At 36.4% G+C, this 72,089-nt stretch overlaps 3 protein-coding genes across 3 annotated transcripts; 2 read left to right on the forward strand and 1 right to left on the reverse strand.

The window, feature by feature from the left end:
- The first annotated feature begins 17,350 nt into the window (after positions 1 to 17,350).
- On the forward strand, positions 17,351 to 39,457 carry LOC107831473 (AP3-complex subunit beta-A). The gene is made up of 11 exons (XM_016659237.2): positions 17,351 to 17,779; positions 18,004 to 18,080; positions 22,056 to 22,305; positions 22,795 to 23,406; positions 24,662 to 24,835; positions 26,263 to 26,389; positions 26,513 to 26,622; positions 35,447 to 35,647; positions 36,466 to 37,472; positions 38,108 to 38,377; positions 38,919 to 39,457. The coding sequence occupies exons 1-11, from the start codon at positions 17,564 to 17,566 to the stop codon at positions 39,274 to 39,276; spliced, it is 3,402 nt and encodes a 1,133-aa protein (XP_016514723.1). The 5' UTR covers positions 17,351 to 17,563; the 3' UTR covers positions 39,277 to 39,457.
- Positions 39,458 to 39,593: 136 nt separating this feature from the next.
- Positions 39,594 to 42,296, reverse strand: LOC107831474 (uncharacterized). The gene is made up of 8 exons (XM_016659238.2): positions 42,143 to 42,296; positions 41,953 to 42,066; positions 41,150 to 41,877; positions 40,960 to 41,059; positions 40,769 to 40,828; positions 40,512 to 40,595; positions 40,303 to 40,410; positions 39,594 to 40,215 (listed from the first exon to the last, which is right to left on the reverse strand). The coding sequence occupies exons 1-8, from the start codon at positions 42,212 to 42,214 to the stop codon at positions 39,907 to 39,909; spliced, it is 1,575 nt and encodes a 524-aa protein (XP_016514724.1). The 5' UTR covers positions 42,215 to 42,296; the 3' UTR covers positions 39,594 to 39,906.
- A 7,910-nt stretch (positions 42,297 to 50,206) lies between these two features.
- Positions 50,207 to 62,758, forward strand: LOC107777264 (uncharacterized). The gene is made up of 2 exons (XM_075225346.1): positions 50,207 to 60,718; positions 62,048 to 62,758. Exon 1 carries the CDS (start codon positions 53,818 to 53,820, stop codon positions 55,213 to 55,215), a length of 1,398 nt encoding a protein of 465 aa, XP_075081447.1. The 5' UTR covers positions 50,207 to 53,817; the 3' UTR covers positions 55,216 to 60,718; positions 62,048 to 62,758.
- The last annotated feature ends 9,331 nt before the right edge of the window (positions 62,759 to 72,089 follow it).

Here is a 72,089-nt window from a genome sequence, read left to right on the forward strand (position 1 = left end):
TAAAGAAAATTGCAACGTCATTGAAACAAGTCTTGAACCATGTCACATAAATGCACCCGTGGTTTTTGGACATACTTTAACATCGTTGGGATTTGGATTTGGGTCACATAAATGCGCACCCGAGTTTAGGGAGGTAATGCTATTAAAATACGCGCCTAAAGAGACTAACGCGTTATTATTTTGGGGAAGGCCGTGAAATTTGCTAAACGGCCCGTCCCAAAATCTAAGTATTTTAATATATACAATTATCGAGGGCCCCGCAATTTACGTGTTTTGTTTAGCGAGGCTCATCCCGTTTTATTATTTTAAAGTGCAAACCTAGAGAAATCTATAGTTTTCTACTTAATTTGTCTCTAAAATAAAAGAAAGGCCCTAATTAATTTGTTACTGGACTGATGCAAACTAAGTAATATTTTTGCACCAACATCCGACCATTGGGCTCCGATGTGAGCCCAGCAGAGGGAATTTAAAACCAGATATACACCATAAAATCGGCCAAAACAAACCTTGGCCCAGGCCTAAATGAGAAAGGGGCCAAAACTGGCCTGGGTCATGCATCAATTATCATGAGGCCCAAACGTTTAGGGACTAGCCTGTTAAGCCCTGTCTTTTACACTAAATGGAATTTCAATTTAATTAAGAACTCAAATCTGATGAATCTACTAATAAAATTAACTAGCCAGTAAAATAAATTCAATGCAACATTAAACATGCGTTGGAAAGCAACTGATTTCAGATTTCATGATCCACGTAAACTGCCTATGATCACAATTTCAAACATGGTGCATACTAGTTCAAATTTCAAATTCCCTACTATGACTCATTTTTATTAAAATGCTGACTCATGAACTTTGATTAAACACTAACGTGACCACATATGAGAATTGAAACTCGAGAATTAAGGATGCTGGACGAAAATGGATTGCCTAAATTAATCTTACGAATTACATATCTCATATCTACTTTTAACTTTCTGATTTCGAACCCACACACAACCACTCAAACTCAGAATTATAGATTAACTCACATCATCACTACTAAATATAAAGCTCTCATGATCAAAAGAATTATCACACTACTTTAACAGTTTACAGCCTAATTAATCATAGCTTGAAAATACCATTTATACAGATCTAGGAAAACCGAAAATTAACTAAACTAATAGAAACTATTCTGTTAGTCTAGCATGGAATTATTACAATGAATACTCAACTAAACTCATATGCATTTCTAAATATCTAACACACACTTAACGGTTCAAATGCACAAACTTATAATTAACAGTCCATCAGTACGGTTATTACAGTATAATGAAAGCAGTAAATCAACAATAGGCCTCCACTTCAACAGCAATAGGCCTCCACTTCATTCATTTTCAACTGGATATTTTCATACATCGAGTTTCAGGACATGTACCTGGTATGTAGAACAGAAAAATGGGGTAAGCAATCAGCAGCAGCAGACAGCAAAATATAGCAGCAGAAAGCCCAACACAGTAGCTTCAACACCTCAATCCAGAAATCCCAGCAACACAGAGAAAACCAGTAAAAATGGAGAAGAAAAATAGTCCGGAAATCTCTCTTTGTTTTATCTTTCTAGCTTTGAACTCTCTCTGGTGTTCTTCCGCTCTCAATATTTCAGAAAATTTGGTTCTATCTTTTTTACTCTCTCCAAAATGAATTCTACCCCTGTAAATCCAATGTATCCAGAGTGTATATCGAGTGTATACCGCTCTCTCCACCCCCTTGAATCTGATTTTCAGCTCCCTTAAATGGGCATTCAATTAGTGAATTTTCCATCAATTCAACTTTTCATTTCTTTAATCATCCACTCAATTAGTGCTTTTAGTTAATTTGATAATGCAAATACTACCCTGCCACTATTAGGAGCTTCTCAATTAGTAACCACTTGCATAAAATTATACTAATCAATGGATTATTATACACATTCAACCAAATTATTGAACTAATCCCAGTTATTCTGCCTAAGTGATTAAACGAGATACCATTTCAAAGTTTTCTGATATCCTAATTATTAATTAATTTCAAAAAATGTAGAATCAAATCTTAAATGTCAATGCTATATTTTTGTATTTTTAATGCATTAATAAAATTAAACATGCCCACAAATATATGCAAACAATCAGAAAAATCACGCAATAATTCCTAAAAATAACAAATAATCAAGGCCAAAACCTAATTTTGGGAATTATTTTGGAGTAATTCATATGAGGCAAAAATCACGTGCTCACAGCTTCCCCTCTTTGTCCGAAAACACGAAGAGTTTTCGTGCAAAGATAAAGTGAGCGGATACGAGCGATTTTTGCCTGTTTGAACACTCCGTGGGAAGAATTTTTTGAAAGATTTGACCGAACCTCTACTTCAAAGGTTTCCTACATATCCTTGGCTATAAAGGAATCAGGTCAATGTAGTTCGGGAAGTTTTGGTAGCTGGGACTGCCATGAAGCTGTGATTTTACTGTTACTGTTGTTGCTGCTGCTGATACTGCCTACTGACCTCCTTATTACACCATGACAAAATGAAGAAGCTAGACTAAGCTATAATCTATGCTTTACAAAGATTTATTTCCAAACTAGATCTTGTGATTGATGTTGCCTCGTTGACTTGTATCTTCCTCATAAGTTCCTTTGTGGTTGACTTGAATGGTATTCTTTGAAATGCCTTCCCTTCTTCTCCAGGCGGGCACCTGATTGCTGACCCTTTAAATGTTTTCCTTTGACTATTGTTTCTTTTCTTCTGTTCTCCAGGCGGGCTCCTGACTACTTGAAATTTGAATTGTATTCCCTTGTTCTCTAGGTGGGCGCCTGATTGCTGAAACTTGAATTGCATTCCCTTGCTCTCTAGGTGGGCACCTGATTTCAACAAAATAGACAAAAACAAAGAAAAATTTCTGCCCCAGTTTGGTAGCTGGGCACATATGTGAGTATAAACTGAATCATGTTACCAAATATCAATAAGAACTTGAAAGCTGAAACTTGAACTGTACTCCCTTGCTCTCCAGGTGGCCGCCTGATTGCTGAACATTGAATTGTATTCCCTTGTTCTCCAGGTGAGCGCCTGATTGCTGAACTTGAACTGTCTTCTCTTGTTACTTGACACTATTTTCCCTTGCACCTTGAACCATTTACCCTGAAACTTGAACTTCCTTCCTTCGAAACTGCTTTTTCTAAAAACTTGAGTTGTCTCCCCTTGTTCTCTAGGTGGGTGCCTGATTACAATAAAATAGACAAAATAAAGAAAATTTTCTTCCCCCAGTTTGCACTAGGAAGATTTGTGAGTTGTTAGCAATATTGTAAATTAAAATATAACTTGAAATACCAAGACTAGGAAGTGTGTCTCCTAGGGGTGGAACATTAATGACTTAAACTAGGAAGTGTGTCTCCTAGGAATAAATTTAAATGACCGAGACTAGGAAGTGCGTCTCCTAGGGGTGAGAACTTCAGTGACTAAAACTCATACGATCCAAACTAGGAAGTGCGTCTCCTAAAAGTGTATCCTAAAAAAACCCAGACTAGGAAGTGCGTCTCCTAAGGGTATAACTTTAGTGCGTGGAACCAGGAATTGCGTCTCCTAGGGGAAAGCTCAATGTAGGAAGTGCGTCTCCTAAAACAAAAATATAACCTGAAAAACCCAGACTAGGAAGTGCGTCTCCTAGGGGTGAAACTTCAATGACTCGAACTAGGAAGCGTGTCTCCCACGAATGAACTTAAATGAACCAGACTAGGAAGTGCGTCTCCTAGGAGAAAATCTCAATTTAGGAAGTGTGTCTCCTAAAACAACAATACAACCTGAACTACCCAGACTAGGAAGTGCGTCTCCTAGGGGGTGAAATCTCAATTTAGGAAGTGCGTCTCCTAAAACAAAAATATAACTTGAACTACCCAGACTAGGAAGTGCGTCTCCTAAGGGTGAAATCTCAATTTAGGAAGTGCGTCTCCTAAAACAAAAATATAACCTGAACTACCCAGACTAGGAAGTGCGTCTCCTAGGGGTGAAATCTCAATTTAGGAAGTGCGTCTCCTAAAACAAAAATATAACCTGAACTACCCAGACTAGGAAGTGCATCTCCTATGGGTGAAACATCAAAACTCAAACTAGAAAGTGCGTCTCCTACGGATGAACTATCAATTTAGGAAGTGCGTCTCCTAAAACAAAATATAATTTGGAAGACTTAAACTAGGAAGTGCGTCTCCTAGAGGTAAAACCATCAGTGACTCAAACTCATATGATCCAAACTAGGAAGTGCGTCTCCTAAAGGGTAAAATCTCAGTTTAGGAAGTGCGTCTCCTACAACAAAATATAACTTGAAAACCCAGACTAGGAAGTGCATCTCCTACGGGTTATGTGTGATCTTCTCAATAGCCTTTGCGTAAGCAGAATTGGGGCATTACACCTGAAAATTTCAAGCTTCCCAACTTTGATATGAACACAGCTTTTGTCCCTGTTTCAGACAAAGAAAACTTGTGAGTTTAAATATGGTGGTTGGTTTGTGGCCTTGACTTTCGACGATTGCTCCTTCACTTGCCATTATAACTTTGATTTCACCTTGAAAGAAGTTGCTTGCTTATTGACTAACCAATTTCTCTGTCACCCATATCACAAAAAATACCTCTTCTCTATTCAGACCCAATACCCTCTATCTATTACATTCCTCATAAACCGACATTTACCAAACCCTTGTGTTTTCACATAAATCTCAATGCGTATGTTGTTCTTTCTTGAATTAAACCACTCGCCTTGGCCTTGAGGTCTATTGCTCCTTCACTTGCCATGCTAGTTTTGATTTCTACTTGGAAAACCTCGTTTGTCACTAGTTAACCATTTTTTTCAATCTTACCACAGAAGATACCTTTGATCTTTTCACCTAATACCATCCACCCGTTGCATTGTCCATGAATTGATATGTACCAAAACTTTGTGTTTCACAAGGATCCCAAAGTATGTTGATTGTTACCAGCTCAGTGCTCTTGTTGTTTTTCCTGACTTGTGACACTTTGATGTGTTAGCCAGACCCTATTTTGTGCAATTGGAAAGCTTGTGGCAAATTTTGAAGTCATTTCTCACTTATTTTGACCAAACAGACTCAAAGAGAGGGAGTAACCTAGACAAAAGGCATAGAGTATAGGACAAAGGGAAGAGATTATTCCTAACAAGAAAACTACAAAGTAGAAACCTATCAGACGTGGATACCAATCTAATGGAAATGACATGCACTTGTGGCTTATTCTGTGAAGCAAATCTGATGTTCAACTCTTGTTGTACCCTTAAACTATGAAACTGGGCTTCAATGCTCCGATTATCCAATCAGATTCACAATCCTTATTCGGCTTGTAGTGCCCGAAGGGTTTTCACCATCAAGCCTATCTCATTTGATTCTTTCTCTAAACTTTCGTCGCCTCAAGGTGCCCGTGAAGGTTTTCACTAATAAGACTCTCTCATTTTCATTACTTTTCCTGATTGGACCAGAGTGTTATCCTGATATGAATCACCTCTATTTGCTTGACTTGGCATCTCTCGAAGACTGATCGGAAGGTCTTTCTTTGGACCGTAATGTGGGCTTTTGGATGGGGTTAGAAAGAAAGGGTATCAAAGGCTCAAAACAGTTCGACATGGGTTTAAAATTACAACTTTTGGAATCAGATTTCTTACAGCAAACACAACTTCTGCCCCAGTTTCTTTGCTTGGGGACTTTTGGATTTTTATTTTGATGGGACCGAACCGTGAGGCTGCCTACGTATCCTTAAAAGGAATCAGGTCGAACATAGTTCATGACATAGAAATTCATTTGTTGTTGTATTTTTTTTCTTTCTTTTTTCTTCCTCTTTCTTTTTTTTTCTTTTTTTCACTTTTTGTTGTTTTGTTGGTTTTTTTCTTTTCTTTTCTCTTTTTCCTTTACCTATCTTTCACGCTTGCGTTTCTGATCTTTGCTACTGATTCCGAAAGAGGGGTATGAAAGAAAAATAAATAAGGCTCAAAGGGGTAACGAAGGATAAAGTATTTAGATAGCAGAACAAAATACCTTCGTCATTCCAATCTCCAAAACATGCCAAGTGCAAACTACACAATTAAACAAAACAAGGAAATAGTTCTAACATCTTTAGATCGTACTAGACTTGATAACCATATCCACGCATTCGCCTTCTATATCTGTTAACTACAAATCACCATTGGACAACACCCTCACTCTCATTACCATGAACGACCCCTGTCAATTTGGGGCAAACTTGTCGTTGGCTTCAACCTGATGCGGCAGGATGCATTTCAATAGGGTTTCTCTATGTTCTATCTGCCCCAGTTTCACGCAATTCAGGCTTGAAATGATCTCAAAATGCCTTTACTTATTTCCCTCAATGTCCCTATCATCTATAAAATTGTTTCATTGCTTCATGACTAAACTTACTCTCTTTTTTTAAGACCAGGCTGAGAATTACGCATGCATGTCATGTCACTAGAGTCAACAGGGAAAGAACTGTAAAAAGAAAAGAGAACTAAACAAAATGGCCATAAATAACAGAAAACGGAAACTTGCATTAGACAAATGGTGAAGGGGTTTGAACAACAAGACAAGCACTAAACTGGGGTTACAAACCTGGAACAACATAGACAGTACTAAAGGAGTTACTACGACTAAACAAACCAGGCAAAAATAAAAGGATAGAAGGGTTTGAGTCACAAGACCATATCCGAATTACAACCCTTGGAATAATCTGGACAACAAAAATGACAACAAAATAAACCACCAAACTCCTTCCTGGCTAACCAAGAAAAGAGCATCTTTCCAATCACCAAACTCAACATCTTAGCCACTGACTTCTGCATCAACAATACTAGGACCTTCACAAGTCTCCATCACATTGTTCTTAGAAAATTTCTTTTGGGTTCCCTTTGCCTGCTCTTTCTTAGGATCAACCTCTAATAGCGCTGAAAGCTTTGTAGCATGTGGACCTCCGAGGTTCTTAGAAGAATTCTCATATTCCTTTTCAAAATAAATCATACACATCATATGCGTCTCATTATGCATAGGCGATGGACTTTGGCTAGTGTCTGCTGCATCTGGATTTTGCACAACAATGTCGCCTGCATCAATAAGCTTCTGAATTGCTTTCTTCAGATTCCAACACTTCTCTATGTCGTGCCCCGGGGCATCTGAGCAATATGCGCACCTTTGAGAAAAATCAATCTTCTTTGGAAGAGGGTTTGACATTTTTATTTGGATTGGCTTCAACATGTCCAATTGCTTCAACTTTTGGAACAAACTGGCATATGACACTCCCAATGAGGTGAAAGCCTTTTCTTTTTTCAGCAACCTCTCATTCTTAAATGCTTGATTGGGCCGGAAACCTGATCCAGGGGGTTTTCGATAGGCTCGTAGGGGTGGATAGGCATTTTGTGGAGTTGGGTACTGAGAGAGTGATGTACGATTTTGGGAGTTCCGTGGAGAGAAGTGGCATTGGGGAGGATCACCAGGTGCATCAGGATATCCATGGGGACGATGTCGAGGCTGGAAGTGTTGATCGGGAAAGCCCATCGGATCATCTTTTCTGTTTCTCTTTCTTTCACCCAAGCTTACTGGGATGTTCTGAATGTCTTTCGAACAACTCATGATTTTGCCTGACTTGATTCCCTCTTCTACTAGCTCCCCCATTTTTAACACATCTTTGAAAGGCTTTCCCAAGGCCGGGATCAAATGACTGAAGTAGGTGGGCCCTTGGGCTCGTAGGAAAAGCTCAACCGTTTCTTCTTCACCAATCGGGGTATTGACTCGAGAAGCCTGTTCCCTTCATCTGAGCCCAAACTCTCTAAAGCTTTCCTCCGGCTTCTTTTCCATTCTAGATAGGGAGGAGCGGTCTGGGGTAACGCCTGATTTATACTGAAAGTATCGAACAAAATCTTGAGCCATGTCTCCCAATGTAGGCCACTTACCAACATCTTGACGAATATGTCAGTCCAAAGCTGCCCCAGTTAGGCTCTTACTGAAATATGCCCTCAACAGGACATCTTTCTCTCCAACGCTTCTCATTTCACTGCAATAGACCCTCAGGTGGGCTACCGGATCTCCACACCCATCATACAAGTTAAATTTTGGCACTTTGAACCCCGCGGGCAGGCGAACGTCAGGGGACACAGACAATTCTTTGTAAGCCATGCTACCCTGGTCTTCCCTTCCTTGTTTGTTCTTCAAGGATTTTTCTATGCCTTTCAGCCTCCTGGGTATCCCTTCTTTCCCTTCTCTTCCTGTGAACCTTTCATTTTCAACATGAAGCTTATCCCGAGGGCTCTTCTTGTATGAGTCAGGAACCTTGTAGGCAACCTCTACGGGGTAGTTTTGGTCATGAGCTTTGAGTGGATATTCATTGTTGGGAATAGTGGATATGACAGGAGGGCACTTTTTGGAAAAAATAGTTGGAGGACAAGTGATGGAGCTACTAGGGTGGTTGGGAAAGTTGTGATAAGCAGGTAGATCTGGAGAGTATGGAGGATCATCTGGCATTGTGTCCGGAGTTTGGGTAAGGGCAGCATCTAGGAAGCTAGGTGGTGGCGGGGGTGGTGCCTTCCCAGTCATCCAAGCCTGATACATGTCCGCCATGTGTTGTCTTAACATCTCTACCTCTTCAACCAACCCATTGTCCTGTTCAACCAATTGCTTTCGGGCATCGGTATCAACTAACTCATTCTGTTGTTGTCTGTCATTGCCTTTTGACTTTGTGTTGTAGAGAAGAGTTACCACTTTAAAAACCACAAACCAACCACCCTTCTGTTATGAATATAAAAAAATGAGACCATCACGTTAGCATTAGGGCATTTAACAACAAAAATATCACATTGCGTACAATGCACCTAGCCACAATTAACGGTTCTATAATGACTTCGAGGGTCATAAGATCAGTTGGCATCATCCCAATTCGTTCATTTCAGCCTCTCTTTTCTTTGTTTTTCTAACACTTCTTAGCTCGCTCATTTTCCTTCCCCTTTTTCTTTCTGATTATCGCTTTTTCCTCCCTCTCATCCCATGATTTCATCTTTTTTCTTTTCTCTTTTTCCGTTTCCCCTTTTTTCCTTCTTTTTTTTCTTTTAAAAAAATAAAATGATTCGATCGAACCCTATGTAGGTTGCCTACGTATCATGACGCCGCATGAATAAGATCTTTGCGTAGTTCTGGAAGAACGGGAATAAAGTAAACAAACTGACATTCTCCTTTTTTCTTTTTTTCTTTTTTTACCTTCACAACTACTCTGATGAGAAAAGATAAATAAAACTAGCAAATCTTTTTTTTTTTTGAATTTCTAGACTTAACATTCTATGACCTATTCTAAACTCAAGCTTAACGGGTATGTTTCTTTTTATCCTTTTGAAACAAATATTCTATTAAGGAAATATCCTAGAAGAGAAAAATATTTTTTTTTTATTCTTTTTTTTTAGGAAGAAAATCTAAAGAATAAATCACAGAAGATTATTTTGAATTTTCATTTGATATCTTGACGCAAGATTTTGAAACAAGCAAAAAAAATATTTTTGTGTTTCAATTTTGATTGCCTAAAAGAGAAACTCTGAAAATAAATCAAAGATAAAGTATGTTGTCTTTTTTTCTTCTATGTACAATATCCTAAAGTTCTGATGAAAAGATTTTTTTTTTCATTTTTCACTAATTTCCCAAAGAAACTTCTCAAAAGAAAATCTTTTTGGATTTTGAATTAACACCTTAAATAAAGCTTTTAAAGAAATACTAAAAGAAAATTCTCTTCTTTTGTTTTTTGAATTTTGGTCCTACTATACTTAAAGGAAACATAAAAACAATTCATTTTAAGTTCTAGATATTTATTGCCTAAAGGAAAAACAACCTCAGAAATTTTTCTTTTTTTCATTTCTAGAATTAGTAATCTAAAGAAAACTTATAACGGAAATATAAAATGCAATATCTCTTTTTTTTTTGGATTTTTGAGTTATAGCACATTTTTTCAAATATAAATAAGAAAATACAATAACAAAAGACTTGACATTACTGTACAAAACTAGAAAGTAAAAGACAACATAAAATGAAGAACAGACTCAAAACATAAAAATAAAACAAATCTCCTTAAGCAACTCCTGATTGAGCGATCATGACTGGATGGTCACGGTGTGTCTGTCATGCTCAAATTCCGGTAAATAAATCCACACCTTTATGAGAAAATTTTAAACCAACACTATGTGAGACAATAACACTCCCTACTAGACACATGCAAGACATGATTGAGGCTATTTTTGCAAAATAGCTTATTTGGCCAAAAGGTGGCTAGAAGTGCAAAATTTGGCTAAGACCCGAACATAATATTTACTAGTAAGACCGGACCCTATGTGGGTTGCATACGTATCCCGCCCCGAGAGACGAGAATCATGTTCGCGTAGTTTGGGCAGATTGGATACGGGCGATAATTTTAAAAAAACAACTAATTTAGAGATAACATATTTATTTTTTGCTTTTTCTTGAAAAATGATGAAACATGCAAAATCTTTTTGGATTTTCTTTTTCTTTTTTTTTTTTTGATTTTCTGATTTTCGGAAAATGATGAAAAAGTGCAAAATCTTTTTTTTTTCCTGAAATTTCAAGCTCTTTTTTTAACAACATAATTGGGCCCAACTCGCTTTATCTCCACACTTCACTCTCTCTTTTCTTTCTTTTATTTTCTTCTTTTTTCATTTGCCCTCAACTATCATTGGTCTGCCAAATGACCCTTTTACCCTTGAATAAATGCAACATGTAGCACATAGGATGCATCAAGATGGTCTGTTATTTTGGGTGCACCTGTCCTAGACGGACCCAACCCATGTATTGAGTCCCCAAAGTCAAATGCACGTGATGCAAACAAGCGTTCCTACTAGGGATCCGGCATGAGGCTTTGTTATACTAGGTTTAAAACCTGGGTTTATTGTTCTAGACCTGGCTTACCCGAGCGGACAGCTCGAGCCGAAGTGGGGGCAACGTACCGGGAGCACGAAAATCTACCCGGTCTAGTTACTTGACCCAACATCGTTCTACTTGGTATGACTTCTAACAGAAAAGTGGGCCACGCGCACGTGTGCACCATAAATTCAGAAGACTCAGAAAGAAGAAGGGGTTCGTAACAGTTTATATATACAGTTCAGATAATATCAAAGCGGTAAAAAGCAATATTTAGCACATTAAGCCCAAACATGTGAATAAACCAGATAATAAATAAAGCCAAATATAACAATTATTCTAAGCTCAAATTCTTGAACCCTGAACCAGAGATTCTGGGTTCGTTCCCCAGCAGAGTCGCCAGAGCTGTCACACCTCTTTTTTACCTACACCCGCAAGGGCATAAGGGAGTTTTTCCAATTAAAGGACAATCAAAACGGGATTTATTATTAAAGATTTAGAGTCGCCACTTGGGAGATTTATGGTGTCCCAAGTCACCGGTTGAATCCCGAATCGAGGAAAAGATTGACTTTGTATTACAGTCTGCGAACCAGAAATCTGAGTAAGGAATTCTGTTAACCCGGGAGAAGGTGTTAGGCATTTCCGAGTTCCGTGATTCTAGCACGGTCGCTCAACTGTTATATTTGGCTTAAATTATCTGATTTTAACAATTATGAACCTATGTGCAAATTTTAACCTTAACCGCTTTTATTCATTTTTAAAGAAAATTGCAACGTCATTAAACCAAGTCTTGAACCATGTCACATAAATGCACTCGTGGTTTTTGGACATACTTTAACATCGTTGGGATTTGGATTTGGGTCATATAAATGCGCACCCGAGTTTAGGGAGGTAATGTTATTAAAATACGCGCCCAAAGAGACTAACGCGTTATTATTTTGGGGAAGGCCGTGAAATTCGCTAAACGGCCCGTCCCGAAATCTAAGTATTTTAATATATACAATTATCGAGGGCCCCGCAATTTATGTGTTTTGTTTAGCGAGGCTCATCCTGTTTTATTATTTTAAAGTGCAAACCTAGAGCAATCTATAGTTTTCTACCTAATTTGTCTCGAAAATAAAAGAAAGGCCCTAATTAATTTGTTACTGGACTGATGCAAACTAAGTAATATTTTTGCACCAACATCCGACCATTGGGATCCGATGTGAGCCCAACAGAGGGAATTTAAAACCAGATATACACCATAAAATCGGCCAAAACAAACCTTGGCCCAGGCCTAAATGAGAAAGGGGCCAAGACTGGCCTGGGCCGTCATCAATTATCCTGAGGCCCAAACGTTTAGGGACTAGCCTGTTAAGCCCTGTCTTTTACACTAAATGGAATTTCAATTTAATTAAGAACACAAATCTGATGAATCTACTACTAAAATTAACTAGCCAGTAAAATAAATTCAATGCAACATTAAACATGAGTTGGAAAGCAACTGATTCCAGATTTCATGACCCACGTAAACTGCCTATGATCACAATTTCAAACATGGTGCATACTAGTTCAAATTTCAAATTCCCTACTATGACTCATTTTTATTAAAATACTGACTCATGAACTTTGATTAAACACTAACGTGACCACATATGAGAATTGAAACTCGAGAATTAAGGATGCTGGACGAAAATGGATTGCCTAAATTAACCTTACGAATTACATATCTCATATCTACTTTTAACTTTTTGATTTCGAACACATACACAACCACTCAAACTCAGAATTATAGATTAACTCACATCATCACTACTAAATATAAAGCTCCCATGACCAAAAGAAGTATCACACTACTTTAACAGCCTACAGCCTAATTAATCATAGCCTGAAAATACCATTTATACAGATCTAGGAAAACCGGAAATTAACTAAATTAATAGAAACTATTCTGTTAGTCCAACATGGAATTATTACAACGAATACTCAACTAAACTCATATGCATTTCTAAATATCTAACACACACTTAACGGTTCAAATGCACAAACTTATAATTAACAGTCCATCAGTACGGTTATTACAGTATAATGAAAGCAGTAAATCAACAATAGGCCTCCACTTCAACAACAATAGGCCTCCACTTCATTCATTTTCAACTGGATATTTTCATACATCGAGTTTCAGGACATGTACCTGGTATGTAGAACAGAAAAATGGGGTAAGCAATCAGCAACAGCAAAATACAGCAGCAGAAAGTCCAACACAGTAGCTTCAACACCTCAATCCAGAAATCCCAGCAACACGGAGAAAACCAGTAAAAATGGAGAAGAAAAATAGTCCGGAAATCTCTCTTTGTTTTATCTTTCTAGCTTTGAACTCTCTCTAGTGTTCTTCCGCTCTCAATATTTCAGAAAATTTGGTTCTATCTTTTTTACTCTCTCCAAAATGAATTCTGCCCCTGTGTATCTAGTGTATCCAGAGTGTATATTGAGTATATACCGCTCTCTCCGCCCCCTTGAATCTGATTTTCAGCTCCCTTAAATGGGCATTCAATTAGTGCATTTTCCACTACCAATTCAACTTTTCATTTCTTTAATCATCCACTTAATTGTCCACTCAATTAGTACTTTTAGTTAATTTGATAATGCAAATACTACCCTACCACTATTAGGAGCTTCTCAATTAGTAACCACTTGCATAAAATTATACTAATCAGTGGATTATTATACACATTCAACCAAATTATTGAACTAATCCCAGTTATTCTGCCTAAGTGATTAAATGAGATACCATTTCAAAGTTTTCTGATATCCTAATTATTAATTAATTCCAAAAAATGTAGAATCAAATCTTAAATGTCAATGTTATATTTTTGTATTTTTAATGTATTAATAAAATTAAACATACCCACAAATATATGCAAACAATCAGAAAAATCACGCAATAATTCCTAAAAATAACAAATAATCAAGGTCAAAACCTAATTTTGGGAATTATTTTGGAGTAATTCGTATGAGACAAAAATCACGTGCTCACAGGCCCCACTTTGTGGCTTAGTTGGCCAAAGATTTCTCCAAATTTTGCCACCTTTTATGTGAACTTAAGAGTCATTACATGGGCTTAATCAAGATTACTTGGGCTGTAACGTTGGGGATGGTGTTACCCTTAATCTTATCCACCAAACACTTTAATTACATGGTAATCTCCCACTAAAAATCAATAATTATCCAATTATCTACATATTTAAGAATTATCTCAAATTACTTATAATACTACTCACTTTTGACATACTTTATACACCTTACTATCATGGTCATGTGGTACATTTTATGATATTAGTCCATAAATACCAAATATTTTAGCTCGGGCCGTATTTTATCCCAAAATGTCAAACTTCGACGAATTTTTTTTTCTTCGATTTGCTTACCCTCTCACATTCACGAATTTACTCATCACTTATTTGAAATAGCATAATACTTATAATCTCAAAATAATCTCATTCCCGAACTTACATCGATTAACTTACGACGAAACTTTAACGTACAAAAATGCGGGATGTAACATCTCATTTATGAGCTTTCATCAATTCACTTATGGCGTACTTTCACGTACGAAAACATGGGGTGTAACAATGAGTTCATCACTGTAATGCACTGCATTTGACATGCATACTTGGCATGTAGGCATAAAGATGTATTTCCTCATGCTAAACGGTATTGTGACATTCATGGCTTCACATGTACATTGACATGTAGGCATAGAGGTGTGCTTTCCTCATGCTATGTGATAATGAAACATCTTATCTGTTATTGAAAGTTTTTGTTAAAAATCACAGTTTTCTGATATACTCATATTTTGGTAATTTCAATGAAAGATTTGGGTTTTACTGTTATACCTGAAAAGCATGCCAATTTTTTCGTAACTGTGAACGAGCCGAGCATTATATCTTTGAGTTATTACTTGTACTGCTTTTATTATATTGTTACGAGTTGTTCTAAGCTATTAGTGTTGGATTCTGACCGTTATCCAAGCTCGTCATTGCTTTCAACCTAAGGTTAGGTTTTTTACTTATTGAATACATAGGGTCGGTTGTACTTATACTACACTTCTACACCTTGCGTGCAGATTTTGGAGCTAATGTTGATGTGTATGGTGGGAGCTCGCATTGAAGAAGTACCTGCATTCTGGTTATAGCTTCCTCTTGTTTTTGGTAGCTTTAGATTTATAAATCTTATGTATATTTCGAACAAATGATGTATTTATTTCATACCAGCTTTGTAAACTCGAGATCTTAGAAGCTCATAATTTGTACTACCAGTCCTTGGGTTGTTGTATAAAAGTTTAGTTATTTCATCATTATTTTCTCAGAAAATCTCATTTGAAATTGGATCATTGTTAAATTGGCTTACCTAGCGGGTTGGGTTAGGTGCTATCACGACTAGTTGGATTCTGGGTCATGATAACTCTACAGTAGCCTATTGTAGCAGCAAGACCCGTGGTTGAGCTTGCTATGTCTACTAAGGAGTAGAAAAGACATGAAAGCTTTTAGAGGTTACATCCTCCTCACTTTGATGGTGATGCTTTAGAAGATGCCCAATATTTGCTAGATAGACTTCATCAAATGCTTTGTAATTTGGGCTTGGTAGAGTCCAATAGTTATAAAAACAAGGTTAGGGAGATCTCAAATTTTGAATTGAATATTAGAAGTACGGAAATAAAATAGGAAAGAATATGAGAACTAGAAAATAACGATATAGAAAATTCGAAGGAACAACCCAAGAATTTCCAAGAACGTAAGGTTTAAAGCCTTTACAAGATCCAACTATCAACGTGTAGATTTATAAAAAGGAAATCCAATGCTTTTACTTGAGATAACGAATAAAAAATAATTGATTTAGATCTTGACCGCTTTTTGAGTAACTTAAGACAACAATTAGTATTTAAAACTAGTTGCCTTTGAACGAATACCAAACAGAAATCAAAGGTATTCTTACTATCTTGAACTAAAAACTAGTTAGGTTGAAAGATAAATCCCAAAGCAATGCCACAAAGGTTCAAAAAAACTCTCAATATAACCTTCTTCAAATGTTGTCAATTACAATGAAGAACTAAACACCCTTTATATAGAAGACTACCCACACTTTGTTCCCTAAAGCATAGAAGACTACCCACACTTTGTTCAATAAGCTTTAAAATTGGTCAACCTTGAATAAAGCATAGTCTTCAAGAAAGATGGTAGAAACTAGGTTAAAATAACACTAGTTTTGCGCTGCTATAGTTGATCCTTTTGGGGTAGATTTGGGCCCATTCTACCTCCTTTGGACTTTAATATATCGCATGTGCTATATGTAATTTGATTTTATATTCTTTTTAATGTTATTTTGATTCTTCTAAGTTGAATTTATGTTAACGTTGGTTCCTTGTGATTTGTGAAACGATCCTCATCTAGTCACATTTCATTGTGTGTTTGGTATGAAGGAAAATATTTTTCATGAAAATATTTTCATAGAAAATGAGTGATTTTATCACTTATTTCCCTTGTTTGGTTGGTGAGTGAAATTTTTTTTTCGAAAAATATTTTCTAGTGTTTGGTTTAGAGAGTAGAAAATATTTTTTATGCTAATCTCCTTACCCCCTTCTCCCAAGTCCCATGTTTCTTGTGCTCTCCCTCCCCCCTCCCACCCAAATACCCAACGTTTTCGGGACTCTATTTTCTTCAAGCCTTTAATTATTCTTCTAAAAATGCACACAAACTCAAAGAAACTAATGTGCTGCTTTATTTTTTTATGCAAAAACAACATTGAAATTTGTGCTCCGTAACCTAAGAAAAAGACCTTTTTTGGTTGAAAAAGAAAGTACTTTTTCTACAACATAAAAATAAAGTACTCATTTTATTGAAATAAAGGAATATACTTTTTCTACATAATGAAAAAAATACTCGTTTTGTTGAAATGAAAGAAAATATTTTTTCTAAATCATGAAAAGAAAATACCATTTTTGTTGAAATGAAAGAAAATACTTCTTTATATCATGAAAAGAAAATACTCTTTTTATTGAAACGAAAGAAAATACTTTTTACTACTTTATTTTGTTGAAATGAAATAAAATACTTTTTCTACATCATAAAAAGAAAGTACTCTTTTTTTGTTAAAATAAAAAAATTTATCATGAAAATAAAATATTCATTTGTTGAAATAAAAAAGAAAATCTATCTATAATTTAAAAAGAAAGTATTATTAATAATATTTTTATTTAGGATGGGATGAGGAGTGGAGTTGGGGTCGCTGGTGGTGGTGGTGGTGGTAGGTGGGGGCATGGGGTGATTTGGTGGGGATAAGGAATAAGGAATAGAGAGGGAAATGTTAAAATAAAATTTTGAAAAATATTTTTTCTTCTTTTTATTGGTAAAATATTTTCTTCCAATTGGAGAAAAATAAGTTATATTTTGAGAAAATTGAAATTTTTGTTCGTACTGAACACACCCTTTATCCTTTTTCCGTTTTCCTTTTAATAACTAAAAATCTCGGATGACAAACGTATCCTCACGAAAATCATCGAGTCTCCGCTAGTCCGACTTTCATCTTTGGACAGAAGAAGCTAAACCCCGGTATCGGAGTTGGAGACGGAGACTATTACAATTCCCAATGTCTTAGAGCTAATAGTTATCAACACAAATAGGAATAAATGTTCACACAGTTTGGCGCGACGGCTGATTCACTGAGCAAAGCCTCTACTTTGGTGTTCCGGATCGGTACGGACGCCCACCTCTATGACGATCCCGATGACGTCAACATTGCCCCCCTTCTCGACAGCAAATTTGACTCCGAGAAATGCGAAGCTCTCAAGAGATTACTCGCTCTCATTGCCCAAGGCTGCGATGTCTCCAATTTCTTCCCTCAGGTCATTTCATCTCATTTGCCAATTTCCTGAAATTTTCACTTGTCTATAGTAGAGTTCTTTTGGACGAGAATTTTTTAATTGTTATTGACAATCAAAATTGGATGCACTGCATAAATCTGATTGACTAATGGGATGGAGTTTTGTTTGTATTGCTTGAAGGAATGATGGAATCATTGTTTCTTGTTAGATAATTGCACTTAATGAAGTTTGTTTGACTACTACAGGTGGTGAAAAATGTGGCTTCACAATCAATGGAAGTGAAGAAGCTGGTCTACTTGTACCTCCTGCATTATGCTGAAAAGTATGATACTAACTGCATTTGTAAATACATGATTTGCACGTTGCTTTGCCATGAATGAAGACACTCCCTGCAATCTGCATTGGTGGATAACTAGATCACTAAATTAAGCACTCACAATATCACATTTGGCTTATCCATATATATACTGCAACGTCATGCATCTTTTTAAACCTAGTGCTATGTAACTTATTGTAACTTGGTTTATTATTAAATAAAGCTTTATGAACAAGCACATGAGCAGTTCGTAGTTGAACAAGCAGAAAATTATGTCACCAAACCTACTTCTGGTGTAACATTAGGGACTCTATTCTTTATCTAATCTCACTTAGTTAGAATAAGGAAAATCAAACTTTCTGTAACTTGTTGCTGTTGCACTTGCACAGACACATGCAGGATTTTGGCGGATATTTTTGTTTTGATTTGTAAAGGTAATTTTTTGATTTCCAGTAATAAGTGTATGCTGGAAAGCATTCACAGCCAAAGGTATAGCTACATCACAAATTGTTTAGAAACATCAACCATGCCATCTACATGATTTACTATAGCCAAGTCGCACAAAAAAAGATAATAAGGAAATACATCTCCATTAGTATTTTTTAACTTCCGTATGTACCACTAGATTGCCACTGGTATCGAATTCCATACTTAATTGAGTTTCTTCCCATATTTTTCCTGTGCCACAAGGAGTTCCATTTTTGATCCAGACATCGATAAACTAAAACCCAAAATACTAAAAATGAAACTCCGTAGTGGAGAAGTGAAGCTGTAGTGCAATAATAAATGGTTGATGTCTTCACTTTGATCTTTACAAAGAACACATTTTGTTGCAAATATTGAGACCACCTTTTTTAGGAGATTATTTTTCGTTAAACATGCTTTCTGTGCTACCAACCAACTGAAACATACCACCTTGGGGGGGGGGGGCTTTGTTTTTCCATGTCATTTCCATGGCTAGTTGTTGCTTGTTGCAGTAGTTCTGGGGAGGAACGGGTTTGCTGATCTGTCCTGAGAATTTCCCACAAGGAGAGCCCCTTAACAGTAAGTTGTCTGGTCTGTTTTGTGGTATTTGGTATTAGGAGTTGCAGCAGAGAAAAATAACTGTCTGTTTCCCGGTCATTGAAATTTCTTCTAAAGATGATGTTGAACCCTTGGTTTAACCAGTAATCAGAATTTTAGAAATCATTGCTAGTAGGTCTGTAGAACAGGTGTTAAGATCAGGTTGCAACTCTTTTAAGCAACAACTGGCCATTTTGTACCTTCATGTTTTTAACTCCTAGCTTTCTAGTCTTTAGCTCCCTAGTCATTTTGTCAGTAATAAAAGATTCTTGTCTGACTAGGTTAAGTTTCTCCTTTCTTCATTGCCTTACCGCAAGAAATTTCTATGTAGTTTGTCTAGTCCATTGGCTGCAGAGGAAGGGGGAATCATGACATGCTGTAGGTTGGGAGGAATTCTAGTACACTGTTGATAGTATTTGCCTGACTTCAACTGGGAGGTACTTCCCATTGGACAACCTTTTTTAACACTTCCCCAAAACCCCCTGGATAGAAGAAGCTTTAGATTTAGCTCCCAATGGTAGACCCAGGTACTTGGGCAAGAGTCCTTACGCTGCAACCAAGTGCCTCTGCAAGTTGTTGCAAGTTAATTTCCTTGTTAACCGGAAAGAGATGACTCTTGGAGTATTTAATCTATAACCCAAAGATTGCTTTGAAAATAAAAAGAATCAATATGAGATAGATGATCTATTGCAGTTCATTATCATATCTCATAAGATCAAGGAGTAATCTGCCAAAGTACGTGGGAAATAGCCATGTCTTCGGATTCTTGGCCCAAGTGTGAACACCTTTATCCAGTTCTTTTGCCTTTCTATAAAAAGCATTTTGCTAACCTCTTCAATGACCTTAATAACGAGGAACGAGATAGGGGGTTTTCCTATCTCAGACCTTTTTGCAATGAGAAGAAACCCTGTGGATAGCCATTGATGATGATGAGAATTTTATTGTGCAAATGCAGAAGGAAATCCATCTAATCCATTTTGTATCGAAGCGCATACACTTAAATAAGTTAAGAAGGAAACTCCAGTGAACTTTATTAAAAGCTTTCTTAGGCCTCATTTGTATTTTTTTTTTAAGATTAAGATGTCTGAATCTGAATCTGAATACACATCTGAATATCATGATGAGCATTAAGATTAAGGCATCTGAATCTGAATATTAAGATATGTATTAAGATCGGAATACTAAATGATTAAGACTGTTTATTTTTTAACATTTGAATATATAAAATTAATCTTTATTTGAAAATTAATAAATATAAAATCCAAATAAAATACTAATTAATATATATATATGATAGTTAGTGGTGATGATGATTAACGGTGGTGCTTGTGAATACTGACTAGAGGCAGTGGTTGGTGGTGGTTTTAGTTGATGGTGGTGGTTCTGGGTAGTAGCTAGTGGTGATTAATATGATGTCGATTATGGTTGAGGATGGTGGTGGTGGATGATAATAATTAATAATGGTGGGTGGTGGTTGTGATTGAGAAGTTAGTGGTAGTTTATAATGGTGGGCAGTGCCGGCTATGGTTATTGATGGTGATGGAGTGGTTAGTTGTGGCAGTTGAGGTGGATGAGCTTGTGGTTATGGTTGAGAATGATGGTGGTGGGGGTAGTGAGGATGCTGGGTGATGGTTGCCGATAATGGTGGCGGTTATGATTGAGTATGGTGGTGGTGGTGGTGGTTGAGTATGGTGGTGGTAGATGGCATGGTGATAATTGATAATGTTAGGCGGTGGTAGCAAGTAATAATGAATGTGAATAATAGCATCTTAATGAAATTAAGTCTTTGTTAGAGATCTTAACCATAAATATCTATTCAGGCCCATTAAGTAGCCGTGAAGTAAAAAAAGCACACACACACAATTATTAAGATTTGAATGATTAAGATTCAGACTTAAAAATAAACACACTTAATGTTTGAGATCTGAATGATTAAGATTCATACCTTCATTAAGTGCAAACAAATGAGGCCTTAATGTCTCGTTCACCAAAGGGACCTTCTTTGCACTGATATTGGTGAATTTGAAGTAACTCTGGGAAGAGTGGATTGTCTGATGTTGCTGAAGCCTGAAGCTGTCATCCCAACCTACTAAGGATAGTATACAATCAATTCTGGATGTCTCTTGACCAGGTAACCTTGCCTCTAGCTAGAGGCGGTCAGCTAGCTCTAAGTCTTCTACCAAGTTAGAGAACTCTATTATGGTTCTGCTGAGGTTATGGTTGTGCTTTCTTTCCCTGGGAACATGGTGATGTTGAAATTCTTACACATAACTCAAGGATCTTAAGTAAACCTTTGGTGGCTACAGAGCTTCTATTATGTCTGTTGGTAGGATCCTACCAACATAAGCTCCACAGAGAACCCACTTGAAGCCATTGAACATTGATAAATGAGACAGTAGTAGAATACTCTCCCTTTATAAGTTTGGTATCTGACCAGGTCCTCTTGTCCTATATTAGAACATTGCTCCTTAGTGCCTTCAGCATCCAACACTGCATAGTTTGTCCATCTGCCTGCCCAGAGTTGACCTGCAATTTGTGTTTGGAAATTCTAGAGCTTAGTCTCTTGCAGACATTAAATGTCTGCTTGCCACTTCCAGAAAAGTTTCTAGCTTCTAAACGTGATGCATGGGACTTTCCTTCCTTTACCAAGGTTTTGACGGATATAATGCGGTAACCTAAAATGATGTGCAGCTGGTTTGTGCAGATGAATATTTACGAATATAATGTGGTAAACTAAGACGATGTAAAGCTGGTTGTGCACATGGATAATTCTATTGTATTTCTGGTTAGAGCTTTGCTTTGCTTTATGTATGCATGTATCTGTTTATTATACTTATTAACAAACAACCTTATAACCAATCTTAATGATATTAGAATAACTTGAAAAAACTTACACGTCTGTTCTAATTTGTGTTTTAGGCGTCCAAATGAAGCATTGCTTTCAATAAACTGTTTCCAGAAGGATTTGGGCGATCCTAATCCATTGGTGCGGGCATGGGCACTCCGTACGATGGCAGGAATTCGCCTTCATGTGATTGCACCCCTTGTTCTGGTGGCTGTGGGAAAATGTGCAAGAGATCCATCAGTGTATGTTAGGAAGTGTGCTGCTAATGCACTTCCAAAGTTGCATGATTTGCGTTTGGAGGAGGATACTAGTACTATTGAAGAGGTAAATTTTGTAGCTTTGAGGCCGGGGATGTTGGTCATAACTTAGTCTTCTTATAAAATAACCATGTCCCTGTAACCACCATCCAGTTTTACTTATTGAGGAAAGAACTGCTCCCAATGGATAAGTTATTTATCTAAAAATCATATCAGATCTCTTGCTAAGCGAGGTGTCCCTTGGTTGTCCTAAAAAATAGACTTGTGAAATTCAAAAATAGCTAAAGCTGTTTAACTTTAATTTCATTGAACTTTTGTCAGTGGTGCAGGGTCTTCTCTTCTCACCCCAAAAAAAAAGGAACCTTACTCAACTTAGATTTTTCACGAATTTTTCCCTGTTGCCATACTTCCAGAACTAAAATGCATTCATGGCTTCAGTCATACTTGCGTGATACGAGTAAACCACAAATCCTTGCTTCAAGCAAAGTTCCTATATGAATTGAATTTTATCTTTACGACACTTGACTTCTACTGCAACTACTATTATCTTTTGCAGCTTGTTGGAATTCTTCTGAATGACAACTCTCCTGGAGTAGTTGGAGCTGCTGCTGCTGCATTTGCTTCTATCTGTCCTAATAATTACTCTTTTATTGGGAGAAATTATAGAAGGCTGTGTGAGACTCTCCCTGATGTGGAAGAATGGGGTCAGATTGTTTTGATAGGGATCCTTATACGATATGTTATTGCTAGGCATGGGCTTGTTAAAGAATCCTTGATGGCAGCTTCCCATTCTTCAGAGAATTGCAATTCAGAAAACAAATTTGAAATCAAAGAGAGCACCAATGACGTTGGCACTGCAGTTTGTGAATCTAAGATAGCAGAAATGGTATTTAGGAGTTATCTTGAAGGACCAGATAAGTATTTATCCTGCCCATATTCCGAGAGAGCTTCTTCTGTGAAGGACTTTTCAGACTTTACATCTGCCAAAAGTAACGATGATGTGAAGGTCCTGCTGCAGTGCACTTTACCTCTATTGTGGAATCAAAATAGTGCAGTAGTACTTGCTGCTGCTGGGATGCACTGGATTATGGCACCAAAAGAGGAAATTAAGAGAATTGTTAAACCTTTGTTGTTTCTGTTGAGATCATCCAATGCCTCAAAATATGTGGTAATTTTTTGTCTCGCAATAATTTGAGTCAAAACTGATTCTTATTTAGTTACATGGTAATACGTCTCAGGGGCCATTGAAATATTTTGCCTAGAGTTATGGACAACGAACATTGAGAAGCGGCATTTGTGACGACATAACCTTGATTCTCTGTTAACTTCTTGGACAGTTTTGCTAGGAGTTTGTCACCTGCAATGCATATGACTTCTTCTATGGAAATTCAAGCTTTGATGTTTTCAATTTAGTGGAAATTGGCATTGTAGAGTGAAAAAAAATGGGAATATAAATTGCACAAGAGGTTATAACATTGTCCAGTACTCCAGTCCTCTTAATTCTCTTGTTTGTAATACTTTAAATGTCACCTTGTGCGGTTAACTGGTCAATGGGACAAAGACATGTAGAAATAGCTTGACAATCTCAACATCCTAATTTCACAAGTTGCTGTGGGAGTTGTATGCTCAAAAAAAGAAGGAAAAAAAGAAAAAGGAAAAAAAGAAAAAGAAAAAAAAGAGAGAAATAAAACAATGTCATCATTGTGTTGCTGGGAGAGTGTGACTTAGAGGAGAAAGGAAGAGGAATATGGGTTGGGAAGGGATGGTGACAACTCAAGGCAGAGGGGTGCACCACATAACCATCTTTTGATTTCTCACTTTTCTCGTCGTTTAGAATGAAATTTCTTGTTGAATATCCATATTGGATCACTTAATAGTAGTGACAGTCCCTTGTATAGGAAAAAAATAGTGTTGATGGTCAAATTGATGCTTTCCTAAGTTCTGCCTTTAAATCAACTATGTCAATCAATTTTTTTTTTTGCTCCGAAGTTTACTGCACAGATAAATTTAGCTGGTTCAAGCCATTTTCTCATTTTAACTGGCATGCCAGCTTTTCTTTGCCTTAAATGAAGTTTATCCACAGTTTAGGTTGTGAAAAAAGTGGTTTCAAGAACTGGATTAAAACTATCTTTTGATGAAATGTTTCACAAGTTAAAGAGTTCTTGGCCATGGTTTAAGAAGATCAAATTCTCCAGAAACTTACTAGCTAGTGAGATGCTTGTGGCATGTGTTCAGACCTTTAGGGGCTTATATTTAGAACACTGTCTTCCTGAAAACACTATGACCACATTATTTTGCTGCAATCAAACATTTATCTGTTAAGTAGAAATTTGTTTTATGAAAACACTACGGCCACAACTTTGCTGCCATATATAATGCATTTCCTTGTTTTTGGTCTATATGTAATGATTTGGTTGATGCAGGTGCTGTGCAACATTCAAGTGTTTGCTAAAGCAATGCCTACCCTGTTTGTTTCCCATTTTGAAGACTTCTTCGTGAGCTCTACCGATCCTTATCAAGTAAAAGCTCTGAAGCTTGACATACTATCTTTAATTGCGACACATTCATCCATTTCACCTATTTTAAATGAGTTCCAGGTACATTTTCTCATCATAATTTTACCCATTTGCACAATTTTCAGAACATAATGATTCTCTTGATCTAATTATGTGAGATGCTTTATACTAGCCATTCTCAGCTTTATATGCTCAAGAATCCTCCAAAAGCACCTTTCTCTCTTTCTTTATATGCAATTAAATGTAATATTTGTTTTTTCCTATCTACAAAAAGGGAGTAATGTGTGGGTAATCGATTTTTTAAATTATTACAATTTTGTTGCTTGCATATTGGGGTTTCTAATCTCTTTACAGCGGTGTGTTAACTTTTTGTATCAGCATGATTATGTTTTTCTTTTGGCATTTAAAGAAATTTTATTAATAATCAATTGTCTGTATAAAACAAGGGCAACCTACCAGGTTAGCCCCTCTCGTAACACCCCCACGAACAGCCAAAACTCCTTAGCTACTAACTCCTAAAAAAAAAAACATCTAAATAAATGCAAATATCCTCCTATTATCCCTCATTCTGATGAATATAGCTATCTTCAGGTCATGTAGCATTCTCTCCATACTTTTAGCTCTATTCTGATACACCCGAGTCTTGCTTTAAATCCAAATATCATAAACAGCAGTAGCAAAGCAGGTTTTGAGTAAAGTTCCTTGAGAAGTCCTCCCCTTAGCTGTCTTTTGAATCCATTGCCACTCCAAATCCCAGGGCAGAATGTTTCTTTGCCACTTCATATCTCAGAAAATTTTGCCAGAAAGATTTTGAGAAGGTGCACTCAAAAAATAGGTGATGTGCAGTTTCAGGTTGGGATTTGCATAGAACACAGCCACCATCAATACTAATACCCCATCTAAGGAGAAGATTCTTAGTTCTCAATTTGCCCAGTAAAGCCAATCAAAGTATAAAAACCTGTTTAGGACTTGCAGCATTGTGACAAACCAGGTTCTTCGGCGGGACATTGTCAACCTTTTCTCTCAATGCTTTATAAGCAGCCCTGATATGAAATTCTCCCTTTCTGATCAGAGCAAGTCCCCAGTTTCTGCCAAATCTTTCTCATATTTAATATTTTCCTTACTATCCAAGAATTTTGGTTTGGCACCTCCATAGTAAAGAGATTCTGCTTCTTTATATAATATGTATGTACCCAGGCAATCCATAGCTTCTCTTTGTGCTGCCTTAGGGCCCAAAGAAGCTTACGTATAGCAGCCTGATTCCATAGAATATTAAGCCCCCCCCCCCCCCCAACTCCTTTAGGCAAACAGACCCTTTCCTATGTAAACAAGGCCCTTCTAGAGATGGTAGCCTCACCTGTCCACAAGTAGCTTCTACAAGCTGCTTCATTTAACTTGATAACCTTTTGAGGAAGTAAAAATAGCTTCTACAGCATGATTATATTCTTTTCTCTTTGTTGTCGTGGATTTGGTCATGCAAGTTGGTGCTAATGTTAGTGAGTTTCTAGGATTATATTAAAGATCCATACAGAAGGTTTGCTGCAGATGCTGTTGCTGCCATTGGTTTATGTGCCGAACGACTTCCAAATATAGCAAGCACATGTTTGGAAAGGCTATTGATTTTGACTTCATCTGGTAAAGCATCGTCTGTCTATGGAATACTTGGAATCTATAGGAAGTTTTTTTTTGGGTAATTCTGAGCATCATTTTTTCTTTATTTATTTAGTATCAGTTCTTTAAGTGATCATGGACATGCAGAAATTTCAGATGTGGACATAGCATCAACGGATGAAGAAGCAGTTATTCTGATTCAAGCAATAAATTCCATCAAAACAATCATAAAACATGAACCCTCAAGTCATGACAAAGTGAGTTGCTTTACTAACTCGTCAAATTTACGCATTTTGCAATTTCTAGCCAGTTGCTATGCTTTTGTTTTAGCTGTTAACTAATACATGATATCAGATATCTTTCACGGGATTTGTAATGTTAAAGGACAGTCTTTTTAGGAACTAGTTTCTGGACACGTGCGTCGCACGTGTATTCCATATCAATTAATTAAAAAATGTGATATAAATATAACTATTAAAATATACGTGTATTTGATCAATATAATTACTCTGGTGTCTCAAAGATGTAAACTTGCTTTCTTATACTATACTAGAGTTCTACCTTAATATCACCAACAAAAAGGTTGCATAAAACTCCTAATACAACTAAAAGCCTAATTTTTCAAATAGCAAACGTTTATAGTTTTGGCCTCTTTGAGCTTTCCTGAATCTTTTTGCACTCGAATTACGACATAGATTTAGCATGTAATATATGGATTCACCTTAGTAGTTTTTGCTTAGATCCTATATATATATATATATATATATATATATATATATATATATATATATATCCACTTTATATCTATAAATAGTTGACGTTAAACTCAATTTTTAGCGTAAATTAATTTGAGATCGTGGTAGGAGATTATAGATTTCAAATTCTGAATTCGCATTTACAACCAACCTTATCTGATCATCGACTGAATCTAGAATTTGATAAATTAACTTGAGATTGTGGTAGTGGTAGAAGATAAATTTCAAATTCTGAATTCGCATTTACAACCAACCTAATCTGATCATCAGCTAAGCCTAGAATTTGACGTGAAATTGATGTAGTCATTTTCCATGTGCTCTCCCTTGCTCGAACTGTTTTCTTTGCCCTTTTATAGAAGAGGTAAGATATAGTTGGAGGGGGATAGAAACTGAAGAGAACTAGAGAAGTATGTAGAAACTCCAACTATTTCTCTTACTCATGTGTTGAGAAATCCATGATAGTGGGCAGCGGGGCAGGTTGTTACCCATTGCTTTTCACTTTTCCTGCGCTACAGAAGAATAAAAAATTGAGTACTCCATTCGTTTCAATTTAAACGAGATAGTTTGATTCGGTACGGAGTTTAAGAAAAAAAGACTTTTTGAAACTTGTAATCTTAAAAACTCAAGGGGTAAAAGCTTTTGTGAGACCATGACATTTGTGTTGTTATAAAAGATTTTCATTAAGGGTTAAATATGTAAAATGAAGAGTTATTATTTCCAAATTTAGAAATGTGCCATTTATTTTGAAACATACTAAAAAGGAAAGTACCCCATCTAATTTGAAACAGAGGGGAGTAGATGTTATTTCTCCAGCTTTCTCATCTTCCCAGCAACGGCAAACAAATAATGATATTTGTAATTAATTACATCTAAGAAATAAACTTCATCGAATCGTTCTTCACTGAGTTTGAACTTTAAGTTCAACGTTAACAAAAGACAATCGCCTTATAAACATACCCTGACAAAAAGATAAGAAAAAATGACAATCAACATATAAATCAAGAATGACACCAAAAATAAAGTGCGAAAAGAGAACAACTAATTGTGCTTTAGTTTGGAGCACAACTAAAGGTAAAAGCTGTGGGAGATGAGCTTGTGTCTTGTGAAATAGAAAATTCATCTAAGATATGAGCCCCCCAAAAGTTTTATGGAGGAGAAAAATGAAAACAAGATGGACTATCTTGAGATTATCACAACCAAACTTACTTTAGTTTCATTACTGCTGGAATTCCCAAGACATGACGTGCCATTCTTGTTTAAAAAACAAGTCTGATATTACTGGAGCTCCATTGGTAAAATCACCTAACTTGACTTCGAAAGTACCAATCAATTTGGATTTTCCATTGAATAGCCCAATTCAATTTTACACCAAACTCTGCAAGGGAGATACATAGAAATAAAATATAAGAACGAAAATAGAGCTATTTATTGGTTTTAAGGTTCTTAAATTAGATATTGTTGACAAATAATCACATATCAGAAATAAGTAATCCACACGTTACTCTACAAATTGATTGAAACTAATCAAACTCATGAAAAGTAACAAAAGTCTCGACTCTCGTACTCATGCGACATAAAAATTAATTCTTCAAAAGTTACTCTACATACTTTATTATAATCGGCAGTAGTTCCCCATGCTATGTAATCTCTGATTTCTCCTCCTTCTCATATGAAATTCTAAAGGGACAATGCAAGAAGATATAAAACGACTTTAAAATAGAACGCTTAGTATTACCTTTCTCAATTCCATGCGGTAATTATTATTTTAATTAACTACCTTAAATAAGAGAAGAAGAAAAGACACATAAATTGATATTAAGCTATTCAATAAAGAAACAATTATTGATGAAAGGGAAAAGTCGATTAATGGAATTGAGAAACTTTTTTGGGCCATAATGATTAACGACTACAAAGCAATGTACATCCAAAATTTGTGTTCCTAATTGCAATATAACTTCACACGATAAGCTTTTAATTTCAAGGAACATAATTTCAATTATTTTATAGATATTTATTATTTAGTAGAAGGTAAATTTACTTTTTTGTATGAAATTATTGTAGGAGTAATGTTTAAGATAAGGGCAGAAAAGTCGTTAAGTATTTGATGGGTAAATTGGTCTTTCAACTTTTAACTTTGGGTCTTCCCACTTATATAATAATATTATTTTGCTGGTCTAATTTTTTTATCAAGTAATAAAATTTATTAACAAATGGGCGCAAAAGACCCGTACACAAGAATTATACCAAAAAGTAGACGAACCTACAAATTAATATGATTTTCTATAAATGAACCCAATCATCTATACCTACGGGGTACCTGATGAGGACACCAAAAAGAAATAAGGGATAAAAGGCTATTCCTCAAATGAGCAAAATCTTTCTCTGTTCTATCAAAGGCTATCCTATTTTTCTCCCTCCAGACAATCCACATAAGTGCTTATGAAGCGACATCCCATGCTCTTCGCCTTCTCTTCGGACTACCAAAAGCCCAGCTGAATAGAACATCTTTATCGTGCTTGGCATCACCCAATCAAAACCAAACCAACTCAATATTTCAAATGTAATGTTTCTTTTATTGTCACGACCCAAAATCTCACTGGAACCGTGACGGTGCCTAACATCGGTTGCTAGGCAAGCCAATAACAAATATGCGGAAATAAACTTCGATAATGATAAGAAATAGTCTCAAAAGCGGAATGATATAAAAAATTGAAGTTAAAATGTTAATACAAATGAATTCACCCCAAAATCTGGTGTCACCGAGTGCAATACTAAATACAAAGTCTTAACAAAATACATTATTGTCTGGAAGATTGAACAGTAAGAACATTAGATAAAAGAGGAGACTTGAAGGCTTGCGAACAGAACAATAGTGCTACCTCGAAATCTCATCCAGCTCACTGCAACTACCATGATCAGCACACGAAGTGCAGAGTGTAGTATGAGTACAACCGACTCCGTGTGCTCAATAAATAGCAACCCTAACCTTGAGTTGAAAGCAGTGACGAGCTTGGCAAGGTCCAATGCTCACTTTCCACAACCAACAACAACAGTAACAACAGAACAATAGAATAGAATATAAAGAAAAACAGCTCAAATAATGATCCCATGTACTCAATAAGTAGCAAGCCTAACCTCGGGCTGAAAGCAGCGACGGGCTTGGCAAGGTCCCATGCTCACTTTCCACCGCCAACAACAACAATATAACAACAGAATAATAGAATACAAAGAAAAGCAACTCAAATAATGACAGGCTTAGCTTAACACAATAGGAGAAATAGGCATGCCTTTTAGATATGCCTTTTAGATATAACAGTCAAGGCATCAACTTCCACAGAATTCACTTAGATAAATATTTAACAAGACAAAACCGTAATATCGTGCTCTAAACAACAAGTAGAGATATCAAATACCAATCAACATGAGGTATAATGCATCTCTGCGTGCATGTCAGTTATACATGCCAAATCAACAAGGAATCACAGTTTAAATATCAAATATATATAGTCTTACACATTTATAGTCCTTGGCACAAAATATCCCTCAATCATACTCTCAACACGCTCACTATGCCTGGCTCAAAGCCCATGGACCCTCTCACACACACATACACACACTCAACACGGTAAGGGTACTTGACACAAGTCCTTCACCAAGCACATATATGACCCGTGTGCCTTCGCCCACGATTATTACCTGACTTCGGAGAGGCGGGACCTGGCCCAAGTGCTGATCGGATGAAAGTCAATGATCAATATCATTCCAAAATGGGGCCTGGCGCATGCGTCACCTCAGTATTAATACCAACATGGCTCTATGACCCAAGATCACTCATCAATCCGCTCAAGCTTACACTGCGAAGCCTCTATTGCGAACGCGATGACTTACACTGCCCAGGTCAACGCGAACATGACGCTACCCACACAAATGCGAAGGCCAAAGCCCCGCATGACACCTCAATTGCGCGAACGCGATGCTGTAACGCAAACTCGATGCTTCTGGCCCCAACACTATACGAACGCGAGCCCTTAACCGCGAACACGATGAACTAAAACAACAGCACCCAAAAACACCCCACGCGATCGCGGAGCTCCTGCTGTAATCGCGATGCTCATCAGGAGAACACCAGAAATCAGCAATAAAATAAAACCCAAAGTGGTCCGAAACCACCCCGAAACTCACCTGAGCCCCACGGGACCCCGTTCAATCATACTAACAAGTTCTAATATATTACCCAGAGGCTTTTAACACCGTAAATAACGTCAAAATCAACAATCGTCTATCAAAATCAATCTCTTAAGTTCATAAGCTTCCAGCTTCACAAGCGTCCGAGTCAAACCTAACCAATCCGGAACGAGCCCGAACTTTGCGCACAAATCCCAAATGACGAAGTGGACTTATTCCAATTCCCGGAACAACAATCCAACCCCGGTAGTCTCAAAGTCAACTCCCGGTCAAGCTTATTAACTTTCCAAACCTTCAAATTTTCAACTTTTGACAATTTGGTCCAAATCAACCTAGTAACCTCCAAATCCAAATTTAAACATATGCCTAAGTCCAAAATCACCATACGAACCTATTGGAGCCATCAAAACACGAATATGAGATTATTTACTCAAAAATCAAACCTTGGCAAGCTCTTCCCATTTAAAGCTTACGAAATGAGAATTACTATCCCAAATCAACTCCGAACCTCTTGAAAATTGAAACCAACCATATACACAGTCATTGGTTAGCTCTTCCCACTTAAAGCTTCCGAAATGAGAATTACTCTCCCTAATCAACTCCGAACCTCTTGAAAATCGAAACCAACCATATACGCGAGTCATAATGCATAATGTGAAGCTACTCAAGGTCTCAAATCGCCGAACGAAGTGCTAAAGTTGCGCATAATGCTCTTTTAGTGGGTAATGTTGGACAGTGCTTCGGAGTCATAAGTTGCTCTTTTAGTGGGTAATGTTGTGCAATGCTTCGGAGGATGAAGTTGCTAATGGACTTGTATTGCCTCTCTCATCTGGACTTCAAAAAAATTCTTTTAAATATGTTGTAGAAATTCAAAACACTGTTAACTTTTTTCTGACATGGTACTTTTAATTTGAGTTCTAATTGTATTTTGAAAAACACTTATTAAACAAAAGGTTTATAGTTTAGAGAAGAACTCTACTTAAGGACTGTAGACTGTAGTTTCAAGTGGCACGGGAAATGTCAACCTCCTTGCATGTATGATGACCCATGGGTAGAAACTTTACGTGTAAAATCCACATAACTTTTTACTTTGAGATGGCAACATGAGCTATCAATTAACCTTCATCCTCTTCCCTGAGTTGTGAAGCAAAAATATGCAGTGAGTTTTCACATGGATGTCTTGTGAATTTCAATGACTATGCTTAAATAAGATGGGCCAAGCTTGTCTCAAGGACTTTGAGAAGACCGAAAAAGGGGATGAGCGAGGAATCCTTTATGTCGAGTAAAAATGCATTTTTTTTAATATGCGTAACTTAAAGAAGGCTTGTTTAATGCATAACTTCGGTACCTTACAACAAACAAAGTTAAATGAACCATAGTTCGGAATCCATCACCAAAAGACATTAGCAAAGCTTACCTGGAACAGTTGACATGCTACACTATTCCCTTGTTCACCTACTTTTCCTATACGGAAGTTTACTGGATTATGCAATTCTTTAAGTTCTCGACGGCCGCTGATGATCCCATGCTTCTCCTTTCCTTCATTTTTTTCTCAGTTCCATATTCTCTCTTCTCGCTTGAAAAACCTCCTCTTTATTATAACCAAAGTAGATGGCCATATGCTAGCAAACGGCTTCAACCACTCCCATGTTGTATAGGCAAACTGATCTCATGTCAATGAGAAGAAAGAACCTCCAAATTGGGTCTATAGTGGCAAAGGGAAAACTCTTCCTTCCGTGAAGGAACTTTACATAGGCGTCACTGCAATTTATTCTTGTCGTTTAAGTGCTTGTCTTGGACAGCTAAAAGAAACCTTGGTTTTTAAAAGTGACAGCGCAAACCTTGTAGTTAGATGATAAAGAACCTTGGCAGGAAAATACATTAAAACCCCGGAAATTATACCTGTATTGTTACTGTCGTACTTAAACTATTAGGTCTTCAGAATACTCTCTGGACTATAATCTCCGTATTTAAAACCCCCTAGAGTACCAAGTGGCATGGGGAGTGATTTTCACCGTCTTTGTGGCATGTGAGAGCAAAAGTTAGCCAAACAGCCAGTAGTTATGTGACATTTTTCTTTATTTTCTTTTATTAATTAAAATTATTCTTATTTCTTTTTTCTTCTTCTTCTTTGCAACTCAATAAAATTTTGTTGTTAACTGTAAATTCATTTAAAAATTCATACCTCTAAAATAATAGTAATACCACAAAATTAATATAAACAAAACAAAAATTAAATGTTAAAACGTGGAACCAAGAAATAATTTCAAATAAGTTCTAATTTATCAAAAAGCTTTATTTTATAAAAAAACTAAAATTTTGAAAAAACATCCCTTCAACTATCCAAAATTATTAGGTTTCAAACAAAAAGTTATTTGGTTTCAACGAAGAAGAAGCGCTTTTCAAGATCGCATCGCTTCGAGCAGCCAGAAGCGATACACTGTCGCTTCGCGCTTTAAGCGACAAAGCGATCGCTTTTCTAAACACTGGTCAATGAAATGCGTGCATACCTTGGAGATATCTTCGCCTCTACCTAAATCTTGGTGGGCGGAATTACACGATACCTGTGCTGGTAGATAGTCAAGGTGCACGCAAACTAGCCCAAACACCACCATTACTTAAAAAAGAAAAATGAACCTTGACTGATTACATATTTTTTCACGAAAATAGGATTTTCAAGTACCTAAGCGCCCTTTCCTTGCTACAAACAACCAACGACTTGCAGTTCCTAATAACCCATTTTTTGTGCTGAAGGTAGCTTATTTCTATTTCAATCTGCTAACATGATCTTTAATGCACTGTCAATTGTTCAGTCCTTGGCATGATAACATTGTGTTGTTGCAATTTTAAAGTTGCCCCTTCCTTTACTTATATTTACGGTGTTCTTACTTTTATGTTTTAAATACTCCCTCCATTTCAATTTATGTGAACCCATTTGGCTGGCACGGATTTTAAGAAAAGATAGAAGACTTTTAAACTTGTGTAAAATGAGACACATATATTTTGTGTGGCTATAAACCTTTTTCAAATAGGGAAAGGGATCATTCTTTTTGGTATGGACTAAAAAGGAAATAGGTTCCATAAATTAAAACGGAGGGAGTATATTTTATTCTATTATTAAGTTTGACTTGGTATTTCCAGTATGAGGGGTCACTCTTGGGTTTTGCTTTCTATAATGGTCAGTGATAGTGAATATAATGCTATTACTAATTAGGGGTGTCAATTGGGTGTGTTGGGTATGTTAGGAATGGACTAGGTCATGGGTGCAACCCCACCAATACGACATTTGCATCAAAATGGATTGGGTCAATGTTAAGTGTGGTTATGATTGTAAATCATCCTGCCCAATTTTCTTTTAAATTATTGATCAGATGTAAACTATTATTCGCGAAAAGCATCCAGGGGATGCAAAGGGTACAAAAGTATGTTCCTACTCAAAGTGGAAGGAGCTGACAAAGTCTAAGAGCACTCAACCTGCACAATTATGAGTATTTAGAAGTTGCTAAGATGCTTCTGAGGAGGAAAAAAAGAAAAAGAAAAAGCAAGAAACTTTGGAGTTTAATTAAATTAAAACTAAAGCATTTAGGTGTAATTTGAAGTAAAGAATTCTGTCTTGTTTTATAATTTACTCGTGTTCATTAGAGGATAGAGAAGTATATAGCTACTATTCTTATCCCCAAATTCTGATTTGATTTTGTTTTTTATATCTAAAGTAAGATCATCATTTGAATTGCAAATCATTCACATCCCCAAAGTCCACTTGCTGGGCTAAACATCAACCCTTGAAATGCATGAGAATTTGACTATTCAGTTTGGGTTGAGCCGGAATTGAATCCTAATGCAATACATCAGTGAGCACCATGTGAATGTATTGCAGGTTACCAAAATTCAGTGCTAGTATTGGTACGCCTTAAACGGAATACTTACAGATATTTCATTTTTAGAACTGTTTCTAGTTCATATTTTATTTTCAAGCTGCAACACCTTTACTTATACCTTGCTAATGATAGGTGCTACATACATTCTTTATGCCTCCCTGCATATAGTGATTAATGTACCTATGGAAACCCCAAAAAGAAAAAAATGAAATATATACAATAATTATGATATAGAACTTACTCACTCACTTCTTTTGACAAAGGTAATTGTTCATTTGGCACGTAAGCTGGATTCTATCCGAGTACCAAGTGCACGTGCTATAATTATTTGGATGTTGGGTGAGTATAATTCCATGGGACATATAATTCCAAAGGTGCTACCCACAGTTCTCAAGTATCTTGCTTGGACCTTTTCTTCAGAAGCACCTGAAACAAAGCTCCAGATTCTTAATGCCATGGTCAAGGTAGATAACCACAAATTGCTTTTGTTTTTCCTCAACGAGCCTCTAGCTCAAATATTTCTTGATGTAAACTTGCACTTATCATAATTGTATTGCATTTCAAAGAAAAATCTTGCTCTTTTGTCATAATTATATTCCTTTCATGTTCTTGGCTTAAGTGGAATATTTGCCCATGGCTGTACTTTGCATTGTTAAGACGAAAACGGAATCTTTAATCAAACAGCGGAGAAGGTGAGTGATGCTTCAATTGTTATTGAGAAGCACATTTTACATTATAGGAACCTCATCTCCACTGTTGGTGATGATTCTTTTTGGTAGTTACTCCATTTTTTTATGAAGAAGATGCTTGAAATGAGATGCGAATTCTGTTATATACAGAACACAGTATGGTGTTTGTAAGTCTACATAAGCATCCAACAAAATTAAAATGACATGTATCTTTTTGACTTACTAACGATAGTTATGAGAGTATCTTTATTACCAGGAGTGTTTGGCTGTACTTTCAAGCACTCTTTTATATGATTAGTCTGCCCTAGGATATGATTGATGAGATGTGTCTGAACTGACATACTCTTGAGTTCCCATATGGAAATTCATTCTGCTCTTAGATCTGATATATGGGCTTTTTGAAAGTACAAGGTTAGATATTGCAGTAAACTCCTGTATTCATAGAGGAAGAGATGCTATCCAAGTGTGCAACTAATCTGAGTCTTTAATGAAATAATTTCTTTTGATAGTCAATGGCTGGATTTCATGAACCTCAAATTGATAGTTCAGGAACCTTGTCTCATTTAATAACAATAGGCTTGTATTTTTTTCAGGTCTTATTACAAGCAAAAGGGAAAGCACTGTCAACCTTCAAGACACTATTAAACTACGTACTTGAACTAGCTAAATGTGACTTGAACTACGATATCCGCGACCGTGCACGTGTTCTACGGAAATTCCTGGCCCACTATGTAGGCACTCATGAGTTGGAAGAATCAGCTTTCCAAGCAGCTCCTGGCAGCGCATTGCATGTACTTGCAGGGCATTTATTTGGGAGAGAAACAAAACTCATTTCTTCGGAACCATTAGCTTATCGGTTTTATCTTCCTGGATCTCTTTCACAGATGGTTCTTCATGCTGCTCCAGGATATGAAAATCTCCCACAGCCATGTAGTTTTTACAATGACACTGCTCAGGAATCCAATATGGTAAAAGATTTGAAGCAATCAGGGAATGGAGCGACTCAAAGCGAATCGTATGAAACTGATGATGCTGACACCGTATCTGGATCACTAAATGAAGAAAGCACATCTGGTTACAATTCTACAACTGGTTCAAGTGGAACTCGAGGTAGCCATGGGAGTGGGTCTGTAAGTGATGATGATGAGCACGGTGGTCCTCTGATTCATCTTTCAGATAGTGGCAATGCTCTTGAGAATCAGCCCAGACAAAGGTTTAATCAAAATTCTGACTCCAACGATCTTGGGGAATTAATGGCTAAAAGAGCTCTTGACTCCTGGTTGGATGACAATCCTGTTTCTACCCACAATTTGGTTGAATTGAATACTGTCTGTCAATCATTGGCCAGAATTTCAATTGGAGATATATGTAGCAGAGTTAAACGTAAATCCTACACTTTGTTAGATCCTGCAAATGGAAATGGCTTGAGTGTGAAATACACATTTTCATCAGAGGTGTCAAGCATATCTCCTCTGCTTGTTTGTATACAGGTTTCATTTAGCAACAGCTCAGTGGAAGCTATGTCAAATTTACTGTTGGTTGAAGAAGATTCAGGCATAAGGGTAGAATCTTCAGATCTAGAGCTGACATCAGATGAGAGGTTAGTGTTGCACTTGCAATTTCTTTTGGTTTATGGTCAATAATGCTTTTTTGGAACATGCCCTTTTGAAATTTCTTATGTCAGTCAACCTTTTGCTAAGTAGAGAAGAGGAAATAGATGTAACGGTAAGATAGTTCTTTTAGTACTGCTGTCCTTTGTAAAGGTACTCTCTTTCTCATCTAGAAAGCCACTTCTTCAGTTCCTCACTTCTTCTTGTTGCTTTATTAACTAGTGGCCAAAAGTTCATTGTTTCACTAGTTTTCAGGCCTTCACTGAAATACTCAACCAGATAAAAATAGATATTATCATAGATATGTCTCAGACCAATACACAAATGTCAATACATTATAAATCTCTGGTCACGTATTTGGTAAGATATCAATACTTGATTTCCAGGTTCCTGAAAGGTCAGTTACCCCTTTAATATGATTGACAGTGTAGCATTTGGTATTTCTCATTCTGAGGCCCTTTTTTTTAATAACCTTTTATTCTCCTCTATCACTATGAAATGTTCTGCCTTGTTCACATGCTGTCATTGTCTTTGCATTAAGATCGTTCTGTTTAGTCATGCTATAGCATCTTAGTCTTTCTTCCAGCTGGTGAGGGCGCTTACACTTGTTCATATTTGTTTGTAGTCCCAAGTTGTCCGTTAATGATGTGCCAACTCTAGTTCCAATGGAAGAAATTGCTAAGCTGGAGCCAGGTCAGATTATGCAAAGAATACTTCAGGCCCGATTCCACCATCATCTTTTGCCCCTTAAGCTACTTTTGTGGTGCAATGGCAAGAAGTATCCTGTGAAGTTGAGACCTGATATTGGGTATTTTCTAAAACCTCTTCTGATGGAAATCGATGTGTTCTCAAACAAGGAATCTCAGCTTCCTGGAATGTTCGAATATATAAGGAGGTCAGTTATTATAATTTGTTTGTCTTTGGTGAAGTATATGTGAAGGTCAATTATTTATGACCTTGAACCCTTGAAATTTGGTTGGTTATTGTTTTGTATCTCATGTCTGTGTTGAGAGATCAAGAGATTGTCGCTTTTATGAAACCAAATCCAATTGTGTTATTTGCAGACCTACTGATATTTCATTAGAGTAAGTCAACTGAAATATGTCATTTCCGACTCTATATGAGTAAGAATGAGTGAATTGCTGGATAAATATTGAGCCCGCATTCCTCTAATCATGACTTGTGGGGGTGCCTGGTTCTGGAACCGTCAGACGAATCAAGAAAGAAAGTAATAACCCTCTATTTATGACAATTTGAAGATTTCTGGCCTGGTTCTGGAACCATCTTAGAAATATTTGTTTTAGTTGATTGTGTAGATGACAATTTGAAGTTCTCCACAATTTATTGTTCCATGGACTTTATGCTCATTGTTTGCTTAGCTTCATTTTATTGTCCGGGAAACTCTCTTCTGACCATTTTCTTATCACTTGCTACAGATGTACTTTCGTCGACCATATTGAAGAACTTAATAAGCTTGAAAGCCCATTAGCAAAGGACAACTTCCTTGTGATCTGTGAGAATTTGGCTTTAAAGGTGCTTAGTAATGCCAATCTTTATCTTGTATCTGTGGACATGCCTGTTGGTACCAACCTCGATGATACTTCAGGTTTACGGCTTAGATTCAGTGGCGAGATCTTAAGCAACTCAATCCCATGTTTAATTACTATTACTGTTGAAGGTAAATGCTCCGAACCGCTGGACACATCAGTAAAAGTCAATTGTGAAGAAACTGTTTTTGGCCTGAACTTTTTGAACAGGGTTGTGAATTTTTTGACCGAGCCTGCTCGTTTATGATGAGACTTTAGTTTCATCTGAAATGAAGTGATCATTGGATTATTTTTCGGCCACTGAGGGGTTAATGATGTATATTTTCCTTGTATTGTTTGTAGTCTTGGTGGCCGGTCAAACAGTTGGGTTTTCTCCTTATGAAGTCAAGTTACTGCAGATGTAAAGATGGATTGAACTGTTTGTTCTCTGTTGCTTTGCTTGTATCAATGCATTGGTGTTACTTATTAAATCCCAAAAGAAAAAAAGAAAGAAAAAATAGTGATGTTTTTGGCAGAGCTTTCTAGATTTAACTTTTCAAAGGAAAAAAAAAGTAACACCAAAAAAGGAGTCAAGGGGACACTATATTCTCTAAATTGCCAGCCGAAACAAAATAAGCTATTGGTGCCGAAATAGACTTGCTTTCCCCTAGGGTTAAACTTGAGACATATTAGCCAAGTTCTCAACCCGAACAGACAAGCCAAGGCCCTCTTGACAAATATACTTTTCGTTCTCTCACAGATAATTTGAGTGGGAATTGTGGAACAGGTGGTTGTGACTGGTGAGACAATGTATAATGGAAACTGAACTTCAAACTAAAAAGGTATTGGCAGCATATGCAGAAAAAGTGGTGGTTACATCTTTGAGTATATCTGTCAATTATAAGGGCAGTAAGTATCGGAATTCTGAGGCATAAGGTTGAACCTCTATCATCTTAGTAAGTGGGGATTTCGTTTCCCCTCTTAGGCAATCCATGATTGACCTTTTGAGAGAGCAAGAGTTTGGTAATTGGCTGTATATCCATTCTACAAGTGATTCCATATCATCAGCAAAGTCTTTCATGTGCCATTGCATGAGCTTGGGAACCACTATCTTCTTCTTACTTGTCACTCCCACTGAAGCCTCTAAGTACTCTACTTTCGCTCTCTCCAGTTCATTAACAACTTCATCTGGTGTGTAGATCCTTAGCTGCAACAGCACAACATTGTTAAGACTGAATAATGAACTTGCATTTCACATAGAATGAGATTTTTTTTGTTGTTGTAATGAACTTACTGCTGGTGAAGACCAGCTTCCTCGACAGAGAGAAAACGTGACATTAGGTTCTGGATACCCGAGACCATAAGTATTCCTCAATACTCTTTCTTTATCATCTATCAAACCCTTATAAATCCAAAATGATTGAATTCGTCAAGACAGAGAATGATATGAAAGCTCATAGTGTTTTAGTGTCATGTAAGCTTTGGCTAGAGCTGTGCACTCACATGTTCAGCGTCTCTTGGATGCCTGAGGATGAAGTGCTCGATGGCCAATGCATTAAGTACAATACCACCAACATTAATCGCAGCCTGCAAAAATGCAAGCATAAATTTGGAAAATTCAACTTTGCAGACACACTTCTTTGACTTTTAACTATTAAGTTTGAATCAAGTATCATTAAGTTGGTACTAAGGGATTACTAAATAGTTAGGATGAGAAAGAAACCTAGAGAAAGTGTCTCAGGGTACAACAAGGTGCGTACCTTATTCACGAGGCACAGCTGTTCCTCCTCTGTAGAGGGCAAACCGTGTTGCAGAAATGCCTGAAGTGAGCATAAAATAATGAATTACATTATCAGTGTTTGTCATGCATCAATTTGGGGGGATTTTCTATTAGTTTTTCAAAATCTCTTTTCACTTTGAGGAAAAGAAAGCTTAACATGTCTTACAGTACATGCATTATGCAGACGTTATAGACATTGATCCAGAATGCCAACTTCTGCTTGTAGCTCAAGTAAGTTATGTCCACATTGCTAAGTTTATGCACCATAGACCTATAAAATTTCAAACAAGAAGAAAAGACAACGTGAATGTACGTAGTATGGTTGACGAGAATGAATGTACGAAGTAATCTTGAAAAGTACCTCAACTTTCCCATCTCAGGAAGACATTCAGATATATGGCTTGTGTTGAGAGAAGTTCTTGAGACTTGGATGAAATTCTTGTATGATCCAATCTCTCTCTGACTTCCATCAGTGTCTAGCAATATCCCATAAGGATCAAGATTTGACGCGTAATCATTGAATGTAAACGTGGGTGCTGCTGCTGCTGCTGCTGTCGTACAGTTTAATGAGGTTTTGCATATGAAGCTGCTTTTGGGTTTCTTGGAGGAAATTAGAGACTGTTTGACAACAGCATTAGATGAACCTTTGCTCTCCAGTGATGCTTTGTTCAACTTGAGATATACACTTATTAAGCATTTGATTACTTCTTCCGACAGCTTATTTGGTTTCTCATTGTCCATTTCCATATCTGGTTGGCTATGGTGTCTGCGGCTTCTCGAACTACTCTCAGCGATTTCCTCTGCGCCCAAAAAATTACCAGAAGAAATGGTGGGGAAGTCCAAGGCAGAGGCTCTTCGAATTCGATATTGTTTTCTGAGTTGTTGATAGTTTTGTGAATCAATATCTTTGACCGGTCGCGGTGGGGGAGGTAATGTTGGTTTTGAAATTACTTGTTTGAGCTGCAGCATTTCCCATTTTTCAGCCAACTCTTTCTCTCTATACAGCTTCAGCTTCAGCACGTTTACTTTCCTCTCCAGCCAAACAATCTCTTCCTCCGCCATAACCATTTCTTCAAGCAGATGTTGAACCTACATATATAATTTCTTAAGTATGGAATGTTCTGTGAGTCGGTGTATATATAAAAAAAAATGATAGATAGATACCCTGAGAGGGAGGGAAGAGAGGCAGGGACAAGAGCGAACAGGTCCTTGTAACGCACATTGCAGAACTGTTTTCAGTTGAAGTTGCCCAGCTAATTCTTGTCCAAGTTCTTCAACCTGTTGTTAAGACTTAAGAATATGAACATCTATCTAACAAGAACAAATCTAAACCCAGTAGTATTAATTAATGAACCTCTTCTTCAAGAAGTAATCTTTTCTGTTTGTCGTCGCTTGGCTGCATCAGCAAGTCTTCGAATTTCATCATTCAGCAACCCACCTGCTCCATCCAATCCCACAAGACAAAATAGGGTTATTATATAAAGAGAGGGTACTGACCTTAATTAATTAAGGAGGGAAAGAATCTGTGAATTTTTAAATATATGATAATGCAAAAGTAAACCCAAAATGAATGAACGTGAGTTTCACCTACAAACTTTAAGGACATTGTGAGGTGACTCAGACGTGATGTCCATGAACTGTTTAAACATTCAACCGTTTGTCTGGTAGAGCATCGCCAATTCGATACTCCTTATTGTTTTTTCAAAAGAAAGTGATGTACCATGATCACGAGCATAATAGGAAAATTAATGAGACTTTTTTGGAGAGCTGGGTATTACTTGAATAAATGAAAAACGCTAAGACGTCAATGTAGAATTTCGCTGGTTTTAACAAATCCAATTATGATCTTCTTCGACAACAAAGGTTTCGGTAATGCCGACAAATCCTACTATTATATAGTTAGATCTTATGACATTTTAGAATTTATATTCGATAATGACAAAACAGAATGGAAAAAGAAACATTAGTAGAGAAGATAAAGGATTCAACCACGAGGATTCCGTTTGGGAAGAACTAATTGGCAAATACTCACTTTTCTAACTGTTAATTTAAACTCATTTATCGTTTCAAAATTATTCAGAATTTAATAGTTTATTTGGACTAGAATTGACGACAAAACAACATACATTTGCTATGATTTTCGTCTGATTTCCAGGGAATTTGGACTAGAATTTTTTTTTATTTTGTATATTTTTTCGGATTGCGTGTATTTTTTTGGATAAGCGATGTTGCTTTTTTTAGGCTTTTGCAACTGCATTGTTTAGTTAGAGTTCATTGTAGATATATGTTATGGATGATTTTGTTAGTTTTGGTTGAGTTATATATCAATTTTCTGCAACCGTTTGTTCATATAATTATTTTTTATTTTTTTAAATTTTCTTATTCAACCTAGTTTCAATTGTGAAACAGAGCAATATGAGAAAGACAAACTCGTTCAATGAGTTCATCTCCTTATTCAAAGCCGGTTTCAATTGAGAAATCGAGCAACATAAGAAGATAAACTAGGTCGATGCATTTATCCCCTCATTCAACCCTAGTCACTACAGCAAAAAGTGGATGTAGCGGCAATAAAAAAGAAAATTAGCGGCAATAACAATAGCCGCTATATCATTTACCGGCCATTGATCTTTAGCCGTTGAAGCCAGGGTCGCTAAAGCCTTTAGCGGCATTTATCACAAAAGCTGGTAAATGTATGACTTATTGCCACTAATTATAATTTGCTTTAATGGCAATTGTTTGTGACAATTATGATGGCCGCTAAATCCAAGCTAAAACAGTTACTAACTCTTTTTTAGTGTCTATTTTTATAGCCACTAAATTCAAAAAAAATTGTCGCTAAAAGTCCATACCTTTAGTGGTAAATGTTTTGTGACAATTAGAATAGCTATAATATCCCTTCTAAATATGTATTAATATGCCCTTTAGCATCCATTTTAATGGCTAGTAAATTCAATTAAATTGCCACTAAAAGTCATTTTTAGCAGCAATTATAACGGTTACAATATCCCGTGTGGAGACATCACAATTTATCCTTTTATCGTCCATTTTTATAATCGATATGTCCTGTTAAATTGGCACTAAAAGTCTCAAGCTATAATAGCAATAGTTTAGCCACCATTAATAATAGCTAATACATTAATTCAAACAAGGTTCCAAATAACAAAACATACTAATAGTAATTCATAAAAACATAATGTATCTCATAAAATTTTAACAAACAAAAGAAAGTGCTAATCCAAAATATTAATATCACAATAACTTAAAAAAAGCATATAATGTTTGAAGTAAATAATTAATGTCATTATATGACTAATTGCAACGAATAATAATCTTCAAGTAATATTTGCAATTCTTCATCATATTGAAATCTTTGACCCGCTAAATTTTCGATCATAAGACTGTATAACCTGAAATTATAAAATATCTATGTCAATAGATGAAATATGTGAGCACTGTAGATGTAAAAGACAGAGATTATCAGACCAATGTAGAAAGCAAAAACATATGAACTTTATGCACGACTTGGCAATCAATCTGACAAATATAAGATATACAAAGCTAGCGTAGCTCCTAGATAAATTGAGTATTGAAAAGGGATCTATTACTTCAACTTAAAGCTGCATTAGAAGGGACTTGATTCTGAACAAGACTCAATAGCTTTTAACGATAGTAGTATAGAACTATGTATTTTTCTTCCCAGAACCACCTTAGTATTATTTTGGCATCAATAAAATATTACTTATGAAAAGGAAGAACTACATTTTGTTCCTTGTATACCCTTTTCCTTTTTGTGTTGATTCCTGAAATTTCATGATTCAGTGGGAATCCTTAGGGGAATCCTCACGAAGCGGTCCAGGAACATATGCTAGAAAGTTGTCTCTTGGTGAGAGCGTAACTTCTGAATGTACTCCAGCTAAGAAGTTGCTGAATGGTTTAGGGTGGTCAACACCTCAATCACAAGGAAAAATAGGCTCCAAATTATTTTCTTTACTTCATTTTTTCGCTCTTTCCTACCTCTTCACAGTTACTTTTGCTTCTATTAAGGAAGCAACTGCCCTCCTAAAATGGAAAGCAACTCTCCAAAACCAAAGCAGTTCCTTATTGGTTTCATGGACACAAAGTTCTCAAGCATGCAAGGGCTGGTATGGAGTTGAATGCTTTAATGGCAGGGTAAGCAATGGATTTCACTTATGAAGAAGCTATAGATCTTCTGTGAACCTTAATTTTTGTGTTGTCAAAACACTGCCCAAGCTAAAAGTTTTCCTAGAACATGTTTATTTGATATTTCAGAAGAGTTTAGAGTCAAGAGATCTCATAATGCAGCAAAACAAAACAAGAAAAGCCTCAACTCTTTTCTGTTTCATAAGGAATTTCTAAGGGAAAAGGATTTTGTGCATGAAAAAGAGTTATATTGTAAGGTCAAGAGTCACTTCAGTCTATCATTTATTGCAGTAGTTGAATTCACGTTACTATCCATGATGTCTTAACTGAACTACTGTAGTTATTTAAGAAAGATTTATCAGTTATTGAGAGCATCATTAACATCAACATCAGCAGCAGAATGTGGTGACAAAGAAAATGCTAGTCTTAGACTTATCTTATCACACTCTTCTATAGTTTTCACATATTGGTTCATAAACTTTTTTAGAATAGAATTATTAAACTTATAATTTATAGAAGAACCATATATCATATATTTTAAAACTTTCAAAACTTACTACTCCTATTTGTTGACTCTCAAGATATATACTCCATTTTTACAACAACAACAATAACATACCCAGTAAAATCCTACTAGTGGGATCTGGGGAGGGTAGGATGTATGCACACCTTACCCCTACCCCGGAAGGGTAAAGAGGCGGTTTTCGGGAGACCCTCGACTCAACAGAAGAGACAATAAAATTAGAAAAGAAACGAAGGAAGAGATCTGTAACAATTTCCTGTTATTGACCATTGCTCCTGATCTTCAATAGCACGTTGTGATGTTTTTAAGATTGACTGACTAATAACTATACAGATTAATACAAGTAAATTGGGTGCACGCCTTAAAATAGTAATACGATGTCTACTGAGAATGAAATCCTCCTTTCCTGATCATGCAAATCTTGTTTCTAGTTATATGACATTTTTTTCTATCCAGGAAGTCTCAAAATGTTAGACGATCCATTAATAATATTACTCTACACAATTTTCACAACTTCAAAAAATTCAATTTGTTTAAATACTCAAATTTTTGAACTTTGATGTGATATTTTCTCTATCAAACTTACTTTTCAACCATACTTAATAATTTCTTCCTCTACCCCTAGCATCATACACATGTCAATCATCATATGAAACTCCCATTCTAGTCAAACACAGTCATATAATATGAAATTGAGGAGTACTACTAATATTCCTGGGAGTTATTGACGACATTCAACTTATATTTCCCTTTCCTCTACCCTAATAATTTGCTTCTCAAATCAGGGTCTAGGAACAAGAATACAATGAATCCATCACGTTTGCCAGAAAACACATAGAAACCCCTTCTAAAAGTTATAATGTAGAGAACACCGATAGATGCATGTAGAGATATATGATGCGGGACTATGTAAAACAGAGGATAGATATTAAGTGCATAATCAGAGAATTAACAAACAACTAAACCCAGAATAACATACAGAAAGCACCAAATGATTAAACTAAGGAGTAAAAGAGGAAATACCTCTTTTACTTCTCTATAATGCACAAGGACGATGTGCTCCATCGGTCTGTAAAAGCAAATCAAGAGCAGTAGCGATGTTAAATTCTACAAAGGACCAAATCAATACTAAGAACACTGGATATCTTTTTAATATCTCCACCTTCAGTCTTTTTCTCTAGAAAGTATAGGATTTCAACCATAAAGAATGACCATTGTCTATATCTATGAAGTACAAGAATTGTTTTCAAAAGCCCTTGCACTAAAATATGAGCTAGAGAATATATTCCCTCCATTCTCTTTTACTTGCTTTTTGCCTTTTGCACAGCCCTAAAGGAAAACATTAACTTCCTCTTTTGTATTCTTCGATATCAATTTGTTACTACTTCCTTTCAACACATTAATCTCTCTCCTAATTTATTAGAGTAAGGATAAAGTTAAAAAAAAAAAGAGAATCAATTCTCTCCTGTTTTCCTGAAACAACAAACATTTTTAGTAAACGGGACAAGTAAAACGGAATGGATGAGTACTAAGCCCCACAAATGAAGGAGGATGTAATTATCTGAGGAAAACTCTAGCCTTCTAATAAGCCAATAGTACCACAACTTGGTCATGGAGTATTTACCTAGAGGAATTTTATTTATTTATTTGTTTTGGTAAGTCCCTACAGAACATTTCTCTCTTTGCTAGAGCCAAAACTTCCAAGGCATAATCAACCCCAAAAGAGATCTGAAAGAGTGAGGAAATTACTAAATATACAGTAGCACCTCTTACTGTCGAATGTGCAACACAAGAAGTAGGAGTCTTGGAGTTACTTTTGGAACTGTATTTGGTGTATTTACAGCAAGAGACAAGATCTTTTTTTCTTCAATGGCACAAAGACAACCATAAATGGTTTTATTTTAGAGGTACTTACGCTCCAACGGTCCAACCTAGGAAAGCCAGAGGAAAATCACTTGAATTCTCTAGACAAATAGAGCATCCACAAGGTGACAGTATAGTGGTTGAGGCATGGGAGTAACAACTTGGAGATTGCAAGTTCGAATTCCAGCTACAACACTTGGTGTGAGACATCTGCTCCACCAGGGGTGAACAAGGCTATCTTGACAACCTGCACTAGTGGGCTGGATAGATTGTCTGGTGGATTAGTAGAGGTGCACACAAGCTAAGCCGGAACAAGATTGATCTTAAAGCAAAAAAATACAACAATGAAACGAAATACTGACAGTGAAGTGGATTATACCTGGTCACTTAACTAATTGAAACATCACAATATGTAGTGTCGATTGAACTTAAAAGAGTAAAAAGGACATCTATCCATGTACACTCCACAAATGGTAATGATCCCTTGCAGGAAACTCTCTCAAAATCAAAGACTATGCTCTCTTAACCAAAACCAGATCCCCTTATTCTTTTACTAGGGGAAGGAAAAGGAGCCTACCGGGATGTAAACCTCCAATGACTTCAATATGTGAAGTTATCCACACAGACCTCCAGGCGGTTCCTTGTATCTATTTGATCGGAAAGTACTACCATATTTTTGTGAAGATGGCCACCAGTGGAGAAAGGAGGATGGTAAAGCTGTGAAAGAACTACATGAAATATTGAAGGAAGCAATGATGTTCTTCAAAGTTACTATACCCATGGGGAGGACAACGAGAACTTTCAGAGGCGAAGTTATTGGATGCTTGAAGAGTGAGTCTCTCTGTTATTCGGTATTCTATTAACTTGTTCTGTGCTGTTGCATTGAGGTCGAAGACGTGTGCTAGGGGAAAATAGTTATTACAGAAGTAGAGTATGTAGTTTGTCAAGTACTGATCAGTTTAATTTGTTAGTGTCATTTTATTTTCCTGGTGGTCTTCTGCATCTTTTTTCACGTTTATCAGTTATGTGAATATTCCTTTTATAACTCTTTTGTTCATTAAGAATCAATTTATCTAGTTCTAGTCTGAATATTCCTTTTTATAACTCTTTTGTTCATTAAGAATCAATTTATCTAGTTCTAGAGCTAAACGGAATATAAGTTAGTTTATATTATAAATAATTAAAAGACACTATGATTGCGATGAATAGCTATAAATATGTCTATAATTGCGATGAATAACTATAAAAAAGACACTATAACAAGATTTCAAACTATTTTGCAAGCACTGCCAGCGATCATCATTTGGGAGCTGTCGAAAAGACGAAATAACTATAAATATGGCGATGTGGTGACTATCAGTAGAGTCATATACCAAGTTTCCACTATTTTACAATCTCTTGTTAAATTATGGAAATCTAGAATGAAAAATATCCCCCCACAAATGGCCAGATTTAATTCAAAAATTGGAGATGTGCACTCCAGCTTTGAAGGTGACTAAGGTGACATGGGAGTTTCCTAGCCCAGGGTGGATCAAAGTAAATACAGATGGAACATCTCGAGGAACCCAGGAAGAAGTTCCATAGGTTTTGTGTTGAGGGATGAAGAAGGAGATGTACATTATGCAAGAGGGAAGGAAATACATGAGACAATAAACAATGAGGCAGAGGCATTGGCTATCTTGGAAGCCTTGATATTCTGTGTTGAACACCAATATGTCCAAGTGATGCTATAAACTGACTCGTTACTGTTGAAGAATGTACTGGAAGGACTATGGATTGCTCCTTGGAATATTGCTAATCATGGGGAGGAGATCAAGAAAGTAATGCAGAAGTGTACTGTTAATATATCACATATATTGAGAGAGGGCAATAGTTTGGCAGACTATATTGCTAACTATGCTCTTTACTGGGGGGATATTGAAGCAGAGGAATTTACACATCTGCCCACACATGGTAAAAAAATTGTCAACAATGACAAGTTGCAATGCCCATATTTGAGGGTGAGGACTGCCAAGAACTAGGGATAATGGAGATAGAAAATAGAAGGAGGAGAGGAGATCATACTGAATACTGTGATCGAATCCTTAGGGAGGAGATCATAGTATGTTGTTTTTTGACTAACATAGTGTTCTTTTTTGCAGGAAAAACTACTGTAAACATGCCTTACCATGTGACTAACTTTTATGGGTGGTATTAGGACTACGTGCTCATTCCCATGAAGGGATGTCACTGGTAAGCATAAGCATGATAACATGGAGACGCATCGGTGTTCAAGGGAATGAAAGTGATTGCTGGACCTTCAAATTTCGAAGGGTTGTCATCAAGAAGTACTACCCTACACACCAGTCCCTAAACTAAGCATGAGTGTAGACATGTGATTTTTGACCCTCCCCAAGATTTTACATATTTTAGCATGTAAATATTTAATTTAGGCCTAATACAGCTATTTTAACACATTTTTACTCTTTTACTTTTATTTTATTACAAGAAAACAAAAATTACAAAAAATAGGTTCGTTAATGTTTTATAGTCATTTTTTTTAACCTTGAAAAAATACCAAAAAATAGTTTTGTTTTAACGGTCAGTCTTATTTTAATAATTATTTTTTACTTAAGTAGGGCTAATTAATATTTTTGATAATATTTTTAGTTAATTAAGCTAATTTTAAGCATAGCTAATCATAAAGGCCCAAGTTTCTTGCCCATTCCTTAAGACCAATACCAAAGCTAATCCTAGGGACCCTTCTAGACTTTTTTTTGGAACAATAAATAAATAAAAAGACCCTAAGGACCTAAGAGCAATTACGACAAAAATACACATTTAGACCTAGATCTATATAATAGAGGTAATGCCTAATGCTGGAGCGGACCAAAAATTAGAATCCGCCGCTGAACCTAGAGCTAGACCCCTAAAAATCAACCGCAAATCTCTTTCTTTTTTTCAAAAAAACGGCAGCTTCATGCCCAAATTCCACTTTTTTATGATTCTTAAACCATCTTTCCTTTCCATTTGAAGACACACACATATACAGAAGGAGATTAAACAAAGGAAATGGAAGTTTAGCCATCAAATAGCTAAAAATAGCTTTAAACCTAGTTGACTACAAAATGAAAAACAGCCTTCCCCCTTTGATTTTTGGATTCATCTCCTTTCTCTCAAAATTCAACTCACACATATAAATACTATACTACTCATAACAAAAGGGGAGGGCACATCGAGTTCTGGTGAAAGTTCGAGGTCGACAATGCATGCCTTTCCGTCGAGGTCTCTATCGCGATTCCATCTTTGGAACAAATCATCAGTTAAAAAATCAAAAGTGAAAGTTTAATATTAAGGTTCTTTCCTTTCTCTGTTTATCAATTAGTATTTGGGTTCTACTTTGTTCTTGCTTCAAAATATTTTTCTTCGGACATGTCTCCTCTCACTTAAGTTTGCTTAAATTTTGTTTGCATTAATCTTGTGTCAGCCTTTTTTTTTTATCTTTCTTTTATAAAAAAAAAAAATGGCACAATTTAGTTTACTGTGTTAATACATTAGAGGGGTGTCTTTAATAAATATTAAGCAGTAGTAATTTGAGGCCAATTTTTTGTCAAAATTAGTGATTTGAATTATGAACTTTTCATCTATGTTATTAATTTAAAATCATTTAAGAGGTCCACATTGGAATTAGGATGTTAAATAGGTTAACGTTTTACAGGGATCTTGTGTAAACATTTCTTTACAATATTTTATTCCTTAATTGATGTTTTATTGCTGTTTTTTTTTTTGTAATTCCTTATTTTATGAGTTAATATTATTTTAATTTATTTGACCAAAGTTGAATATTATCCTTTAGGCATAGAAACTGTAATATGAAGAAGAAAAAGAAGAAGCGGATAGGGGGTTCATTCAATTAAATTGGGAAGAATTGGGTTTGTTGGTCTTTAGAAATAGTTGGAAATGAGTTTTCCTTCATGTGTTGGATCGTGGGGGGTGACATAAAAAATTGGATCCGGGCCAAATAATAAGCTAGTCCAAATATCGATATTGCTACAAGCTAGCCAGCCTTTCCATGAATTATTAACCTCATTTCCTCCATAATATTATTCATTTTCCATGGCCCTCGCAAAGTTGAAGTACCTAATTGCTTTAGGCGCGTTATTTTTAAAAACTAATTTCCTAAACTCGGGTGCGCATTTATGTGACCCAAATCCAAATCTCAACAGTGTTAGATAAAATATGTCGTGGACCGTGGGTGCATTTATGTGACGTGGTTCAAGACGTATTTTAGATGACGTTGAATTTTTTCCTAAAAATTAATTAAATAAAGCGGTTAAAGTTAAAATTGAACCATAGGTTAAAACATGTATAAAAATTCAGATAATAGGCCAATAATAGCAATTGAGCGACGTGCTAAAACCACGAAACTTGGGAATGCCTAATACCTTCTCCCGGGTTAACAAAATTCCTTACCTGGATTTTATGTTCGCGGACTATAATACAGGGTCAATCTTTTCCTCGATTCAGAATTTGAACCGGTGACTTGGGACACCATAAATTATCCCAAGTGGAGACTCTGAATTTTAAATAAAATAATCTCGTTTTGATTGTCACTTGGAAAAACTCCCTTATACCCTTCCGGGGTAGGAAAAAAGGAGGTGTGACAGCTTTGGCGACTCTGCTGGGGATAAGAACCCAGAACTTCTGGTTCAGGGTTCAAGAATTTGAGCTTAGAATAATTGTTATATTTGGCTACATTTATCTGATTTTATTACATGTTTGGGCCTAATGTGCTAAATGTTAGTTTTTACCGCTTTGATATTATTTGAACTGTATATAAACTGCTACGAAACCCCTCTCTTCTCTCTCCTGAGGAGTGCACGCTGGCGTGACTTCTTTCTTTTAGTGTCATATCCCAAATAGAACAAGGTTCGGACAAGTTGCAAAGCCGGATGATCTTTTGGTTACCGGTACGCAGCCCCCCCCCCCCCCCCCGGCTCGAGTTGTCCGCTCCGGTAAGCCAGGTCTAGAACAATAAACCCAGGTTTTAAACCTAGTATAACAAAGCCTTATGCCGGATCCATAGTAGGAACGCTTGTCTGCATAATGTGCATTTGACTTTGGAGACTCAACACAGGGGTTGGGTCTGTCTAGGATAGGTGTACCCGAAATGAAAAGACTATCCTGATGCATTCTACTTGTGCATTATTGCTTCGGATTTGTATGTTGACAGGCTTCTAGAATAGGGAAAGAAAATAAAAAAAATGAATAAAAATGAAAATCAAAAAAGAAGAAGTGAGAGGTAGCTATTCCAAGTCCGAAACGCTGCCCGAATTTTCAAAAAAAAGAGAGAGAAAGAAAATAAGTGATTGTTTTCAAAAGTCATGTTTCCTCTGTTCCGCCAAAAATGGGTGAACTATGCGGGTCTGATTCTCACCGGATGTGAGATACGTAGGCAAACCCCATCGGTTCCGGCCCATAATTTTCAAAAAATTCAAAATATTTTCCTTTACTTCCTCTCTAGAAAAATCTTTTTTTTAGACCCCAATTTTCAAAAAATCCAAAAAATATTTTCCATTACTTGCTTCTTTAGAAAGCCTTTCTTTTAGACCCTAATTGTTCTTTTTTTTTTAAAAAAAAAATATACAAAAATATTTTCTTTTAATTTCTTCCAAAAATTCAAAAATATTTTCATTCTTCTTTCAAAATTGAAAAGAAAATTCAAAATTCAAAAATATTTTTTTAGAGACATTTTTTTCATAAATTCAAAATAAAATTCCAAAAATATTTTCTTTCTTCTTTAGAATTTTTTCTTTCGAAATTCCAGAAATTTTTTTTTTAAAAAAAATCTTTCTTCTTTAGACGTCTTTCTTTGCAAAAATGCTGAAGAAAAATCATAACCCAAAAAATATTCTCTTTTTTCTTTATAAGTCTTCCTTTCGAAAAATTTAAAAGAAAAAAAATTCAAATTCAAAATCCAAAAAAAAGAGTTAGTTTATTTCCTTTATTTCTAATCTTCCCGAACTACGCAAGATCTGATTCATGTTCTCACATGATACGTAGGCAACCCACATCAAGTTCGATCAACCATTCAAAAGAAAGATGAGAAAAAAATGAAAAAAAGAAAAAAAATGAAAAACAAAAATAAAAAATGTTGATAATAATAAGGACCGACTGAGTCCATTTTAACATGTTTGTTTTGAATTGTGAAGAAAGTTGAGGTGGTCTGTTTGTGGTAAGTTGGGAACACAAGATCCAAGAAAAAATGATAACTGACATCGAAGCTGTTACAAGTGCTCAAGAGACTCAGGGTCAGAGGGTTCAACAAGAGTCTACTGTATTTGAAAAAAATAGAATACTGTAACAGCAAATGACCGAAATGTGTCAAGGGACAGCCTCGTCATGAGTCACAATTTGCTACACAGCAAGAGCAGTACCACTCTCCTGAGTACCACTCGTACTCGTTTGATCTTCCTGCAAATATTGAGAAGCCTGCCCGAAAGATGGTACAGGAAGAAATGACCCAAAGAGTGAAAAACTTAGAACAACGGTTGAAAAACATGCAAGGGTTGACAGGTCAAAAAAGTGTTGCCTTAAAAGATCTATGTATGTTCCCCGATGTCCACTTGCCGCATGGTTTGAAGACTCCCAAATTTGAAAAGTATGATGGACATGGAGATCCCATAGCCCACCTGAAAAGGTATTGCAATCAACTGAGAGGTGCGGGAAGAAATGAAGAATTGTTGATGGCTTATTTTAGGGAAAGCCTTACGGGAGTAGCCTCCGAATGGTTTATGCATCAAGACACGTCTCGCTGGTATGTCTGGGATGACATGGCACAGGCCTTTGTCAAACAGTTCCAATACAACATTGACATTGCCCCAGACCGCAATTCCCTTTCAAACTTGAAGAAGAAACCAACTGAAAGTTTCAGGGAATATGCCATTAAATGGATAGAGCAAGCGGCCAGAGTTAAGCCACCCATGGATGAGCACGAGTTAATCACTATCTTCCTTCAGGCTCAAGAGCCAGATTATTTTCAAAACATGATGTCCGCAGTGGGTAAATCCTTCTCGGAAGCAATCAAAATGGGGGAAATGATTGAGAATGGTCTTAAGACAGGCAAAATTATAAGTCAAGCAATTCTCAAAGCCGCAACTCAGGCTGTCCCGATTGAATCCGATAATTTTAGTAACACGAATGAGAAGCACGAAGAAATCATGATGACATCAGGGTCGAGAAGAGGTCTTAGGAGAGCATCTCGAAGGTATGAGCAACCTCATCAGGTTTCCCATGATTCCCCTGAATACTATTATCCACTTCAGAACCATCAATACTCTGTTGCTGCACCTCAGTATGTCGCCCGGCCACCAAGACACCCCAGAAGGCGAGCACCAGCACCGCAAAATCTCCACCAGCCTCCACAAAATTTTCAAATGCCCTATAACCCACATCCAAGCCAGGGGTATAGAAGGGAACAAAGGCTGAAAGATAATTTTACAACAATAGGAGAGTCCTATGCAAGCTTGTTTGAGAAATTAAAGCATTATGACATGATTTCACCTATTCCTCCAAATCATGTGGACACACGTGCAAGAAGCTTTGACCCATCTCAAAGGTTTGAATACCATTCCAATGCCCAGGGGCACAATGTTGAAAGCTGTCAGGATTTGACAAGAGAAATAGAAAGGATGATCCAGGAAAACCTGATTGTGATCCAAGACAGTGACACCCAGAATATCGCGCAGAATCCTTTACCTGCCCATCACGATGCACACTTTGTAGGGATGATGCCTGGTGATATGGAGTATGAGAATCCTCTCGGGAACTTGCTAACTGAAGTTAATGATGGTGAAATTGGAGAAGGCTCTGCTGATTCTGATGAGCAAATTTGTGGCTAAATGGCAAGCCTAACAATTGAAAAGTCATTCCCTCCTCACTAGGAAGGAATCTTGGTAGCTTGTTTTGATGTTTTTTCTATTATCTGGGTTATTTCAGGGTTATGATCCATATTTTATTTGTTTTATTGAGTCAAACCCTTCTATCCCTCCATTCTATTTGTGTGAGTCTTGTTTGTCTGTTCTGTTGCTATTTTCATTATTCGGGTTATTTTAGGGTTGTAACTCGTATTTTGGGTTGCTTGTTTAGTTGTAAAACCCTTCCGTCATTTACTCAATAAAATACAATTTATCCTTTTGTGTTATTCTGTTCCTAGTTCTTTTGTCGCTAGTTCTAATGACATGACATGTATGCGGAAATTTTGGCCAGATCTTAGGAACTGATTTAATCTGGAATTGGATAACTAATAAAAAATATAAAAAAATACATTTGGGGATGAATAAAGAGTTGGAGTACTTTGAAACTAAGGTCGAGTAAAATTCACTTTCAAATCATTGTGAAGATCGGGCTTGAGGATGTTTAATCAATTGAAGTTTGTTGGAAATTTTGTCATTAATGGATGAAAAAATGTCTTGTGACCACGGCACACCAAGAAGACAGACATGTTCGTCAATGCTGTGATCGCGAAAAGATACCATGTTTGACGTTCTCGAGGTTGGGAGACCCTTTTTCTGCTACCCAAACACTTTATATCCTTCGCTACCCCTTTTGAGCCTGTGTTATTTTCTTTGACTACCCTCTTTTGGAATCAAGTTTAGAGTCAAAAAAAAAATAAAAAAATTCATGTCCTAAGAGTACAAACTGAGGCAATTCTTAGAAAGTTCAAAAAAAAAAAAAGATTTGTCAAAGGTCCATGCCCTAAAAAATAGGAGCTGGGGCAACTTATTTTGAAAACAAAAGAAAAAGAAAGAAAAAAAAGAAAAGAAAAAACAATAGAAAGAAAAATGAAAAAAAATTAGCTAGGTCAGATGTTTGAACTACGTTCGACCTGATTCCTTAAAAAAGGATACGTAGGCAGCCCCACGGTTCAGTCCAACCAAATAAGAATTCAGAAAAGAAAAAAAAATTCAAAAAAATCCCAGTATCTGAAACTGGGGCAAAGATTTTATTTTACTTTTGAAATAGTCGATTCTAAGAGTTGTAAGTCTACACCCCCTTTTATTTTGAGTCTACGTTAAGCCTTCATGCCGACCCTTCTGTCCAACCCTATCCAAAACCATCCAAATAAAGACCTACCAATATGCCTTCAAGAATGCCAAGAGAAGCATGCAATGAGCAACGACTGTCACACGACATAGAACACTGTCAAGTTGCTCGCACAAGAAAAAGAAAAATAAAAATAAAAATAAAAATGAGAGTCTTATTAGAGAAAACCCTCACAGGCACTGTAAGACGACGGTAAGCAGAGATGAATAAATGAGAGAGACTTGTTGGTGAAAACCCCTCGAGGCACCACTAGTCGAAAGTGAGTCATGAAGCTGATACAAAGAATTGGCACAAACAAGCCCGACTTCAAAGGTCATAAGAACGGTAAAAGGGAAGATTGGATTAGTTTAATAGATCAGGCCGTTGAGTCCAAAATATATGTCATGATCATTAAGGCTAGTTATTGAAAAAAAAACCTTCCTTCTATCCTTCCCGACATGGACATTTCTTGTTAATATTATCTCTTTGCATTATTTGTGTCCTCCACTCTGAGTCAGTCCTTGTCAAAACAAGCAAGAAAAGATTTCAAAATCTGCTACCAGCTTTTCAGTTGCAAAGTAAATTTGGCCAGCACACTCAGTTGTTATTGTCAACATGCCTTGAGGATTCATGCAAAGGCTTCCCCTAAAGACTCTTGTCAGCCTACTTGGCGCAAGCAAAGACAACTGGTGATTCTCTCTGACAGACAAATTGCTCAAAAGCAGGAAGCCATTTAAGATATCAAAAAACGTCACCTAAGCAAAGATCTCCAATTTGGATAAGGCTGTTTGAGCTGCAAATACAAATGGTACTGGTGTGAAACAATCAGAGTTGGTGCATAACAAAAGTCTTTTGAGACCAACTCAAGTTGATTGAGCAGAAGCCAAGCTGCCCAAGACTCAAGGCCACAAACCGACCACTATTTTCAAAACTGACCAATTTTTCTTTGTGTGAAACAAGAACAAAGCAGTGCAAGGAAAGTGGTTCAAAAAAAAAACAAAAAAAAAAGAGAAGGAAAAGAAAAGAAGAGGAGAGACTACAAAGGGAAGCTTCTCAAATCTTTGTCTTTGTTTGTCTTGCTATTGTGCATAAAATCTTGCCATTGATCTTTACATTTTTCCTCCTAGGATAAAAGTCCTAGTCTAATGAATTTTCTCCTAGGATAAATGTCTTAGTCTGATGAATCTTTCTCCTAAGATAAGAAAACCTAGTCTGATAAACCTTTCTCCTAGGATAAATGTCTTAGTCTGATGAACCTTCTTCTAAGATAGAAAACCTAGTTTGATTACCTTTCTCCTAGGATAAACATCTTAGTCTGATGAATCTTTCTCCTAAGATACAAAAAATAAATGTCTTAGTCTGATGAACCTTTCTCTTAAGATAGAAAACATAGTTTGATGAACTTTCTCCTAGGATAAACATCTTAGTCTGATAAACTTTCTCCTAGGATAGAAATCTTAGTCTGATGAATTTTTCTCCTAAGATACAAAAAAAGAAGAAGACCTAGTCTGATGAACTTTCTCCTAGGATCAAAATCTTAGTCTGATGAATTTTTCTCCTAAGATAGAAAACCTAGTCTGATGAACTTTCTCCTAGGATCAAAATCTTAGTCTGATGAATTTTTCTCCTAAGATAGAAAACCTAGTCTAATGAACTTTCTCCTAGGATAAACGTCTTAGTCTGATGAATCTTTCTCCTAAGATAAGAAAACCTAGTCTGATGAATTTTCTCATAGGATCAAAATCTTAGTCTGATGAATTTTTCTTCTAACATAGAAGACCTAGTCTGATGAACTTGCTCCTAGGATATAAATCTTAATCTGATGAATCTTTCTCCTAAGATACCAAAAAAAAAGAAACCTAGTCTGATGAATTTTCTCCTAGGATAGAAATCTTAGTCTGATGAATCTCTCCTAAGATAGAAAACCTAGTCTGACGAATTTTCTCCTAGGATAATTTGAAAAAAAGAAGTCTGGATTTGAAAAAAAGAAAAGTAAAAAGAGAAGGGGTCAATTTTAGTTTCTTGAGTTATCAATCATTAGTTGTCTCGAAATCAGGACCCTCATGGATACTGAGATTTAACTTTTAAATACATAAAACTCTTTTGGATAACAGGATTCGATTAACACTCACAGATGTTCCCAATATCAATCTGGGGCAGAAAAATTTCTTTTGTTTTGTCTGTTTTGTTGTAATCAGGCGCTCACCTAGAAAACAAGGGAAAATGGTTCAAGAACAAGGGAAAGCAACTCAAGTTTCAAGAGGAATCAGTTCGAGTTCAGCAATCAGGCGCCCACCTAGAGAACAAGGGAAGACAGTTCAAGCTTCAAGGGAAAGAAGTTTCAGAGGAAAGCATGTCAAGTTCAGTAATCAGGCGCCCACCGGGAGAACCAGGGAAGATAGTTCAAAGTTTTAAGGGAAAACGATTCAAGTTTCAAAGGAAGACAAGTCAAGTTCAGCAATCAGGCACCCACCTGGAGAACAAAGGAAGACAACTCAAGTTTCAAGGGAAAGCCGTTTTGAAGGAAGACAACTCAAGTTTCAAGGGAAAACATTTTCAAAGGGAGACGATTCAAGTTTCTAAGGGAAAAATTGTTCAAGGTGTAAGGGAAAATAGTTTCAAGTAACAAGAGAAGACAGTTCAAGTTCAACAATCAGGCGCCCACCCAGAGAACAAGGGAATTCACTTCAGAATGCAATTCAAGTCAGCAACAAAAGAAACTTGTGTCAAGAATGCGAGTCAACAGTCCGAGATGATTAACAGAAGTTAGTCACAATACAGAATAAAAAGAAAAATAAAACAAAAAGAAAGGCAATAAGTGAACTCAAAATGCAAAAGTTGATGAAAGATGTGAGATGCTCAAGACATGACTGAGGTCACAAGCATGGTGTGTCCGGTTTTGATCCGAAAAGTTGAAAAGGAAAGAACCAACACCTATAGCTAACAAGCATCAAGATTCAGATCAGGTTCCGTATGAAGAACCAACCAAGACTCAGGATCAAGCTTTAGAAGACTCATAGATAGGAATTTTGTAACTCGTAGCTGATAGGCTTAGGTTGTCTTTTTCATTTTTGATTTTGATGTAATAACGGGACCGCGGACCCGAACCTCGACGGCACCTCACTCGGCCCTCAACCTCAGTACTCCATCACCTCATTCACTTCTGAACTACATGTGGCCTGATTCCTTTATAGCCAAGGATATGTAGGCAGCTCAGATACCAGGGCTCGATCACATTCCCCTTTTCTCTTAATTTTGGTCTCCTTAAATAAGGGTCGGGTCAAAAAACCTGTCTAGTCGTTCTTTGTCCGAAAACTCTTCGCGTTTCCAGTCAAAGAGGGACAGCTGTAGACATGTGATTTTTGACCCACCCCAAAATTTTACATATTTTAACATGTAAATATTTAATTTAGGCCTAATATAGCTATTTCAACTCATTTTTACTCTTTTACTTTTATTTTATTACAAGAAAACGAAAATTACAAAAAATAGGTTCGTTAATGTTTTATAGTCATTTTTTAACCTTGAAAAAATACCAAAAAATAGTTTTGTTTTAACGGTCAGTCTTATTTTAATAATTAATTTTTACTTAAGTAGGGCTAATTAATATTTTTGATAATATTTTTAGTTAATTAAGATAATTTTAAGCATAGCTAGTCATAAAGGCCTAAGTTTCTAGCCCATTCCTTAAGACCAATACCCAATACCCGTTAAGCTAATCCTAGGGACCCTTCTAGACTTTTTTTGGAACAATAAATAAATAAAAAGACCCTAAGGACCTAAGAGCAATTAGCACAAAAATACACATTTAGACCTAGATCTATATAATAGAGGTAATGCCTAATGTTGGAGGGGACCAAAAATTAGAATCCGCCGCTGAACCTAGAGCTAGACCCCTAAAAATCAACCGCAAATCTCTTTCTTTTTTCAGAAAAACGGCAGCTTCATGCCCAAATTCCACTTTTTCTGATTCTTAAACCATCTTTCCTTTCCATTTGAAGACACACACATATACAGAAGGAGATTAAACAAAGGAAATGGAAGTTTAGCCATCAAATAGCTAAAAATAGCTTTAAACCCAGCTGACTACAAAATGAAAAACAACCTTCTCCCTTTGATTTTTGGATTCATCTCCTTTCTCTCAAAATTCAACTCACACATATAAATACTACACTACTCATAACAAAAGGGGAGGGCACATCGAGTTTTGGTGAAAGTTGAGGTCGACAGTGCATGCCTTTCCGTCGAGGTCTCTATCGCGATTCCATCTTTGGAACAAATCATCAGTTAAAAAATCAAAAGTGAAAGTTTAATATTAAGGTTCTTTTCTTTCTCTGTTTATCAATTAGTATCTGGGTTCTACTTTGTTCTTGCTTCAAAATATTTTTCTTCGGACATGTCTCCTCTCACTTAAGTTTGCTTAAATTTTGTTTGCATTAATCTTGTGTCAGCCTTTTTTTTATCTTTCTTTTATAAAAAAAATGGCACAATTTAGTTTACTGTGTTAATGCATTAGAGGGGTGTCTTTAATAAATATTAAGCAGTAGTAATTTGAGGCCAATTTTTGTCAAAATTAGTGATTTGAATTATGAACTTTTCGTCTATGTTATTAATTTAAAATCATTTAAGAGGTCCACATTGGAATTAGGATGTTAAATAGGTTAACGTTTTACAGGGATCTTGTGTAAATATTTCTTTACAATATTTTCTTCCTTAATTGATGTTTTATTGCTTTTTTTTTTGTAGTTCCTTATTTTATGAGTTAATATTATTTTAATTTATTTGACCAAAGTTGAATATTATCCTTTAGGCATAGAAACTGTAATATGAAGAAGAAAAAGAAGAAGGGGCTAGGGGGTTCATTCAGTTAAATTGGGAAGAATTAGGTTTGTTGATCTTTAGAAATAGTTAGAAATGAGTTTTCCTGCATGTGTTGGATTATGGGGGGTGACATAAAAAATTGCATCTGGGCCAAATAATAAGCTAGTCCAAATATCGATATTGCTACAAGCTAGCCAGCCTTTCCATGAATTATTAACCTCATTTCCTCCATAATATTATTCATTTCTCATGACCCTCGCAAAGTTGAAATGCGTAGTTGTTTTAGGCGCGTTATTTTAAAAAACTAATTTCCTAAACTCGGGTGCGCATTTATGTGACCCAAATCCAAATCCCAACAATGTTAGATAAAATATGTCGTGGACCGCGGGTGCATTTATGTGACGTGGTTCAAGACGTGTTTTAGATGACGTCGAATTTTTTCCTAAAAATTAATTAAATAAAGCGGTTAAAGTTAAAATTGAACTATAAGTTAAAATATGTATAAAAAATAAGATAATAGGCCAATAATAGCAGTTGAGCGACCGTGCTAAAACCACGGAACTCGGGAATGCCTAATACCTTCTTCCGAATTAACAGAATTCCTTACCTGGATTTTTGTGTTCGCGGACTGTAATACAGGGTCAATCTTTTCCTCGATTTGGAATTTGAACCGGTGACTTGAGAAACCATAAATTATCCCAAGTGACGACTCTGAATTTTAAATAAAATAATCCCGTTTCGATTGTCACTTTAATTGGAAAAACTCCTTATACCCTTCCGGGGATAGAAAAAAAGGATATACTAAGCATGAGCTCCTCTAATGTGAAGGTACAAATAAGGAATAATTATTCTTGGATATACACACGAAGGCTGCCTAGTTTTTGGTACGTGACATGTTCATATTTATGGCATCTAAAAATGGGAACAATGAAGGTTTTGGGAAGTCATTACCCAGTGCACTTTGTTAATACTACATCCCAAGAATGGTGCCACATAAATTTTATATCAAGATACTGCTGGGGAACACTCGATCTTCATGGCAAACAGGACGTGATCACCTATTCGACAACGATTGCGGACATTTTGGATACAACATGGGAGAAATTCGAGTTACATCTGCAATTAGGGACATCATACCTTCATGTATGATGTATCTGCTGAGACATCAAGATTAGAAGCAGAAAATGTATACAAAAACTGGAGGCCAAGTACTACACTTACAACAAATGCTATGCTAATAACTGCTTGTGCGAGAAGTTATTATGGGACAGATCATGATCTACATTATGCACGGAAGACAAAGTTACGGGGCAATGAGTTATACAGATGCTATCATGGCATGCTTAGTGCTAGTTTTTATTCAAGAACCTTACTACATTATTATATTTCTTTATCATTGGTTAATTAATTCAGAATTTACTATTAGGATTGAGTATTCCTTGCTCAGTTCTGGTAATAGGGGCTATGTAATTACCTTAGCATGTCTTTACATCTTGTAAGACTCTACACTACTTTTGTTTGTTTTGCTTTAGATATTCATAAAAACTAGCCCTAGGCACTTGCCTAGTGTATTATTTAAAAAAAAAATTATCCATCTAAAGTTTCAGTTAAAGACTACTTAAACCAAACATGACAAGAAAGAAACAGAGTGTATAAACTTAAAAAATTTAACAGAATATCCAACGCCTAAAAGGATATTTCGGCAGTGGACTGCCATACTTGTATTGTTCGGATGCATTGTTGGTATCCTATAATTTAGAGCTTAGCAATGTAGTGTATTTGTCTAAAATGCTAAAATAACACCAGTTCTTGAGACTTATCGCTAGCACTTGGTCACTATATACGAAGCGTCTATACTAGAGACTCCACAGAATGAAAGGCAAGCATTTCATGGAGATATAAAATTGATCTAATATCTAATATCTGTAATACTCTTCCTGTGATTTCCTGAATTTAGGGATTAAAAATTTAATCCTCCTCCAATCTGTAGAAGAAATACTAGATTACACATATTCTTGCAAATTATACCCATTTACACCTAAATTTGGGGATTCATGCATACTCCTCTTTCAAGCCAAAAACAAGAACAAACAGATTCTTACAAAGAATCATGTCCGCTGACCAAAATAATTCAGAAGAGTAGGAAGGGCAGGGTTCGAGAAAGATTAATAAAAGGTAGAAAATAGAGAGGCCACAATTCATAATCTTATTTGCTTAGTTCTGCCTAGCAGTAGCCTTAGAAAAAATACAGAGAAACCAATTCAAAGACAAAAAAACAGAAATTGTAAACACAAAAAAGGCAGCAAATATCACATACAACTATCAATCAGAGTAAACAACAAAAAAATAGCAGACAAACAAACAACAATAGAGTAACAAAGGAAGAATCAATTCAATCAATCAACTATCAATCTAACAGAAGGCAGATATCACAAACAACTTAGCAAACACAAAAAAAGCTATACTTTCACAAATCCCAAAACACCATAGTTTGATATCAAAAATTAGAAATTGGTACCTGGTAAGCAGAATTTTTTGCCGATAGACAAGAAATTGAAGGAGAAGAATTATTTCTGCAACAATCTTGAAATCTACACGAAAAGAGAAGTTGGAAATGGATGAGGAAGAGAAGATTGACAGCGACGATTGAGCATATTCGAGCAACATCAACCCAAAATCAATTGTAAATCGATTTCAAGAAACCTGCTGGGTAAGAACAGAAGTTACCTAGGGATGGTCGGAGACTGTGGCAGGGCGGATCGGAGGAGATTGTTGCAATATTATTGTTAAGCACGTAGGTTTTGCTACAGCGTGCCTCACCTTCAAATTGGCGACTGGCGTGCGTCTTTAATTTTTGAAGAGAATATGTTTTCCTGTTTTTTTTCTAATTGGAGGGAATGTAATTTCTTGTCCAAAAAAATTGGAGGGAATTTTTTTTGTACGGAGGAAAAGTTAAAATAATAAAAAAGTTGATTTCAATTAGTGCTTTTTAGCGGTAAGTTTTTTATTGTCGGTAAAAGAATATCTTTTACTGGCTATTGATCATGAGCCGCTAATATTTCAGCTTAAATAATTCATTAGCGACAATTACCTTATTACCGCTAAATAATTGCCGCCAAAGACCTTTTTTGTAGTAGTGAGTTTTAGTTGAAAAATTATTTGATGAACGGAATATGCGAAGAAAAAATCGTTCCAATAGTGTTATGTGTTAGAATCTCGAAAGGATGTTGTTGGACAATCTGAGAAAAAGAAAAGCAAAAGGGTTAGAGTGGATGATGTTGAAGGTAAGAGAAAATATGTCGTGGAGGACGAAGTGAATTTGGGTGTCAAACCCAAAACAAGTAAGGTTCAAAAGGCAAAAAAATAAATAAATAAAAATTCCTGACAAAGTTTGTAAGGTACATACAATTTCAGTTATTTTTTTTTTTGAATCTTCTTTTAAAATTAGATCTTGTTTGTATTTGTTTGTTGTTAATTCGTGTCATTTATTTGTAGCCTTGGAATAATTTAAGTGTGGGGTGTTGATGATCAGCTATAATTACCAATTTTAGTCGCTTATTACACTCGAATTTACTGTACTTTAATTGAGTTTGAGCTTTAATCGCTAGTGCTTTGCACTAACTGTGTAATTTATGCCTTGTAGAAGTGATTCCGAGCTATATAGATGTTATGGAATGAATTCAAGTAATTTGGAGCTTTGAAGTCTGAGTAAAAGCCCAAGGAATTAAGCCGAGATCGTATTCAAGGGTCAAATTTGATAGTTAAGGACAAACGAAGATTCGAGTAGGCATATTATGCACTATCTAGTAAAATAGACATAACTCTTTGCTCCAAACTCCATTTGGGCTATATAATATATGGTTAGAAATCTAACTATAATATATTTTTCAAAATTCCAAACAGAACGGGGTGAAAAACGCGGTTGACACAGCGACTGCGGACCTAGATGCGGATTGAGGCAGCGCACTGAAAAATACCGCGTTCGGACCGCGACCGCGAGCGACCAGACATGAAAAATTGTCCTTTTTCGCGTAGGAGAAGGTATATTTGTTTGGGTCTGACCCTACTTGGTATATATACATGGAAAAAATGGTATTTTGAGGAGGTTGGACATACTTTTGACACAGATTCGACCTAAGGAGGCAGAGACACAATAGGAGCAAGGCGGGGAATTCTTCTACGAGTTTTTCCTTCCTCTTCCTATTTTTTATTGTTGGTTATGACTTTTAGTATTGTAGTTTTATATACTATTATGAATATTTTATTTGTTATCTAGGGTTTTGATAGAACCTTCTGTAGGATAAATTCTTGTTATATTTTTATATAATTGAGCCGTTAGATTTCTCTACTTGTTCAACTACGTGTTTATTATTGTTGATTGAATGACCATCGATTGACTGTGCCTATTTATTATGTGTTGCTTGATAAAGGATACATATTTATGTGGTTATTGAACAACGTCATTCCTAACGTATGTGAGAAATCAATATAACGGGTTTAATGGCAGGTTTAGAAATAACAAAGCCTTGACGTGGTTAGAGCGAGCAGTTAGATAAAGTTAACTAGCGTAGTTCGAGAGAATATGTCTAGTAAATTATTGTAGTTGCTTGAGAGAGAATTACAACACTTAAAGTGCTCGCGATCAATAGAGAATACATTGGCAAAATTCTAGGGAACATAGCTAGAAGGATTCAGACACTTGGGAAAATCATAACTCTAGACCTTCTTAATTTAGTCTCCAACCCTTTATCTCGTTAGTTGATAATTTTACCGCTTTCTAGTATTTGGTAGTTAATTAGTTAGAAATATAAATCTCAATCTTTATAATTTAGAAAATTGTTCAAACTTGTCTTTTTAGTGATATTAAACAACTATAGCTAAGCCTTAGTTCTCTGTGGAATTCGACTCCGGACTTTTAGACCGGATTATATTTACAGCGACTGCTTATCCTTTTTAAGACTAGAGTTGGGCGTGATTAGTAACAGATCCCTCCAAGAGTCCCGAGTCAAGCAAAAGGTGTAGTTAGCAAATTTACTTTTGTTCACACAAAGGCCGAAGGAAAAAGAGCTCAGTTTACCGTGGTTCCTGGCCTTCCACCCATATTTGGGGGCCATCTCCTTCCACAGATGAGTTTTGGGCGTTGTAATATCAAGAATCTTCTGAATCCATTGGTCCATGCCTTGAACCCTTAGTGGCGTCCACCGAGTAGCTGAAACAACGGAAGAAAAAAAGTCAACAATGACAGGAAGCTGCATTTTTACAAAGGAAAGAGATGAATAAATTACAAACTTACTTGAACAATTCCATGATTGGAGGAAGGATGGAGTTGTGGGCGGGATGATATACCTGGTAGCAATGATGACAAATCGCTTCATCCATCCATGGTCACTGCATCATCCACGCTGGTGAGAAGGGAGTGGTGGTCATGTTTACTGAAATTTGTTACTCCCCCATGAAAGATTTTGGGGAGTAAAGATTCATCATGTGTGTCAGGGTTAGGGTTTCCCCATTCTCTGTGCACAACTGGTGAAGACATCCCACCATTTTCCATATAAAAAGGGCCCACTTGTTCCAAGCAAACCTGGTACTAATAGTAGAACTCCAAGATCACAGGATCTAGCCCCCCGCTCAAAGAAAACGGACTCAAGGTGAAGGGATATGTATAGACATTGTTGATACCCAATTTTTCCCTATGTATTTTTATGCTCAAAATACTTTCAAAATAGCATGTGTATGCATATATAAGCATGCCCAAGAGTTTTGGTATTCTTTTCTAATTTTTAAGGATTTTTAAAATCAATTTATTGCCTATTTTAGCAGTGCAAAATCCAATAATTATCCCCAAAATTATCATCTTAGCGAATAATTTATTTCCATTCTCATATTTACACCAAAATATAATTAAGATTATTTTTGCATATTTTTATAAATTTATTTAGTATTTTTAAAACTAAATTGCATATAATTGCAATTATAGCTTATTTTAAGATTAATAGCATTTCTATAATTGTAAAATTGGTTTCAATATTTTTAAATTAATATTTATGCATTATTAGTTGGGTTAGTACTTTTAATTTGTTTCTAAAGTCTTTTTTACTATTTTATGAAATAAAAAGGGACAAAACTGGATATTTAAAAACTGGCCTCATTTCGTTTCAATTGCAGCCCATTTTGTATTTCGATTATAGCCACATTAACCCCCCCAATTGACCCAATTTGAATCCCAGCCGGGCCAGCCCAATTCCATACCCTTTGACCCATTTAACTACCTGACCCAAGGCTCCTTTAATCCAGACCGTTGATCAATCTGATCAACGGTCACGATCTCCCTTTTCCATTTTTAATTCCCCAAACCTTACCATAGTCCCCATTTCTGTTTAGCCAGCCGCCTTTGAATGCTCTCCACCCTCAAACTCTCTCGAAGGTTCTTCGGAACCCTAGCCGTCTCCGAGCCCTTTTTCACCGTACTTTCACCGGAATCCATGGCTTCTCAGGCCAAGGATGGTCTATACTCACCCCTCTCCACCATTAGACCTTGGTTGTTCGAGTTGTGAGGCCTGACCTCGACGATTCCCTCTCCGATCTTCTCCGATCTTTGATTCCATGGTTTCTCCGGCCATGCTCCGGCACATTCGAGACTCAGGAGCCCGGTTCTTGACCTTCCCGACTCAGGACCAGACCTATCTCCAAGCCTTTCTTATTTCTAGGGTTTCTCTGAAACCCCAAGCCATTCGAGGTTCTTTCACCGTTATTTGTTTAGACCTGTACTATGTCTCTGCTTTTCTTGACATCTAGAGTATTTTCCCCAAAAGTTTTTGTCAAAATCGTTTCTCTCCGATTTTTAGGGTTTCCGCAAGGATTTTTGAAAAAATCTTTCTGATTCTTTTCTTCTTTGCTTTATGTGTGTTTGTTTATACCTTGATCGTATGATTTCTTTTATTTTATGCATATATTGTCTTTTACCTTCTTCTTTTCTCCTGTTTATTTCTGCTATGTTTTCACTACTCTTCTGCTATATGTGCCTACCGTTAAAGTTATTTGATTTCTGACTCTGTTCATGTTCTTACATGCTTCATCTGCTTGTGTTCACTGTCTCTTTCTTCTGAACTCGTTTATGTTCTGAGTTTCTCGAATATGTTTTTCATGATTTTTCTTCCTTTGTTGTTCAAGCATGCTATCATGTCTGTTTTGTTGAGACTCTAAAAAACAAATGGTTTGCTTTCCCACCTCCATGTCTGATTCAACATTTGAAACCCTAGGATTTGGGGTTTTCTTTTGATGATTTTGATTTTTTGTGTTCGAGTCAGGGTCCACAATGGGACCCTGGACTCTCAGACTCACTATGAGCCTGCAGGTTGAACCTGCATCTCCTTGGTTATGATTCTGAACTTCTCTTCGATTAAAATTCTCTTTTAAACAACTTGACAGTCTCTTCTTGATTTACATGTTTGAGCGTTTATATATATGAGAACTCTTCTTTCAAAAAGACTTTGCCAACTACTAATTGATTTCGGATTCCTTTAATTGTGTTCACTTGATTGTTACTGGTTTTCCCTAATTGAACCTTTTTTACCCCCTTTTCCTGACTCGATTCATTCGAGTAAAAGTATGAAGTTTTAATTTTACTGGTTGATTCCCTTTCCTTTTTCTTTACAAGCCGTGTACTATTAGCTTGTTGCCTTAAATAGCTTCTATGTACTTACCTTTTATTATATTACTGGGAAAATATTTTTTAAAATCCCTTTCCATAATTACTTTACCCGCTTGAGATCAGAATCTCTTAATTAAATGGAGACTGATCAGAATGATATTTCCTTGCCTTTTCTTGCTTACTTGCTACACTATAAAAAGGGCTCGACCCTTCTGCACTATAAAAAAGGGGGCTTTTAAGCTTTAAGCTTTGATAAAACCTTACTCTCTCACATACATTTTCAATCACAATACTTTTTTTCAATACCTTCTACTCTCAGCTGAGACTTTTGTACTGCTTTGCAATTTGGCTTTTCAAGACTGCTGTTTTACTTACCTATCTTTCCTGAAACTGGTATGTCTAATTTAATTTCTTGCATCACCCTCTATGTGTTTATTTTATAGTTTTAGTACTCTTTCCCACTTTGCTGTTCATGTTCAGTAGTTAAATGATATGTGTTTCTTTCCTTGTATCTTGCTTCTATTATGAATCCCTATCCCCCTATTCCCCTCTATGTATCTGAGTTAATGGTTTTGGCCTGGCAGTATCTAAATTACTGCCCAGGTATGAACCTGACCTTCAATAGGTCCTAACTCCCAATTTAAGCTGATAGGCTGGTCAGGGGTGTGCCAGCATCCCAATTGCGGGGCATGACCACTAGTTTGTCATGGCTCCTCCCTAATTCCCCCTCTATTTCACTTACACTTACTCTTAGACTCTAAGTTTTGCCCCCTCCTATGAGCCTTGCCTTGGGAACCTGGAGTTCCCTCTGAACTTGGACATTGGAGGGCTGGCCATTCCTCACTGCACTATAATTCTGTAATATAATTGGGTGTAAGCACTGCCTGGAGTTCACAAAGCTCCTTGGAACTTTGACACATCCGAAAGATGAGAAAGGCTTCGGGAATCCGATCCTGGAAGTTGGTTTATCTCATATTATTGGACTTTGAGTCTGAATTAGGCTGTTCAGATGTAGTTGGAATTTCTGTAATATACTTTTTTTGGATTCATTCAAGTGGTAATAATTTGTAATAACTATGGGGTGTATAGTAAAAATGGGGGAGGATTTCTCATGTTATGCATATGGGGTAGATATCATGCTTTAAGTTTTATTTCTACAATCACAACATTTTCTTTTATATATCTGCATTTAGAAATTCTGCCTATAAGATTGTTTTATTATGCATTTAGAAATCCTGCCTATAAGATTGTTTCATTTCAGCATCAGAAAACGTGTCTATAAGTTTCTATACTTTTGCATATGGAAATCATGACTATAGGCTTCCACACTTCTGCATATACACATTAGGCAAACAGTCTATAGGTTAAAATAACCAATTGCATCCTAGACACCATGCTTATAGGACTCCTGCACTTACGTAACCATTTTACACCAATGACACTTAGAGATCATGCCTATAGGAGCAAATCAGTTGAATCAGTTTCATTTCGAATCTAAAATCAGTCATAAATTCGTAGATTTTCGTTTATAAAACCAACATCCTTTTCATAAAAATCAGTGTACCCTGTTACATATCATGCCTATAGGTCTCAACTAGGCAAACTACTAGGTAATTAACCAACTGTATCAGTTTTGATAACTACATCCAGACAGGGCTAATTCGGACTCCTTATCTGAAAAAATATGTGATAAATCAGCCTGTCCTACGCCTTAATTTATTAAAGACCGAACCAGTACTTGTAAGTCATGCTAAATAACTTGCCGCTTTGAATGAGGAGGCCTACTTGAGCCTTAATTGATATTTGTTCACCCTTTAACTGCTGTTTATTTTTGCTTGTCGCCTAGATTTTTATCCTTTTGAAACTCTGGAAAAGCCCCAACTCCCTCCCCTTTAGGATTAGTAGTCTCAAATGCCTCCGGGACTGATAGGATCGGGACAGGTAATAGCATGTAATAAGTAACAACACCATTCTACGCTTTAATACCTTAACGGGGCGGGATGGGTAGTTATGGATATGATGACCGATGCACTAATACCATGTGTAGCCCCTCTTTTTAGGAGTGATTACCGGGTATTGCATTGATATGATCCATATTAATCATAAACCTAGGACCCCTCTTCCTTTTTATTTGTTTTAATCTATTCCTTGTAGAATTGTTTAAATCTTTCATCAAATTCCTGCCCATTTTTACCCTTTCTCAAGTTTCGACTTACTTGCAATGTTGTATGTGAACCCCTTCTTACTTGAGCCCTTAATTGCTTATTTGATTATGTGAAGTCACAATTGTAACATGGTCGGGAACCACACTAGTGGATCTTGAGGGGTGCCTAACACCTTCTCTCGAGATAATTTCTAGCCCTTACCCAAACTCTGGTTCTTCAAACTCAAACCCTTCTTAGTGTCCTAATGCACTTAATCATTAGGTGGCGACTCTTCAAATCCCAAAACCCAATTCCCAAAAGGGAACGAGTTCTCCTCCCAAATGTCACAAGCCCGATTTCGCTTTTTTTTAGAAAAAGGGGGCGCGACAGACATACGTAAAACCTTCTTTGGTGAAAGTAACTTGCTCTATCAAGTCAGGAGCGATGATGTTAAGGTCTCGGTAGTTGCAATCCTCCTTCATAGCAGGAATACTAGAAGGGCAAATAGAAGAAGGATATCTGCTAATGGCCCAAGTCCGTGGAGACATGGAGGGGAACTTCTTTTGGAAGTTATTGACGATTCTCAGATGTTTGGGTATAATAGTGCTCACCGTGGGAGGATCAACATCAACATCAACCTCTTTGTCTTTGCTTCTCTTCGGGCCTCCATCGAAGAGAAGACGAGTCACTAAAAGAAGCCATGATAGTAAAAAAGGTGGTCAAATTTTTTGAAGAAGAACCGGAAAGGGATGAAAGAAAAAGAAGGTTACGTGAAAAGAAGAGGATGAACTTGTGAAAGTTTTTGAAGTGAAAAAGGTAAATGATGAGCATAAGTAAAGATATAGGCCGAAAAAATCATGTTCATGATTACCTCGAGAATAGGTAAAAATATTGCTGAATCGTGGGACACCACATGTTCGGGGTATTAAATGCGAGAAAACATGCATCCTTTCAAGCGTCAGAATCTATTCAGATGGATTTCAGAAGATTTTCCGCTAAGAAAGGAATGTTCACCAATTTCTTAATGACACAAAGATGTGCCACCGGAAAGCAGGGGAATTATCTGTATAGGGTA

This window comes from Nicotiana tabacum, chromosome 11 (genome assembly GCF_000715075.1).
Source record: "Nicotiana tabacum cultivar K326 chromosome 11, ASM71507v2, whole genome shotgun sequence".
Taxonomy (NCBI): domain Eukaryota; kingdom Viridiplantae; phylum Streptophyta; class Magnoliopsida; order Solanales; family Solanaceae; genus Nicotiana; species Nicotiana tabacum.

Excerpts from the sequence above, each read along its gene's own strand:
- LOC107831473 (XM_016659237.2), top strand. The coding sequence starts at position 17,564 with ATGTTCACACAGTTTGGCGCGACGGCTGATTCACTGAGCAAAGCCTCT. Across the intron at positions 23,407-24,661 it reads CCAATGCCTCAAAATATGTG|GTGCTGTGCAACATTCAAGT; the intron begins GTAATTTTTTGT and ends TGGTTGATGCAG. Across the intron at positions 38,378-38,918 it reads ATGTTCGAATATATAAGGAG|ATGTACTTTCGTCGACCATA; the intron begins GTCAGTTATTAT and ends CACTTGCTACAG.
- LOC107777264 (XM_075225346.1), top strand. The coding sequence starts at position 53,818 with ATGGTACAGGAAGAAATGACCCAAAGAGTGAAAAACTTAGAACAACGG.
- LOC107831474 (XM_016659238.2), bottom strand. The coding sequence starts at position 42,214 with ATGATGAAATTCGAAGACTTGCTGATGCAGCCAAGCGACGACAAACAG. Across the intron at positions 41,878-41,952 it reads TCTCTTCCCTCCCTCTCAGG|GTTCAACATCTGCTTGAAGA; the intron begins GTATCTATCTAT and ends TTATATATGTAG. Across the intron at positions 40,216-40,302 it reads GAAGCTGGTCTTCACCAGCA|CTAAGGATCTACACACCAGA; the intron begins GTAAGTTCATTA and ends GTGCTGTTGCAG.